This window comes from Oncorhynchus mykiss, chromosome 6, assembly GCF_057628025.1.
Source record: "Oncorhynchus mykiss isolate SJ-2025 chromosome 6, ASM5762802v1, whole genome shotgun sequence".
Taxonomy (NCBI): Eukaryota; Metazoa; Chordata; class Actinopteri; order Salmoniformes; family Salmonidae; genus Oncorhynchus; species Oncorhynchus mykiss.
This window is the reverse complement of record NC_143027.1, coordinates 6651251-6721977: the sequence shown is the minus strand read 5'-3', so window position 1 is coordinate 6721977 and position 70727 is coordinate 6651251. Positions and strand designations below refer to the sequence as shown.

The 70727-nt window shown below is 41.5% G+C and overlaps 7 protein-coding genes and 1 long non-coding RNA gene across 8 annotated transcripts in view; 4 read left to right on the top strand and 4 right to left on the bottom strand.

The window, feature by feature from the left end:
• Nucleotides 1-3959: 3959 nt before the first annotated feature.
• Nucleotides 3960-7618, bottom strand: LOC118964829 (uncharacterized). Its single transcript, XM_090236902.1, has 4 exons — nucleotides 6685-7618; nucleotides 5101-5757; nucleotides 4235-4516; nucleotides 3960-4198 (listed from the first exon to the last, which is right to left on the bottom strand). The coding sequence occupies exons 1-4, from the start codon at nucleotides 7616-7618 to the stop codon at nucleotides 3966-3968; spliced, it is 2106 nt and encodes a 701-aa protein (XP_090093028.1). The 3' UTR covers nucleotides 3960-3965.
• Nucleotides 7619-7869: 251 nt separating this feature from the next.
• LOC149982724 (uncharacterized) lies at nucleotides 7870-9355 on the bottom strand. Its single transcript, XM_090236898.1, has 3 exons — nucleotides 9273-9355; nucleotides 8602-8977; nucleotides 7870-8477 (listed from the first exon to the last, which is right to left on the bottom strand). The coding sequence occupies exons 1-3, from the start codon at nucleotides 9353-9355 to the stop codon at nucleotides 8112-8114; spliced, it is 825 nt and encodes a 274-aa protein (XP_090093024.1). The 3' UTR covers nucleotides 7870-8111.
• Nucleotides 9356-23599: 14244 nt separating this feature from the next.
• LOC149982723 (uncharacterized) lies at nucleotides 23600-24565 on the bottom strand. The gene has a single exon (XM_090236899.1). It carries the CDS (start codon nucleotides 24551-24553, stop codon nucleotides 23795-23797), a length of 759 nt encoding a protein of 252 aa, XP_090093025.1. The 5' UTR covers nucleotides 24554-24565; the 3' UTR covers nucleotides 23600-23794.
• A 5864-nt stretch (nucleotides 24566-30429) lies between these two features.
• LOC118964817 (uncharacterized) lies at nucleotides 30430-35676 on the bottom strand. Its single transcript, XR_016496491.1, has 3 exons — nucleotides 34284-35676; nucleotides 32769-33877; nucleotides 30430-31011 (listed from the first exon to the last, which is right to left on the bottom strand). It is a non-coding gene; the product is annotated as an uncharacterized LOC118964817 (long non-coding RNA).
• A 7473-nt stretch (nucleotides 35677-43149) lies between these two features.
• LOC149982722 (uncharacterized) lies at nucleotides 43150-45907 on the top strand. The gene is made up of 2 exons (XM_090236907.1): nucleotides 43150-43232; nucleotides 43528-45907. The coding sequence occupies exons 1-2, from the start codon at nucleotides 43150-43152 to the stop codon at nucleotides 44375-44377; spliced, it is 933 nt and encodes a 310-aa protein (XP_090093033.1). The 3' UTR covers nucleotides 44378-45907.
• Nucleotides 45908-47385: 1478 nt separating this feature from the next.
• Nucleotides 47386-49209, top strand: LOC118964838 (uncharacterized). Its single transcript, XM_090239240.1, has 2 exons — nucleotides 47386-48074; nucleotides 48659-49209. The coding sequence occupies exons 1-2, from the start codon at nucleotides 47411-47413 to the stop codon at nucleotides 49207-49209; spliced, it is 1215 nt and encodes a 404-aa protein (XP_090095366.1). The 5' UTR covers nucleotides 47386-47410.
• A 17978-nt stretch (nucleotides 49210-67187) lies between these two features.
• LOC149982721 (uncharacterized) lies at nucleotides 67188-69348 on the top strand. Its single transcript, XM_090236901.1, has one exon. It carries the CDS (start codon nucleotides 67200-67202, stop codon nucleotides 67869-67871), a length of 672 nt encoding a protein of 223 aa, XP_090093027.1. The 5' UTR covers nucleotides 67188-67199; the 3' UTR covers nucleotides 67872-69348.
• Nucleotides 68486-70727, top strand: part of LOC118964833 (uncharacterized) — a 4193-nt gene continuing 1951 nt past the window's right edge. Inside the window, exons 1-2 of the mRNA XM_090239239.1 lie at nucleotides 68486-69473; nucleotides 70464-70727. The exon at nucleotides 70464-70727 is cut by the window's right edge and continues 816 nt beyond it. Of these exons, the coding sequence (XP_090095365.1) occupies nucleotides 68486-69473; nucleotides 70464-70727 (1252 nt within the window). The remainder of the gene's footprint in view (nucleotides 69474-70463) is intronic.

Here is a 70727-nt window from a genome sequence, read left to right as displayed (position 1 = left end):
TGGGGTGGAATCTATTGACATGTTAAAGTATTATTCATGCAAATTTAATGAATGTTTGTCAAAAAGTATCCAAAGCCAACAAATACAAACACAAATTGCTGTTGATTGGAGGGATGACGTCCCTCAACCAATAACAGTTGGTTGTTTTCATGAAAGCCTAATGGGGTGGAAGATATTGATTTTTTAAAAGTATTTTTATGTAAAGTAACTTGTTTTACTTTTAGTAGATTTTATAGAACTTTAAAATAATGTAACTAATTGCATTTGAGAAAAGAGGTCTCTTAACAGTGTCAAATTTGTTTGAGATCTCTATGTCATGTCGTTGAGAAGGTATTGATATTTTTCATTTACAGGCAATTGTATGCGATGCAGTTTTAAGACGGTTCCTTAACCCTCTGAGCAGAGAATGGCACATTTTTAGCTACATTTCACCTCCAAAAAGTGAATATGACACCGAATGGTAAAAACAAGGGGTTTAACTTATTCACTATCATCAGCCAATTTAAAATATTACATTAATATATATATATTTTTCATTTAACCTTTATTTAACTAGGCAATTCAGTTAAGAACAAATTCGTATTTACAACGACGGCCTACGAACAGTAGGTTAACTGCCGTGTTCAGGGGAGGAATGACAGATTTTTACCTTGTCAGCTCGGGGATTCAATCCAGCAACCTTTCGGTTACTGACCCAACACTCTAACCACTAGGATACCTGCCGCCCCCGGTAGCCTAGTCAACCTTGCATGTTCCGTTGAAGAGGTTTGAAGAGCAAAGTCTGAATCTTTAATATAAAGCTAACTTCACCACTGTAAAACACTGTATGATTAAATCATTCAATATTGATTCACCAATAAAAACGGTGAGCTCATCTTTTAATAATAATGTATTCATCATAGAATCATCTTTGATTATAGTGTTGTCAGTGGCGAGCCGTCATTTAGGGCAGGTGGGGCGGAGCCACACCCGTTTTGAGCCCCACGTGTTTAACAACAATATATATATTTATATGTTGCCTGCTTTGCTTGTTATTTTGGCATTAATATGTGTCACATATCAGTTTGCAAACAATGTCTACTTTTTAAAAAAATCATTGAGTTAATAAAGCTGCATACCTTCTCTTTTTTGCTTTCTTGAGGAAGGCAGCTCATAAATGCAGGTGTTTCAGCCCAGCTTAGTGCTTTCTGTGGTGGTGGGGCAGCCAGCGAGAAATACGGAGCGTAGGGGTTGGTAATGTTCTCTGGTTGCGCCGTGATTGGTTCAACATCATATTTTCAAAATCATAGCTACCAAGCTAGCAGTCATCATCATGCATCCAGTCAACAATCTACTGGCAAATCCATTTCAATCCTTGTCATATGAAGAGAAATTATAGATAAAAAGTATCTGTTGTCATCAACCTTTCCAAATAAACACAAAAAGTTGAAAATCGCAAATTCAACAATGAGTGGTTTGGAAGGAATCAGTGGCTAACTGCAAGCTAAGCTAAAGCTTAACAAAGCAATCACTAGCCTGCTATTCAGCATGATTCCTGAGTGGTTGGAAGCTTCTCTATAAATGATGTAATATGCCTGGGAGTGTCATGTTCTGACCTTAGTTCCTTTATTATGTCTTTGTGTTAGTTTGGTCAGGGCGTGAGTTGGGGTGGGAAGTCTATGTTATTTTTTCTATGTAGCATTTATGTGTTTGGCCTGGTATGGTTCTCAATCAGAGACAGATGTCGTTCGTTGTCTCTGATTGAGAATCATACTGTTTTCCCCATTTTAGAGGTGGGTGATTGTTTTCTGTCTCTGTGTCTTCACCAGAGAGATCTGTTTTGTTTTCGTTCGTTGTCCTTGTTATTTTGTTTTTTGTGTTCAATGTTAATAAATGATCAACATGAACACGTATCACGCTGCATATTGGTCCGATCCTTCATACTCCTCGTCAGAGGAAGACGAATATCGTTACAGGGAGATATGTATACTGTATCTAAGAAAGTAATACTAAGTGTATGTTGTGTAGTAAGCTGTTAGTAGCCCATGTGCCTCACCCTAATAATTTTGTCCCTTTCCCCTCTCATAACTTAGCCTACTGCTCTGACTTGATGATGCACATGTAGACTATAGCCTGTTTAAGAGAAATGTAATCATTGAATATTGTACGAGCTTTCATTGTCTGCTTATATGCAGTTATGACTTGGTGTACAGGGAGAATACTGTAAGAATGGCCCATGTTCAAAATTCTGTCGCTGTACATTTCAAAAGTGCTGAACAAATGGTTATATTGACGACGTTCATCCTAGTTCTCTCATTGTCTTAATCTAAATTACAGATATCCTGTAGTCCACTCGTTGTCCCCTTATGCCATAGTTTGTACATCTCAATTATCAGCAGAATCCACGTTTGTTTAAGCAAGTCAGCCATATCAGCTATGGTTTTAAAAAATGATTATCTCCATGGTGCTGAAAAGAAAGCTCTGCTGTTGGGACAGCTTTATGTCGACCCTAACAGTTTGTGGGCACCGTTTGTTAAAGTTATAGTGCAATTAATGTATTGTTTAGTGTTGTGTTGTGTAGTGGCTTTGCTGGCATTAATCTAAAACATTTTGGGGGAGTTTTCCCCACCAAGATATACATGCTGCAATCACCACTGGGTGGGTGAATTATAACACACCAACCCTGTTACCTATAGATAGACAGTCTAGAAATGTTTAAACTATTTACATGTGTTTGGTAAGCTTGCATTCCATTCCCCCTGTCACATGGGGATCTATGGTTGATTCTAGATGAAATAGTCAACTCTGTTACAGTCAACCCTGTCACTTTATTTGGCCCTTAATAGGCACTTACTATAGTATGTATTTGTTACTTTGAGATGGGAAACATGTTTTATATTAAGTTGAACATGTGCTTTTTATGACAGAATGTTAGAATTAGGTGAAATATAAAGTTACACTCCCCAAAAGGTGCTCAATTGGTGGAATGACCCGAGTACTGAACTGGAGGTGGGAGAGCTAACGATGCGTCTACTGTTGCTCTCTCCTCAGATTCTTAGAGAAGCTATTTCAATCTGATATTTCTCCTATGGTCTAAAATAGATGTGTATAGAGGACTCCTCTCTAATATAACATGTCACACATTGTATCAAACTGATGGAATGTTAGGTGTCTCATTGAAAGTCTAACATCTACCATGACTACTGGATGTTTCAATTCTAATAAATAACAAAACAATCCACACCGTAACAACAATATTGCTTTTTTACTAAATGCTTTTATTAAAGAATAAAACTTTGCTAACAAAAATGACATCATCAAACATCACTGGCCTGACTTGAGCAGCTCTGCCCGGGGATGGAGCCAGCAACTTAGCTGCTACCGGTCCGGTCCAGGCTACCTGCAGACCTCCTCCCAGACCTCCTTTTCAGCACCTCCCCTTAACAGGAGAGGTGGTGGAAATGATCAGAGTTGCATTCAACTTGAATAAAGATGAGAAACTCTGGTCTGTGGAGCCACTGGTCTGAGGGGAGGACTTCTGTTGAAACCATTTCCATTTTTGGGATATTTTCTAGGACTGTAGAGGTGGTAAGCAGAGATGAATTTAACTAGGATACAGATGAGAGTCTCTGTTCTTGGGAGGAGGGTCACTGACCTTCGATGGTTTGTTGCCTGATAAAGAGGATACTTGCTGGCTTGAGGAGACTATAATGTTTTGAGGAAGAAATGTGGCTCGATGACTTAAAGAGGAGGAGGAATTATTGGGCGACACTTTTAATTACCAACGTAACCTCAGTGGAACTGTGGCTTCATCGAGTTCCAGCTCTAGGCAGAATGCTGTAAGACATCACAGAGACAGGTAAGTATCTATATATTTACATGTGTGTTGCATGTACACTAAACCCTCACATTTGGATAATGTAACTTTTTAAAGTGATGACATGTATATTAACAGTGTAAAACATGAATAGATGTTTAAACATTCTTTACCTCATCCTAATTTTCTTCCAGATGCTTGGCTTTTTCTTTGTCTTGGATATTCGCTCTGATGTTTCAACCTCTTCTGGAGCTTCTAGCTGCTGGCTGTCTGGCCCCCCCTGATGGTTCTCTGGCCCCTCCTGCTGGTTCTCTGAACTCCCCTCCTGGTTCTCTGCCCATGCCTGTTGCCTCCTTGGCCTTTCCTGGTGGCCATCAGCAGATCCAGTGGGCTCTTGGCTTACTTGTTGGCCATTGGCCCACCCGGGCAACTCCTGACCGTGGTTGTAATCGTGGCTGTGTTGGGTGGTTAGACACCGGGTGTTGATTTGAGCATCAGCCTCCAGATTCATCTGCTCCAGGTAGTTTTCCTTCATCCTCTCCCTCTCCTCCTTCAGTTGTTGATGAGTCTGTTTTTTAAGCAGGGACCGCTCTCTCCACTGCTTATTGAAATCCTCCATCTTCTTCCTTCTCTCCTCAGCCTTCAGCAGCTCCTTCCTCTTCTCCCTCTCTCTCTCTGCCCGGGTCATGGTGGATGTTAGCCTTGTGTGTCCAGGGATGGCTGGGAGGGGAGAAGAAGTAGAGTTTACATTCAACTTAGTGGATCTGGTATCAACTTAAATGTAATGGACACAGGGAATGAAGAATAGAAAACACAATTGGATCTCAATTATTCTTTACTCTTTTCAGTTGAGCAAGGCATGGAATTTGTCAATAAAGTGCAATAATTCCCATCCCGAATTGACCTGGCCCTAAGTTGAACATGAGTCCAGAATGGCACCTATTCTTTGTATAGTGCCAGGGCATATGTGATCGCTTAGGGCCCCATGGCCACTAGTAGCCCCCGGATCCCCCCAAAACACGTTTTTGTGTGTGTGTTTTTAGGAACTCTTTCTGGGTCTCTACTTAGTCTTGAGAGTTAGACTAGTAGATGACACAAGGTACCATTTAAAAACGTGGTTGTTATCAGCAGTATTTTTCTTGTTATGTCAGTCAGTCACTCAATGAGCCATGTCAGCTAACATATTCTTTGGACAGTAGTTTTATATTGAAACAATGATGCAACATGATGACTGGTGTGGAACAAATGTGTGTAGAGGAGACTAAAGAGGATAATGTCATAAGTAGAGGGAAAACAGGTCTTACCTATGTGGACGATCTTATGGCCCTCCTCAGCCTCTCTCTGATACGTTCTCTCTATCTTTCTGAGGTTCCTCTTCTCCCCCTTCAACACTTCTAACCTCCTCTCTTTACGCCTATTGAAGACTTCCCGTGCTTTTGCTTTAACATTAACTACTACATGTTTCTTCATGCTTACTTCCTTTCCTCTCTCTTCTCTTTCCCTGTACTCTTCCTCTGCTTCCTTAATCACTTCCTGCTTTTCTTCCATCTCTCTCTCCTGTTCTATCTCCAGTTCATTCTGTCCCTCAATTTCCCCCAAAATATTTTTCTGCCCTTCCTTTCTTCTTCCTGCTTCCTCCCTTTCTCTCATAATCATCTTTTCTCTCTCCATCTCTTTCTGTTGCTGATCTTTTAATTCCATCTCTCTCTGATTGTCATTGTCTTTCTCCCTTTCTTTCTCCTTCTCCTTTTGTTTCTGTCTCTCCTCTTGTTGTTGTCGTCTGTGTATCTCTTCTATCTCTCTCTGTCTCTTGTTCTCCCTCTCTCTTCCCTCCTTCTCCATGTCAATTTGCTTCTGTTTCCATATATTTTCTTCTTCTTGATCTCTCTCAAACATTATCTTTCTCTCCTCTTGTTGTCGTCTTTCTTTCTCTCCCATCTCTCTCTGTCTCTCTTTCTCTTCGATCGCTCTCTGTCTCTCTTCTTCTCTTTCTTCCTCTTCCATCTCTATTTGCTTCTGTTTACATCTTTCTTCATCATTCTCTCTTTCAATCTCTTTCTGTCTCTCTTCTTCTCTTTCTTTCTCTTCCATCTCTATTTGCTTCTGTTTACATCTTTCTTCTTCATTCTCTCTTTCAATCTCTTTCTGTCTCTCTTCTTCTCTTCCGATATGTTTTTGTCTCTTTTCCATTATCTTTCTTTTGATCTCTCTCTGTCTCTCTTTCTCCTTCTCTTGTACTTCCTCTTCCATGTCTTTTTGCTTCTGTTTACATATTTCTTCATCATTCTCTCTTTTGATCTCTTTCTGTCTCACTTCTCTTTCCATGTTTTTCTGTCTCTTCTCCATTCTCTTTCTTTTGATCTCTCTCTGTCTCTCTTCTTCTCTTTCTTCCTCTTCCATCTCTATTTGCTTCTGTTTAAATAGTTGTTCTTCATTCTCTCTTTCAATCTCTTTCTGTCTCACTTCTCTTTCCATGTTTTTCTGTCTCTTCTCCATTCTCTTTCTTTTGATCTCTCTCTGTCTCTCTTTCTCCCTCTCTCGTTCTTCCTCTTCCATCTCTATTTGCTTCTGTTTACATCTTTCTTCTTCGTGCTCTCTTTCAATCTCTCTCTGTCTCTCTTCTTCTCTTTCTTTCTCTTCCATCTCTATTTTCTTCTGTTTACATCTTTCTTCTTCGTGCTCTCTTTCAATCTCTTTCTGTCTCTCTTCTTCTCTTTCGATATGTTTTTGTCTCTTTTCCATTATCTTTCTTTTGATCTCTCTCTGTCTCTCTTTCTCCCTCTCTCTTTCTTCCTCTTCCATCTCTATTTGCTTCTGTTTACATCTTTCTTCTTCAATCTCTCTTTCAATCTCTCTCTGTCTCTCTTCTTCTCTTTCCATAATTTTCTGTCTCTTCTCCATTCTCTTCCTTTTGATCTCTCTCTGTCTCTCTTTCTCCCTTTCTCGTTCTTCATCTTCCATCTCTATTTGCTTCTGTTTGCGTCTCTCCTCTTCTTCTTCTCTCTCCATCTCCTTCTTCTTCTCATCTTCTTCTTGTCTCTGTTTTGGTATTTTCTCCATTCTCTTTCTTTCTACCTCTTTCTGTTTGTTGTGCTCACCCTCCGTCTTCTCCTCCATGTCCATTTGGTTGTGTTTCCATTTATATTTGTCTGTTTCCATATTTTCTAATTCTATCTGCTGTTCCTTGATTTTCTTGAAGACTTCCTCCAATTCAGACGTATTTTTGTCATTGATGAGGGCTGTCTCCATCTCCATCTCTCTCTCCACTCTATTTTTCAACTCCTCTTCACTTCGTCTCCAATCATTTTCTCTCTCTCTGTCTCTATCAAATGTTCTCTCTGGTTCAGTCTCGTCTTTCAATCTAATCTCTTCTTTCATTCTCACAACCTCTCTGTCTAACACTAGTACATTTTGGTTAACCTGTTTCACTCTCTCATTCTGTCTTCTAAACGCTTCTTTCGCTCTTTCAAATTTGATTTTGTATTGAATCTCTTTTGTTGTCATATCTTCTTTCAGTCTCTCAACCTCTCTCTCTAACTCTTTTACCTTTTCGTTGACCAGTTTGACTTTCTCATTCTCTGCAATACGCATGTCTCTTTCTCTTTCAAATATGATTTCCTTCTCAATCTCTTTCAATCTCTCAATCTCTCGTTCTAACGATTTTATCGTTTCTTCTGCCTGTTCCACTTTCTTCTTCATTTCTTGTCTTTCCAATTCTGCTTTTCTCTTCCTTTCCATCTCCCTTTCTCTCTCGTTTTCCCTCTCTCTTCCTGTTTCAATAGGTTTGTTGTTCCAGGCCAGTCTTGGTCGCTGATCCTCCATGACTTTCTGCCATAGCCTCAATCTCTCAATCTCTTGCTTCATTTTAAAAGGTTAAATTAGTGATAATCTATTACCAAGACATACTTTCACAGGATTTGCAGAGAATGATACACAGAAATACAACCTAGAGCTAGGTAATTGAATCAAACACTGGACAACATCAATAGCAGGGTCATGTTGATCAATTAATCTGGACAATTCATTGTCAATTAATGTATTGACATGGTTTGAAAAAATTATGAGACATTTTATGGAATCAATTATGTCCAAAATGTGTACAAATACAAACACACAACCTTCTTGCCCATTCAGTTAGGGGTTTGAGAAATTCCTGTTACAATTTGTGTGATGTTACAACAATGTTGCCTCTGATGTTTATGCTTGTAGAAATTACTCCTACAAATGATGCTTCACTAATGCAACTATTTACAACCTGCACAGATACAGTTATCAACAACAACAACAGTAATGACGTTAATAAGGAAGTGGATATTCAACCGGCAGAAGAAAGGCATAGGGGTTGAGATAAATGAAGGTTAGGTTCAGGACCTAGGGTTGGGTTAAGGTAAAGGTTAGGTATAGTTTCAGTGAGGTTAAGGTAAGGGTTAAGGAAAGGAAGAAAAGTTAACATTGGGTTAGCGTACCGCTGTCTGCCACTATTCATTTTCAGCTGGGTAAATATACACTGCCTTTTAATAATAACAATGACATGTCTTACGTGGGCCAGTTGTAGGTCCACCATCAGTAGATCCAGCAGTTGTTTGAGTCTGTGGATCTCCTGCAGTTTTCTCTGGTACTCCATTGCTTCTGTGGCTCTCTCTGCTTCTCTCTGTCTCTCTGCTTCTCTCTGTCTCTCTGCCTCTCTCTGTCTCTCTGCCTCCCTCTGTCTCTCTGCCTCCCTCTGTCTCTCTGCTTCTCTCTGTCTCTCTGCTTCTCTCTGTCTCTCTGCCTCTCTCTCTCTCTGCATCTCTCTCTCTCTCTGCCTCTCTCTGGCTCTCTTCCTCTCTCTGGCTCTCTGCCTCCCTCTGGCTCTCTGCCTCCCTCAGTCTCAGGATCTCAGCCTTCCACTCTTTCAGTATACCCCTTTCTACTCTTCTTCTCCTCCTTTCATCTTTTAAAAGGGCTCTGAGGTGGTCTGTCTCAGACTGTAATTGTTCAATGATCTTGTCCTTCTCCGTTCCAACATTCCTCTTCTTCTTTTCCTCCTCCCAGAGGCACACTTGAAGTCTGCCCATCTCCTTCTTCTGATTTCGGATCGTTCGATCCTTCCCCATCAACTCAAGCATGTGGGCTTCCTTCTCTGTACAGGTCTTCTTCTCTTCTCTCGGGAAGTAAACCTCCATCTCTGCCTGCTTGTAGCTGGGAGCAAAGGAATGTCAACACATTATTTAGGAAGTGAACTCAGACAATTTACTACAATATTAAAATAATAATTTAACTTCTGCTCAATTTAACTGTCTTTAATAACACAAATCACACAACTGTGACTTACAGTACGTGAATGTGATGAGTTGACTGTCCATGATGGCCAGAGGTGGGTAATGTGTAGCTCTGGTCCAGGGCGTTACGTACAGCTTGCAGACACTGAGCCTTCCTTCAGCAAGCCGCACATAATGCCCTGTACCAGAGCTAGGTTATGTGATGAATGACTTACAGACTGTTCCACATGATAGGAGGGGGTAAGAAGACAGTCCCAGTAGGAGACGGAGATCGTCCAGAAGAAGAAGAGGTGTCCATCTCGTCAGAGACTGCAGGAAAGGTCTACACGTTTTATTTCTGGAAAATAAAGAGATGCCTTCGTTCAGCAACAATGTGTGTTTCTATGTTTCTGTCACTAGATGGTGCCATTGTACACAACATTTACTCACCAGGTCAGTGAATTCAGAAACAGTCTTCAGAGTTGAGTCCTCAAACTCTAGCCTACAACCCATCATGCATCAGCACAACTAATATAATAAAACCTCATCACAACTTCATAATCACAGTACACCTGGATTGTGTTCACAAAGTGTTTCAGGGGAGGAGTGCTGATCTAGGATCAGGTCGCCTCCTGTCCATCAAAACGTATTCAGTTTAATTTAAAAGACCAAACTGATTATTGATCAGCACTCCTTCTATGAGACTTTGTGAATATGAGCCTTTCTGGCATATGCTGGCTAGACAGTACACAGACAATTCAGATAGTCCGAAAGACAGACAGAAGAGTAGATACAGATGGAGTGATTGATAGCAACAGAAATAACGAAGCGGATGGTTAATGTATTGTAAACTTTTGTAAATATTTGACTCACCTCAAATCACACGTGTCAAACCTCAGTTTTAGTGTTGAACCGAATAATATCCTCGGCATTAACTTTCTCTGGTCTGGAGCTGTATTGTTGCGTCATTTGGAACGCTTGAGCGTCATAATCCGTTCACCGCGCCTGCTTGATTGACAGCTAGGGGTTCTCCTGCGCATCAGTGTCCAAAAGTCGATAATGTTTAGCTACTCATAATTGATAAAGTCATTTATAACTATTTTCACTTGACTTTTATTTCGTGTATTTTTGCCTAAGGTTATTTGGTAGTCTATGTTGTGTAATTTGTCTTTGTATGGGCCTAAAGTTCAATGAAATACAAACAGCAACTATAGCCTACAAACATTTCCCACACAAATACAAATGTGGGTGTTTAGTGAGCCACAGTAGCCTTCCCAAACTCACACTTGGCCAAATTGAGGTTTAAAGAAGCATTCTCCAACCACTGAAACACACTTTTCAAGGTGGCGAGATGATCAGACCAAGTTGACGAATTAATCCCCACATTGTCAAGGTAATACAATGCAGTAATAACCAACGAGTAATCTAGCTAACAAATCCAAAACTATTACCTTATACACACAAGTGTAAAGGGATAGAGAATATGTACATAAAGATATATGAATGAGTGATGGTACATAGGCAAGATGCAGTAGATGGTATCGAGTACAGTATATACATATGAGATGAGTATGTAAACAAAGTGGCATAGTTTAAAGTGGCTAGTGATACATGTATTCCATAAAGATGGCAAGATGCAGTAGATGATATAGAGTACAGTACATATGTATACATATAAGATAAATAATGTATGGTATGTAAACATTATATTAAGTAGCAATGTTTAAAGTGGCTAGTGATATATTTTACATCAATTCCCATTATTAAAGTGGCTGGAGTTGAGTCAGTGTGTTGGCAGCAGCCACTCAATGTCACCACACATCTACACATTCACATTATATATAACTCACTGTACTATCAGTGTCAATTTGGGAAAAGCTATACATTACTGGAGGCCTGTGCTAAACGGTGCTACAACCATTATATTATAAACTACTAACATGTAAGCTATCAGACTGAGATAAACTAGCCTAGAGCTAGCTAGAGCTTAGCCACGCTAAATATGGATAGCATCAAGCTAGCAAACTGTTAAATGCTATTTTTGTAGAAATATTAACACATTTTATCGTGACATCACATATTTACAAATATTACCTGAACTAAACTGAGTCTTTGTTGATAGAAAATAAAACAAATAGGATCTAAAATATTGTTGAAAAAAAGTACAGAAAGTCCAGATGCCATCTTGTTCCCTTCTCTTACATGTAAACCATTAGCAACCTAGCCAACCTCCATTACTTACAATGGGAAAATACCAACCAGTTTATCACTCTGTTAAAACTCCCTTCAATTGCCTTCAAACGTGACCAAACTCATGGACTATGTAGATAACCATGTTACCTCAATATGCTGAGAGTCATATTGGACTTTTGCACATTACGTAACTTGATTAATAGGGTAAAATGATAAGACAGAGAAACATTATTAGTTTTCAGTAGTAGGCATTCTCCAAGATTGAAGAAGAAACCTCTAAGACCTCACGATCTCACTAACGTTCCCCATTGACATCACAGCTCCCCCTAGCAGCAGTAATCATATACATTAAATGAAAATACCTGGGAGGCCTAGAAAATGATACAAGGGATGGATCCATCAGATAACAAATGAAGTAAAACATAAAGAATATGACCATACAAATTTGTGTGTTGCACATATACACATGGCATATGCTTGGGTGCCACCTTGACATCTCTGATCTGCTTGCCTCAGTGGTGGAAAAAGTACTCAATAGTCATACTTGAGTAAAAGTAAAGATACCTTAATAGAAAATGACAAGTAAAAGTGAGAGTCACCCAGTGAAATACTACTTGAGTAAAAGTCTAAAACTATTTGGTTTTAAATGTATCAAAAGTAAAAGTACAAGTGTTAACCATTTCAAATTCCTTATATTAAGCAAACCAGATGGTACAATTTTCTTTTATTTTTAAAATGTATTTGCGGATAGCCAGGGGAACACTCCAACACTCAGATATAATTTACAAACGAAGCATTTGTGTTTAGTGAGTCCTCCAGATCAGAGGCAGTAGGGGTGACCAGGGATGTTCTCTGTTTAGTGAGTCCGCCAGATCAGAGGCAGTAGGGGTGACCAGGGATGTTCTCTGTTTAGTGAGTCCGCCAGATCAGAGGCAGTAGGGGTGACCAGGGATGTTCTCTGTTTAGTGAGTCCGCCAGATCAGAGGCAGTAGGGGTGACCAGGGATGTTCTCTGTTTAGTGAGTCCTCCAGATCAGAGGCAGTAGGGGTGACCAGGGATGTTCTCTTGATAATTGTGTAAATTGGACCAATTTCCTGTCAAAATGTAACAAGTCGTTTTTGATGTCAGGGAAAATGTATGGAGTAAAAAGTACATTATTTTCTTTAGGAATGTAGTGAAGTAAAAGTAAAAGTTGGCAACAATATAAATAGTAAAATACAGTACAGATAAAAAAACGACTTAAGAAGTACTTTAAAGTAGTTGTACTTAAGTACTTTACACCACTGGCTATCTTCAATAAATGAATGCTAGAACATTGGTAGCCAGGATTAGCTGTTTGTATCTAGTCTCTTAATAATTGCATAACGGTGCAAGCTAGACAAGTTGTCTTTTGTCCTGTCAATGTTGAGTGATCACACATGCCTCAGCACACATAGGAGGTTACTTTGCCTGCTTGTAAATGTGGGCTAAAAGTGGGGATGTTTCATATTATTTCAGATCATCTTAACTCCCCACCACCAATGAACCATTTATTTTATTACAGAAAACCACTGAACCACCACTGCAATATAGACCTACACTAAGAACAAGGTGCTTTCTACAACCTAAAAGGATTATTCCTCTGTCCCCATAGGAGAACCCTTTTTGGTTCCAGGTAGAACCCCTTCTGTGCCGAGGTAGAACACTTTTGGGCTCCATTCCACAGAGGGTTCTACCTGGAACCAAAAATGATGTTTCTTTGGTGACAGCTAAGAACCCTGTTGGAACCCCTTTTTAGAAGAGTGTCCTCAACAAGTTCAACCTGTTAAGTTTACACCATTTCATTCTGTCCTCAAACTGCTGATTGGTATTCAAGATAACATGCAACATAGCACCACCACCGTTGAAGGTTTTCATCAACCTCTTAAATAGCAGTGTTCCAAGATCCTCCACCAGGGGTGACTGTAGTATCCTCAAACGGACAGAAAGGAGACACAAGAGGGCCCCCACACTCATTTTAGATCCCAAGAGGTCTTCATTTTCATACGGGATGTTCTCAACCTCATCACTATCTCCTTTGTCATCTTCCATTCATGGCATTTCAACATTAAAACAGAGGGGCACATCACACTCATGTCTTTTTTTGGAACTCAAACCACACACACACACACACAGAGACACACACACACACACACTATTATAGCATCTTGTTTACATTTCTCACATTGTAGGCGTCCAGCTGAGGCCCTGGATGGACCATATTGCAATGAGATGGGCACAGGGGTATGTACAGTTGATGTCGGGAGTTTACACACACCTTAGCCAAATACATTTAAACAGAGTTTTTCACAATTCCTGACATTTAATCCAAGTAAAGATTCCCTGTCTTACGTCAGTTAAGATCACCACTTTCTTTTAAGAATGTGAAATGTCAGAATAATAGGACAGAGAATGATTTATTTCAGCTTTTATTTCTTTCATCACATTCCTAGTGGGTCATAAGTTTAAATACACTCAATTAGTATTTGGTAGCATTCCCTTTAAATGGTTTAACTTGGGTCAAACGTTTCAGGTAGCCTTCCACAAGCTTCCCACAATAAATTGAGTGACTTTTAGAACAGTTCTCTTTTGTTTTATCAGACCAGAGGACATTTCTCCAAAAAGTACGATCTTTGTCCACATGTGCAGTTGCAAACCGTTGTCTGGCTTTTCTATGGTGGTTTTGGAGCAGTGGCTTCTTCCTTGCTGAGGGCCTTTCAGGTTATGTTGATATAGGACTCGTTTTACTGTGGATAAAGATATTGTTGTACCTGTTTCCTCCAGCTACTTCACAAGGTCCTTTGCTGTTGTTCTGGGATTGATTTGCACTTTTTGCACCAAAGTACGTTCATCTCTAGGAGACAGAGCACGTCTCCTTCCTGAGCGGTATGACAGCTGAGGGGTCCCATGGTGTTTATACTTGTGTACTATTGTTTGTACAGATGAATGTGGTACCTTCAGGGGTTTGGAACTTGCTCCTAAGGATGAACCAGACTTGTGGAGGTCTACAATTTTTTTTATGAGGTCTTGGCTGATTTCATTTGATTTTCCCATGACGTCAAGCAAAGATGCACTGAGTTTTAAGGTAGGCCTTGAAATACATCCACAGGTACACATCCAATTGCCTCAAATTATGTCAATTAGCCTAACAGAAGCTTCTAAAGCCATGACATAATTTTCTGGAATTTTCCAAGCTGTTTAAATGCACATTCAACTTAGTTTATGTAAACTTCTGACCCACTGACATTGTGATACAGTTAATCATAAGTTAAATAATCTGTCGGTACATTTTTGGGGGAAAGATGTCCAACTTGCCAAAACTATAGTTTGTTAACAACAAATTTGTGGAGTGGTTGAAAAATGAGTTTTAATGACTCCAACCTAAGTGTATGTAAACTTCCGACATCAACTGAATGTACAGTCCTTTCTAGTGGGGTGACAAATGAGTTGAACAGGAGAAGAGGATGAGGTTGGTGGTGGAGGAAGAGCAATGGGGGTGGTGGGTAGAACAGCTGCAGTGACGTTGATTGGTTGCTCTGGCTCATCACTTGTTGACTAAAAGAAAGAAAGATTTAGACATTTGTTGGACATTGCCATAGTTCAACAGCTGAAAAGCCTTCATTAACATACTCCCAGAGATAGAAAGACATCCAGTATTCACTGAATGAAGGAGCCTATTTACAATTTCATTCATCAATTAAATAAATGATACTATAGTACATTCAATGACGTTATTATTGTAGACTATAGGCTACTCCTGTATCTACCTTCTACAATACCGTAATCATTGAATGAAGCAGCATACCTATCCACATTTATTATGGTAGGTGTGGTGGTGGTAGGGATGGTAGGTGTGATAGGTGTCGGGATGGTAGGTGTAATGGTAAGTGGAGTGGTTGTAGGTGTGATGGTAGGTGTGGTGACGGTAGGTGTTGTGAAGGTAGGTATTGTAGGTGTGATTATGGTAGATGTGGTGATGGTAGGTGTGGTGATGGTAAGTGTAGTGATGGTAGGTGTGGTGACGGTAGGTGTGGTAGGTGTGGTGACGGTAGGTGTTGTGATGGTAGGTGTGGTTATGGTAGATGTGATGATGGTAGGTGTGGTGATGGCAGATCTGATGGTAGGTGTGGTGAAGTAATTATGGTATGGTTTTTGTGGTGATGGTAGGTGTGATAGGTGTGGTGATGGTAGGTGTATGGATGGTAGGTATGGTGGGTGTGGTGATGGTAGGTGTAATGGTAGGTATGGTGATGGTAGGTGTGATAGTTGTGGTAGGTAGGTGTGGTAGGTAGGTAGGTAGGTAGGTAGGTAGGTAGGTAGGTAGGTAGGTAGGTAGGTTTGGTGGGTGTGGTGATGGTACATGAGGTAGCTGTGGTTGTGGTAGGTGTGGTGATGGTAGGTGTGGTGATGGTAGGTGTGTTTATGGTAGGTGTGTTTATGTTCGGTGTGATGTAGGTGTGACAGTTGTGGTAGGTAGGTGTGATAGTTGTGGTAGGTAGATAGGTAGGTGTGGTGATGGTAGGTGAGGTAGCTGTGGTGATGGTAGGTGTGGTGACGGTAGGTGTGACAGTTGTGGTAGGTAGGTGTGATAGTTGTGGTAGGTAGATAGGTAGGTGTGGTGATGGTAGGTGAGGTAGCTGTGGTGATGGTAGGTGTGGTGATGGTAGGTGTGATAGGTGTGGTGATGGTAGGTGTGGTGACGGTAGGTGTGATAGGTGTGGTGATGGTAGGTGTGTTTATGGTAGGTGTGTTTATGTTCGGTGTGATGTAGGTGTGACAGTTGTGGTAGGTAGGTGTGATAGTTGTGGTAGGTAGATAGGTAGGTGTGGTGATGGTAGGTGTGGTGATGGTAGTTGTGATAGGTGTGGTGATGGATGGTTTGGTGAAGGTAGGTATGGTAGGTGTGGTGATGGTAGTTGTGATAGGTGTGGTGATGGATGGTTTGGTGAAGGTAGGTATGGTAGGTGTGGTGATGGTAGGTGTGATAGGTGTGATAGTTGTGGTAGATGGGTGTGGTAGTTGTGGTAGGTAGATAGGTAGGTGTGGTGATGGTAGGTGAGGTATCTGTGGTGATGGTAGGTGAGGTAGCTGTGGTGATGGTAGCTGTGGTGATGGTATGTGTGATAGGTGTGGTGATGGATGGTTTGGTGAAGGTAGGTATGGTCGGTGTGTTAGGTTTTTAATGTAGGTGTGAGAGAAGTGGTGATGGTAGGTAAGTATGGTAGGTGTGGTGATGGTAGGTGAGGTATCTGTGGTGATGGTAGGTGTGATAGGTGTGGTGATGGATGGTTTGGTGAAGGTAGGTATGGTCGGTGTGATAGGTGTGGTGATGGATGGTTTGGTGAAGGTAGGTATGGTAGGTATGGTAGATGTTGTGATGGTCGGTGTGGTGATGGTAGGTGTGAGAGAAGTGGTGACGGTAGGTATGTTACTTGTGGTGATGGTAGGTGTGGTTGGTGTGGTGGTAGTTGTAGTAGGTATATTTGGTAAGTGTGGTGATGATAGATATGGTAGGTATGGTGATGATAGGTGTGGTAGTTTGGGTAGGTAGTTGTGGTAGGTAGGTTTGGTAGGTGTGGTGATGGTAGGTGGGGTAGGTTTGATGATAGTAGAAGTGATAGGTGTGGTATTTGTGGATTGTAGGTGTGTTGATGGTAGGTGTGATAGTTGTGGTAGGTCGATGTGGTAGTTGTGGTAGGTAGGTGTGGTAGTTGTGTTAGGTAGGTGTGGCAGTTTTGGTAGGTAGGTGTGGTCGTTGTGGTACATATGTGTGGTGGTTGTGTTAGTTAGGTTAGGTGATGGTAGGTTTTGTAGTTGTGGTGATGATAGGTGTGGTGGTTGTGTCGTTTTGGTAGGTTGGTGTGGTGGTTGTGGTACATAGGCATGGTAGTTGTGGTAGTTGGGATAAGTAGGTGTGGTAGTTGTGATAGCTAGTTGTGGTAGGTAGTTGTGGTGATTAGGCTTGGGCAGTATCCAGATTTTCATATTGTCATACCATCCTTCTCTCATACCGGGATTTACAGTATTACCGGCATAGCACATGAGGGGGTGCTAAAAACACAAGAAAAACCTATTGCCCTCTATTACCAGAATGCTAACAAATTAGCACAAACTGATAGCAAATTCACATAGACGCTGTTAGCTAAATGCTAACAACTGAAAACAAACAAACTAATTGCAAAGCAGTGGAGGCTGCTGAGGGGAAGACAGCTCATAATAATGTCTGGAATGAAGTCAACTGAGTGGTATCAAACACATGGAAACCACATCTTTAATGTGGTTGATACCACTCCATGGACTCCATTCCAACCATTATTTTGAGCCGTCGTCTCCTCAGCAGCTTCCACTGTTGCAAAGAAAGGCAAATCCAGCTCATAAAGTGATGTAAGGGATAATCAACGAGGGACTATGAGTTCTATGGTAAATAATGAACACTGTGGAACTGACCTTCCATGGACTTGCATTATTTTCCAGAGAACCATAAAGCCCTGAGTTGATTATCCCTTTTATACCATGGCTATAATTTAACACATTTGCCGGTAGAAATGTGTTCAACATCCATTGAAGTAGCTAGCAAGTTTACTAGATAGCTACAGTAGTTGCCTTGGTAACAAACAAACACACTTGCTAGTTTAGATAACCAAACCATCAGTCCTAGCTTGCTATTATGAAAACCTAATTCAACAACACCAATAATGTTTTCAATTTGACTTCATTTGTAATGTCCAAAAGTCCAAACGTAATTACCGTGGATTGGAGGGAAGAGGTCTGTGAACCAGTATCAGTTTGTTGTTTTCATAAATGTGGAAGCTACTGAAGTTTTAGGGAAACATTTTTCAGGTAAAGTCCATTCAAATTCATTAAAAAAAGATAAAGTAAAAAAAAATACAGAAAGTAGTTGACGTTTATTAGTGGGATGAGGTTCCTGAACCAATGATAGTTGTTTGTATTCATTAAAGTAATATGGGATGGAAGCTATTGACGTTTTAAGAAAGTATCTTTAATGTAAAGTCAATTTAAGTTGGTAGAATATCACCAAAGTCAAGAAATACAAAAGTAATTGCTATTGATTGGAGGGATGAGGTCCCTGAACCAATCACAGTTGGTTGTATTCATGAAAGTTATATGGAGGGGAAGATATTGATGTTTTTTTGAAGTACTTTTATGTAAAGTGATTTATTTTACATTTTGTAGATTTTAGAGAAGTAAAACAAAATGTAACTAATTGCATTCAAGAGGTCTCTTTTCAGTGTCAAATTTGTTTGAGATCTCTATGTCATGTCGTTGAGAAGGTTTTGATATTTTTCATTTAGAGGCAATTGTATGTGATGCAGTTTTAAGACGGTCCCTTAACCCTCTGAGCAGAGGATGGCACATTTTTAGCTACATTTCACCTCCAAAAAGTGATTATGACACCGAATGGTAAAAACAAGGGGTTTAACTTATTCACTATCATCAGACGAGTTAGAATATTACATATATATTTTTTATTTATTTAACTACTTCAGTCAGTTAAGAACAAATTCTTATTTACAACAACTACCTAGGAACAGTAGGTTAACTGCCTTATCCAGTTGTCTTGAAAGCAGCATAAATCCAGAGAATGACAGACTTTGATGCCAAACCGCCGCTACACCTTCCTGTTCAAGTGAGCAGAGCACAACAAGGTGAGTCCAAAAATGTATTGACTGCTGCTCTATAAATGATGTAATATGCCAGGACGATGTGTATACTGTAGATAAGAAGTGTATGTTGTGTAGTAAGCTGTTAGGAGCCCATGTGCCTCACCCTAATAATGTTGTCCCTTTCCCCTCTCATAACTTAGCCTACTGCTCTGACTTGGTGGTGCACATGTAGACTATAGCCTGTTTTAGAGAAATGTAATCATCAAATATTGTAAGAGCTTTCATTGTCTGCTTATATGCAGTTATGACTTGGTGTACAGGGAGAATACTGTAAGAATGGCCCATGTTCATTTCAAAAGTGCTGAACAAATGGTTATATTGACAACGTCCATCCTAGGTCTCTCATTGTCTTAATCTAAATTACAGATATCCTGTAGTCCACTCGTTGTCCCCTTGTGCCATAGTACATCTCAATTGTCAGTAGAAACCACATTTGTTTAAGCAATTAATGTATTGTTTAATGTATTGTTTTGTGTTGTGTTTGTTGTGTGTAGTGGCTTTGCTGGAATTCATCTAAAACATTTTGGGGGAGTTTTCCCCACCAAGATGTACATGCTGCAATCACCACTGGGTGGGTGAATTATAACACATCAACCCTGTTACCTATAGATAGACAGTCTAGAAATGTTTAAACTATTTACATGTGTTTGGTAAGCTTGCATTCCATTCCCCCTGTCACATGGGGATCTATGGTTGATTCTAGATGAAATAGTCAACTCTGTTACAGTCAACCCTGTCACTTTATTTGGCCCTTAATAGGCACTTACTATAGTATGTATTTGTTACTTTGAGATGGAAAACATGTTTTTTATTAAGTTGAACATGTGCTCTTTATGACAGAATGTTAGAATTAGGTGAAATATAAAGTTACACCCCCCAAAAGGTACTCAATTGGTGGAATGACCCGAGTACTGAACTGGAGGTGGGAGAGCTAACAATGCGTCTACTGTTGCTCTCTCCTCAGACTCTTAGAGAAGCTATTTCAAGCTGATATTTCTCCTATGGTCTAAAATAGATGTGTATAGAGGACTCCTCTCTAATATAACATGTCACACATTGTATCAAACTGATGGAATGTTAGGTGTCTCATTGAAAGTCTAACATCTACCATGACTACTGGATGTTTCAATTCTAATAAATAACAAAACAATCCACACCGTAACAACAATATTGCTTTTTTAATAAATGCTTTTATTAAAGAGTAAAACTTTGCTAACAAAAATGACATCATCAAACATCACTGGCCTGACTTGAGCAGCTCTGCCCGGGGATGGAGCCAGCAACTTAGCTGCTACCGGTCCGGTCCAGGCTACCTGCAGACCTCCTCCCAGACCTCCTTTTCAGCACCTCCCCTTAACAGGAGAGGTGGTGGAAATGATCAGAGTTGCATTCAACTTGAATAAAGATGAGAAACTCTGGTCTGTGGAGCCACTGGTCTGAGGGGAGGACTTCTGTTGAAACCATTTCCATTTTTGGGATATTTTCTAGGACTGTAGAGGTGGTAAGCAGAGATGAATTTAACTAGGATACAGATGAGAGTCTCTGTTCTTGGGAGGAGGGTCACTGACCTTCGATGGTTTGTTGCCTGATAAAGAGGATACTTGCTGGCTTGAGGAGACTATAATGTTTTGAGGAGGAAATGTGGCTCGATGACTTAAAGAGGAGGAATTATTGGGCGACACTTTTAATTACCAACGTAACCTCAGTGGAACTGTGGCTTCATCGAGTTCCAGCTCTAGGCAGACAGCACGTCAGGAAGGCTGTAAGACATCACAGAGACAGGTAAGTATCTATATATTTACATGTGTGTTGCATGTACACTAAACCCTCACATTTGGATAACGTCACTTTTTAAAGTGATGACATGTATATTAACAGTGTAAAACATGAATAGATGTTTAAACATTCTTTACCTCATCCTAATTTTCTTCCAGATGCTTGGCTTTTTCTTTGTCTTGGATATACGCTCTGATGTTTCAACCTCTTCTGGAGCTTCTAGCTGCTGGCAGTCTGGCCCCCCAATCTCCTCTTTTTTCTTTACCTCTAAAATCTTCTCTCTCTCTCTGATTAAAGCTAAATGGCCTTCAATGGCTCTCTTTCTCTGCTCCTCTCTCTCTTCCTCTCTCTGCCTCTCCTCCTCTCTTAGTCTCAACATTTCTTTCTGTCTAGCAATTTCAATCTCTCGTTTTTTATCCTGCTCCTCTTGTTGTCTTGCCCTCTCCTGTTTTCTTTCCATCTCCAGCCGTCTTTCCTCCTTCTCCCTCCTGATTTGTTGTCCTCTTTCTATGTGTTCTCGTTCCCCCTTCAACACTTCTAACCTCCTCTCTTTACGCCTATTGAAGACTTCCTGTGCTTTTGCTTTAACATTAACTACTACATGTTTCTTCATGCTTACTTCCTTTCCTCTCTCTTCTCTTTCCCTGTACTCTTCCTCTGCTTCCTTAATCACTTCCTGCTTTTCTTCCATCTCTCTCTCCTGTTCTATCTCCAGTTCATTCTGTCCCTCAATTTCCCCCAAAAAAAATGTCTGCCCCTCCTTTCTTCTTCCTGCTTCCTCCCTTTCTCTCATAATCATCTTTTCTTTCTCCATCTCTTTCTGTTGCTGATCTTTTAATTCCATCTCTCTCTGATTGTCATTGTCTTTCTCCCTTTCTTTCTCCTTCTCCTTTTGTTTCTGTCTCTCCTCTTGTTGTTGTCGTCTGTGTATCTCTTCTATCTCTCTCTGTCTCTTGTTCTCCCTCTCTCTTCCCTCCTCCATGTCAATTTGCTTCTGTTTCCATATATTTTCTTCTTCTTGATCTCTCTCAAACATTATCTTTCTCTCCTCTTGTTGTTGTCGTCTTTCTTTCTCTCCCATCTCTCTCTGTCTCTCTTTCTCTTCGATCGCTCTCTGTCTCTCTTCTTCTCTTTCTTCCTCTTCCATCTCTATTTGCTTCTGTTTACATCTTTCTTCTTCATTCTCTCTTTCAATCTCTTTCTGTCTCTCTTCTTCTCTTCCGATATGTTTTTGTCTCTTTTCCATTATCTTTCTTTTGATCTCTCTCTGTCTCTCTTTCTCCTTCTCTCTTTCTTCCTCTTCCATCTCTATTTGCTTCTGTTTACATCTTTCTTCTTCAATCTCTCTTTCAATCTCTCTCTGTCTCTCTTCTTCTCTTTCCATAATTTTCTGTCTCTTCTCCATTCTCCTTCTTTTGATCTCTCTCTGTCTCTCTTTCTCCCTTTCTCGTTCTTCCTCTTCCATCTCTATTTGCTTCTGTTTACATCTTTCTTCTTCAATCTCTCTTTCAATCTCTCTCTGTCTCTCTTCTTCTCTTTCCATAATTTTCTGTCTCTTCTCCATTCTCTTCCTTTTTATCTGTCTCTGTCTCTCTTTCTCCCTCTCTCTTTCTTCATCTTCCATCTCTATGTGCTTCTGTTTGCGTCTCTCCTCTTCTTCTTCTCTCTCTAGCTCCTTCTTCTTCTCATCTTCTTCTTGTCTCTGTTTTGGTATTTTCTCCATTCTCTTTCTTTCTACCTCTTTCTGTTTGTTGTGCTCACCCTCCATCTTCTCCTCCATGTCCATTTGGTTCTGTTTCCATTTATATTTGTCTGTTTCCATATTTTCTAATTCTATCTGCTGTTCCTTGATTTTCTTGAAGACTTCCTCCAATTCAGACGTCTTTTTGTCATTGATGAGGGCTGTCTCCATCTCCATCTCTCTCTCCACTCTATTTTTCATCTCCTCTTCACTTCGTCTCCAATCATTTTCTCTCTCTCTGTCTCTATCAAATGGTCTCTCTGGTTCAGTCTCGTCTTTCAATCTAATCTCTTCTTTCATTCTCACAACCTCTCTGTCTAACACTAGTACATTTTGGTTAACCTGTTTCACTCTCTCATTCTGTCTTCTAAACGCTTCTTTCGCTCTTTCAAATTTGATTTTGTATTGAATCTCTTTTGTTGTTATATCTTCTTTCAGTCTCTCAACCTCTCTCTCTAACTCTTTTACCTTTTCGTTAACCAGTTTGACTTTCTCATTCTCTGCAATACGCATGTCTCTTTCTCTTTCAAATATGATTTCCTTCTCAATCTCTTTCAATCTCTCAATCTCTCGTTCTAACGCTTTTATCGTTTCTTCTGCCTGTTCCACTTTCTTCTTCATTTCTTGTCTTTCCAATTCTGCTTTTCTCTTCCTTTCCATCTCCCTTTCTCTCTCTCTTTCCCTCTCTCTTCCTGTTTCAATAGGTTTGTTGTTCCAGGCCAGTCTTGGTCGCTGCTCCTCCATGACTTTCTGCCATAGCCTCAATCTCTCAATCTCTTGCTTCATTTTAAAAGGTAAAATTAGTGATAATCTATTACCAAGACATACTTTCAAAGGATTTGCAGAGAACGATACACAGAAATACAACCTAGAGCTAGGTAATTGAATCAAACACTGGACAACATCAATAGCAGGGTCATGTTGATCAATTCATCTGGACAATTCATTGTCAATTAATGTATTGACATGGTTTGAAAAAATTATGAGACATTTTATGGAATCAATTATGTCCAAATGTGTACAAATACAAACACACAACCTTCTTGCCCATTCAGTTAGGGGTTTGAGAAATTCCTGTTACAATTTGTGTGATGTTACAACAATGTTGCCTCTGATGTTTATGCTTGTAGAAATTACTCCTACAAATGATGTTTCACTAATGCAACTATTTACAACCTGCACAGATACAGTCAACAACAACAACAGTAATGACGTTAATAAGGAAGTGGATATTCAACCGGCAGAAGAAAGGCATAGGGGTTGAGATAAATGAAGGTTAGGTTCAGGACCTAGGGTTGGGTTAAGGTAAAGGTTAGGTATAGTTTCAGTGAGGTTAAGGTAAGGGTTAAAGGAAAGGAATAAAAGTTAACATTAGGTTAGCGTACCGCTGTCTGCCACTATTCATTTTCAGCTGGGTAAATATACACTGCCTTTTAATAATAACAATGACATGTCTTACGTGGGCCAGTTGTAGGTCCACCATCAGTAAATCCAGCAGTTGTTTTAGTCTGTGGATCTCCTGCAGTTTTCTCTGGTGCTCCATTGCTTCTGTGGCTCTCTCTGCTTCCCTCTGTCTCTCTGCTTCCCTCTGTCTCTCTGCTTCTCTCTGTCTCTCTGCCTCCCTCTGTCTCTCTGCTTCCTTCTGTCTCTCTGCCTCCCTCTGTCTCTCTGCTTCTCTCTGTCTCTCTGCTTCTCTCTGTCTCTCTGCTTCTCTCTGTCTCTCTGCTTCTCTCTGTCTTTCTGAATCTCTCTGGCTCTCTGACTCCCTCTGACTCTCTGCCTCCCTCTGGCTCTCTGCCTCCCTCAGTCTCAGGATCTCAGCCTTCCACTCTTTCATGATACCCCTTTCTACTCTTCTTCTCCTCCTTTCATCTTTTAAAAGGGCTCGGAGATGGTCTGTCTCAGACTGTAATTGTTCAATGATCTTGTCCTTCTCCGTTTCACCATTCCTCTTCTTCTTTTCCTCCTCCCAGAGGCACACTTGGAGTCTGCCCATCTCCTTCTTCTGATTTCGGATCGTTCGATCCTTCCCCCTCAACTCAAGCATGTGGGCTTCCTTCTCTGTACAGGTCTTCTTCTCTTCTCTCGGGAAGTAAACCTCCATCTCTGCCTGCTTGTAGCTGGGAGCAAAGGAATGTCAACACATTATTTAGGAAGTGAACTCAGACAATTTACTACAATATTAAAATAATAATTTAACTTCTGCTCAATTAATAATACTTTAATACTTTAATAATAATCAATTAATACTTTAATAACACAAATCACACAACTGTGACTTACAGTACGTGAATGTGATGAGTTGACTGTCCATGATGGCCAGAGGTGGGTAATGTGTCACTCTGGTCCAGGGCGTTACGTACAGCTTGCAGACACTGAGCCTTCCTTCAGCAAGCCGCACATAATGCCCTGTACCAGAGCTAGGTTATGTGATGAATGACTTACAGACTATTCCACATGATAGGAGGGGGTAAGAAGACAGTCCCAGTAGGAGACGGAGATCGTCCAGAAGAAGAAGAGGTGTCCATCTCCTCAGAGACTGCAGGAAAGGTCTACACGTTTTATTTCTGGAAAATAAAGAGATGCCTTCATTCAGCAACAATGTGTGTTTCTATGTTTCTGTCACTAGATGGTGCCATTGTACACAACATTTACTCACCAGGTCAGTGAATTCAGAAACAGTCTTCAGAGTTGAGTCCTCAAACTCTAGCCTACAACCCATCATGCATCAGCACAACTAATATAATAATACCTCATCACAACTTCATAATCACAGTACACCTGGATTGTGTTCACAAAGTGTTTCAGGGTAGGAGTGCTGATCTAGGATCAGGTCGCCTCCTGTCCATCAAAATGTATTCAGTTTAATTTAAAAGACCAAACTGATTATTGATCAGCACTCCTTCTATGAGACTTTGTGAATATGAGCCTATGTGAAAGAACCTTTCTGGCATATGCTGGCTAGACAGTACACAGACAATTCAGATAGTCCGACAGACAGACAGAAGAGTAGATACAGATGGAGTGATTGATAGCAACAGAAATAACGAAGCGGATGTTTAATGTATTGTAAACTTTTGTAAATATTTGACTCACCTCAAATCACACGTGTCAAACCTCAGTTTTAGTGTTGAACCGAATAATATCCTCGGCATTAACTTTCTCTGGTCTGGAGCTGTATTGTTGCGTCATTTGGAACGCTTGAGCGTCATAATCCGTTCACCGCGCCTGCTTGATTGACAGCTAGGGGTTCTCCTGCGCATCAGTGTCCAAAAGTCGATAATGTTTAGCTACTCATAATTGATAAAGTCATTTATAACTATTTTCACTTGACTTTTATTTCGTGTATTTTTGCCAAAGGTTATTTGGAATTCTATGTTGTGTGATTTGTCTTTGTATGGGCCTAAAGTTCAATGAAATACAAACAGCAACCATAGCCTACAAACATTTCCCACACAAATACAAATGTGGGTGTTTAGTGAGAATACAAAATAATAACATTACAGCCATAACTGTACAAACAAACATACAATCACAACTTTCTCCCCACTATTTATTGTTTCTGCAGTGAGGATTCACCCCCTTTAGATAATGATGTTGTAATTTATCTACAGAAAAACGTTGTTCTGATCTCAACAAGCAGTAGTAGCAGTTTGCAAATCATAGAGCCAGATGAATGGCTCTTTCACCGATGCAATTCGGTTCCCGAGGTTCAACAAAAAGATCCGTTCAAAAAGAGCCGTTCGTTCGTGAACGACACATCACCACACTGTTGTTCTCCACCATTTCGTATCGTGAGCTGGAGGAGCGTTCGTCCAACTTGTCATCCAAGTAAATGGCAGAGGCGCATCATCCATCCGCTGAAATCCCAAGGGACTGGGAGGATAGTTTACGATGCAACAAGCGTTTGGGGAGGACATTCATTGTAACGCAATGATTGTTTTTAAATTCTTGAGGGACTCTTGCTCCAGGGGAAATCTCAGCAGTGATGTCTCTGCTGTGTGTCAGAGGTGGGATCTTTTCCTTCTTCACTATGCTTATTATACTGTACATATCGGTCACATTAATGACATTGCACTCAGGAAAGTTGTCTGTAGGCTATTGGGGAGATGCGCATAGCCCGTTGAGTTGTCACGTTCCAGTCCAAACATGACCTGGGATGTGAGAAGGGAGCTATTCTATAACACATGTAGATGACATGTTGTCTTTATATGTAGATTATATTTTGGTTTTATATTTCATATTTGATTGATGATTAGGCCTATAACTTTTGATTCCACTTTGGCAACCTTGCACCATATTGTCCTCTCTTGCTATATCTTAAACTTTATGCCCTTGTGCAGATCTTCTCTCTAAACATGACGCAATGACTGTTTTTAAATGGACTTTTCTGACCAACATCCCATTGACAGCCCGTCTGGCCAAAACATAAAACGGACTCTAACCTTAACCCTAACCCTAACCTTAACCCTAACATTAACCCTAACAATAACCAAACCCTTATGCCTTAAAGGTAATCTCATCATGGGTGTGATTCAGACTGTAGTTTCTCCCTGTGTGTCCAGTAAACCTCCTCTCATCATGGGTGGGATTCAGACTGTAGTTTCTCCCTGTATGTCCAGTAAACCTCCTCTCATCATGGGTGGGATTCAGACTGTAGTTTCTCCCTGTATGTCCAGTAAACCTCCTCTCATCATGGGTGGGATTCAGACTGTAGTTTATCCCTGTATGTCCAGTAAACCTCCTCTCATCATGGGTGGGATTCAGACTGTAGTTTCTCCCTGTGTGTCCAGTAAACCTCCTCTCATCATGGGTGTGATTCAGCCTGAAGCTGGAGAGGCCAGTAGCAACCAGCCCGACCACTTTATTACTAGTTGGGGATGGATAGTATCTCTAGAGGTACAGTAGGGCATTTCCATGTAAAAGGATTGTCTATTAGGTATTTGTTGTGAAATGGTTAGATATTACTTGTTAGATAATACTGCACTGTCGGAACTAGAAGCACAAGCATTTCGCTACAGTCACAATAACATCTACTAACCATGTGTTGTGACGAGTAAAATTAGATTTGATTTGAGCACCAATTATGACGTTCATAGGAGCATGTGTAATTGGGTGTGAAATGAAATCTAAGAGTGTATATTTTTGGTAAATGTAATTCTAGAAACATTTTTCAACCAGTGAAGGCTTTGATTTCTGGGTCAACAGATGGAAAAGGGATCTTAGAAAAGATTAGCAGAAAAAGTCTTAAGAGGTCCAATATCAGAACTACATAAAAACAGAATCATGTTGACATAAAGACCCCTGACTACTAATATCAACACTTACATTTGGGTTTGGAGAAATCGTTTTGGTAATATTGTCTTGTGCCTTGTAATTCTGTTACCAAAACCCCACATAACTTCAAGATATTTTCACATTTGTCTTTGTGAGGAGGGGGGATAATGAAAGTTCACAGAAGTAACCAGTAATGGTGGAGCTAACAATTAGTTCTAGTGATTTTTCTGATGTGTATTTTGTTTGTGAATTATTAAGTGATTACAACTCATAATTCCGTTGCCAAATTGGTCGCTGCATCAAAACCAAGGATCCATTACAACTCTATTGTTGCATTACATCTCCACATTTCATATTCCAGTATCAACAAAATAAAAGGTCTGAGGTTAAAATACTATCACCACACATCTACACATTCACATTATATATAACTCACTGTACTATCAGTGTCAATTTGGAAAAAGCTATACATTACTGGAGACCTGTGCTAAACGGTGATACAACCATTATATTATAAACCACTAACATGTAAGCTGATGTTGACTGAAATCAACTAACCTAGAGCTAGCTAGCGCTTAGCCACGCTAAATATGGTTAGCATCAAGCTAGAGAACTGTTAAATGCTATTTTTGTAGAAATATCAACACATTTTATCGAGACATCACATATTTACATATATTACCTGAACTAAACTGAGTCTTTGATAGAAAATAAAACAAATAGGATCTAAAACTTTGTTGAAAAAAATTACAGAAAGTTCAGACGCCATCTTGTTCCCTTCTCTTACATGTAAACCATTAGCAACCTAGCCAACCTCCATTACTTACAATGGGGAAAATACCAACCAGTTTATCACTCTGTTAAAACTCCCTTCAATTGCCTTCAAACGTGACCAAACTCATGGACTATGTAGTTAACCATGTTACCTCAATATGCTGAGAGTCATATTGCACTTTTGCACATTACGTAACTTGATTAATAGGGTAAAATGATGAGACAGAGAAATGTTATTAGTTTTCAGTAGTAGGCATTCTCCAAGATTGAAGAAGAAACCTCTAAGACCTCACGATCTCACTAACGTTCCCCATTGACATCACAGCTCCCCCTAGCAGCAGTAATCATATACATTACTTTAAATGCAAATACCTGGGAGGCCTAGAAAATGATACAAGGGATGGATCCATCAGATAACAAATGAAGTAAAACATAAAGAATATGACCATACATATTTGTGTGTTGCACATATACACATGGCTTATGCTTGGGTGCCACCTTGACATCTCTGATCTGCTTGCCTCAGTGGTGGAAAAAGTACTCAATTGTCATACTTGAGTAAAAGTAAAGATACCTTAATAGAAAATGACCCAAGTAAAAGTGAGAGTCCCCCAGTGAAATACTACTTGAGTAAAAGTCTAAAAGTATTTCATTTTAAATATACTGAAGTATCAAAAGTAAAAGTACATTTAAAAATCCTTATATTAATCAAACCAGACGGTACAATTTTCTTTTTTTTAAATGTATTTGCTGATAGCCAGAGGAACACTCCAACACTCAGATATAATTTACAAACGAAGCTTCTGTGTTTAGTGAGTCCTCCAGATCAGAGGCAGTAGGGATGACCAGGGATGTTCTCTGTTTAGTGAGTCCTCCAGATCAGAGGCAGTAGGGATGACCAGGGATGTTCTCTGTTTAGTGAGTCCTCCAGATCAGAGGCAGTAGGGGTGACCAGGGATGTTCTCTGTTTAGTGAGTCCTCCAGATCAGAGGCAGTGCTAAAAGTGTTTCATATTATTTCAGATCATCTTAACTCCCCACCACCAATGAATCATTTATTTTATTACAGAAAACCACTGAACCACCACTGCAATATAGACCTACACTAAGAACAAGGTGCTTTCTACAACCTAAAAGGATTATTCCTCTGTCCCCATAGGAGAACCCTTTTTGGTTCCAGGTAGAACCCCTTCTGTGTCTAGGTAGAACACTTTTGGGCTCCATTCCACAGAGGGTTCTACCTGGAACCAAAAAAGATTTTCCTTTGGTGACAGCCAAGAACCCTGTTGAAACCCCTTTTTAGAAGAGTGTCCTCAACAAGTTCAACCTGTTAAGTTTACACCATTTCATTCTGTCCTCAAACTGCTGATTGGTATTCAAGATAACATGCAACATAGCACCACCACCGTTGAAGGTTTTCATCAACCTCTTAAATAACAGTGTTCCAAGATCCTCCACCAGGGTGACTGTAGTATCCTCAAACGGACAGAAAGGAGACACAAGAGGCCCCCACACTAATTTTAGATCCCAAGGGGTCTTTATTTTCATACTGGATGCTCTCACCCTCATCACTATCTCATTTGTCATCTTCCATTCATGGCATTTCAACATTAAAACAGAGGGGCACATCACACTCATGTCTTTTTTTGGAACTCAAACCACACACACACAATTATAGCATCTTGTTTACATTTCTCACATTGTAGGCGTCCAGCTGAGGCCCTGGATGGACCATATTGCAATGAGATGGGCACAGGGGTATGTACAGTTGATGTCGGGAGTTTACATACACCTTAGCCAAATACATTTAAACAGAGTTTTTCACAATTCCTGACATTTAATCCAAGTAAAGATTCCCTGTCTTAGGTCAGTTAAGATCACGACTTTCTTTTAAGAATGTGAATTGGCAGAATAATAGGACAGAGAATTATTTATTTAAGCTTTTATTTCTTTCATCACATCCCAAGAGCAAATAGTATTCCATCACATATGATATGGTAAGGGCTATAGTGTGTAACACAGAACCTCACAGTACACATCCAATTGCCTCAAATGATGTCAATTAGCCTATCAGAAGCTTCTAAAGCCATGACATCATTTTCTGGAATTTTCCAAGCTGTTTAAATGCAATATTCAACTTAGTTTATGTAAACTTCTGACCCACTGAAATTGTGATACAGTGAATCATAAGTGAAATAATCTGTCGGTACTTTGTTTGGGGAAAAATAACACAATAACACAATGCACAAAGTAGATGTCCTAAACAACTTACCAAAACTATAGTTTGTTAACAAGAAATTTGTGGAGTGGTTCAAAAATGAGTTTTAATGACTCCAACCTAAGTGTATGTAAACTACTGACTTCAACTGTATGTACATTCCTTTCTAGTGTGGCGGCAAATGAGTTGAACAGGAGAAGAGGATGAGGTTGGTGGTGGAGGAAGAGCAGTGGGGGTGGTGGGTAGAACAGCTGCAGTGACGTTGATTGGTTGATCTGGCTCATCACTTGTTGACTAAAAGAAAGAAAGATTTAGACATTTGTTGGACATTGCCATAGTTCAACAGCTGAAAAGCCTTCATTAACATACTCCCAGAGATAGAAAGACATCCAGTATTCACTGAATGAAGGAGCCTATTTACAATTTCATTCATCAATTAAATAAATGATACTATAGTACATTCAATGACGTTATTATTGTAGACTATAGGCTACTCCTGTATCTACCTTCTACAATACCGTCATCATTGAATGAAGCAGGATATCCATCCACAATTACAATGGTAGGTGTGGTGATGGTAGGTGTAATGATGGTAGGTGTAATGATGGTAGGTGTGGTGATGGTAGGTGTAATGATGGTAGGTGTAATGATGGTAGGTGTGGTGATGGTAGGTGTGATAGGTGTGGTGATTGTAGGAATGGTAGGTGTAATGATGGTAGGTGTGATAGGTGTGGTGATTGTAGGAATGGTAGGTGTAATGATGGTAGGTGTAGTGACGGTAGGTATGGTGATGGTAGGTGTGGTTATGGTAGATGTGATGATGGTAGGTGTGGTGAGGTGAAGTAATTATGGTATGGTATTTGTGATGATGGTAGATACGGTGATGGTAGGTGTGGTTATGTTAGGTGTGGTTGTTGTGGTACATAGGGGTGGAAGTTGTGGTAGTTGGGATAAGTAGTTGTGGTAGGTGTGGTAGTTGTGGTGATTAGGCTTGGGCGGTATCCAGATGTTCATATTGTCATATCATCCTTCCCTCATACCGGGATTTACAGTATTACCGGCATAGCACATGAGGGGGTGCTAAAAACACAAGAAAAACCTATTGCCCTCTATTTCCAGAATGCTAACAAATTAGCACAAACTGATAGCAAATTCACATAGACGCTGTTAGCTAAATGCTAACAACTGAAAACAAACAAACTAATTGCAAAGCAGTGAAGGCTGCTGAGGGGAAGACAGCTCATAATAATGTCTGGAATGAAGTCAATTGAGTGGTATCAAACACATGGAAACCACATCTTTGATTCAGAAGTTCAAACGTAATTACTGTGGATTGGAGGGAAGAGGTCCATGAACCAATATCAGTTAGTTGTTTTCACAAAAGTGGAAGCTACTGAAGTTTTAGGGAAGCATTTTTCAGGTAAAGTCCATTCAAATTAATACAAAAAAATTAAAAGTAAAAACAATACCAAAAGTAATTGACGTTTATTAGTGGGATGAGGTTCCTGAACCAATGATAGTTGTTTGTATTCATTAAAGTAATATGGGGTGGAAGCTATTGACGTTTTAAGGAAGTATCTTTACTGTAAAGTCAATTTGAGTTGGTAGAATATCACCAAAGTTTTAAAAAAATACAAAAGTAATAGATATTGATTGGAGGGACGAGGTCCCTGAACCAATTACAGTTGTATTCATGAAAGTCATATGGAAGATACAGTGTGCCAAAAAAGTATTTAGTCAGCCACCAATTGTGCAAGTTCTCCCACTTAAAAAGATGAGAGAGGCCTGTAATTTTCACAATAGGTACACTTCAACTATGACAGACAAAATGAGGGAAAAAAAATCCTGAAAATCACATTGTAGGATTTTTAACGAATTTATTTGCAAATTATGGTGGAAAATATATATATATATATATTTATATATAACTATATATTTACATGTGTGTTGCATGTACACTAAACCCTCACATTTGGATAATGTCACTTTTTAAAGTGATGACATGTATATTAACAGTGTAAAACATGAATAGATGTTTAAACATTCTTTACCTCATCCTAATTTTCTTCCAGATGCTTGGCTTTTTCTTGTTCTTGGAGGTTGGCTCTGATGTTTCAGCGTCTTCTGGAGCTTCTAGCTGCTGGCTGTCTGGCCCCCCCTGATGGTTCTCTGGCCCCTCCTGTTGGTTCTTCTTGAGGAAGGCACGGAATTTGTCAATAAATTTAAATAATTCCCGAATTGACCTGACCCAAAGTTTAACATGAGTCCCAAATGGCACCTATTCTTTGTAAAGTGCAGGGCCTCTAGGCATATGCGATTGCTTAGGGCCCCATGGCAACTAGGGGCCCCCTGACCCCCCCAAAAACCTTTTTTGGTCAAATTACCCAGGGGCCTTGAACTACAGTGAGCCCCCATTAATTTTGTTAGTCAATTTCATTCAGATATTATCTTAACATGCCATAAGTCATGGCAAAATGTGTAGAATTTAAGGAAATTAGGTTTAAAACTTCTAATTCTTCTCTCTGCCCCATGGGAAAATGTGTAGAATTGCAGCAAACTTGTTTAAAAAATGCAATATGTTCTCTACGCCCCGTTGCAAAGTGTAGATTGGGAGGAAATGTAGTCAAAAACCTGAACAAAATGTTTCTTAGGGCCTCAAAAGGCTATGATGCACTACTTTAGACCAGGGTCATTGAGAACCAGTTGAGTTTTCCATTCTAAATTCCCTGTGTACATTACATTTAAGTTGATACCAGATCAGCTTGACCATTTTGGACAGTAGTTTTATATTGAAACAATGATGCAACATGATGACTGGTGTGGAACGTATGTGTGTAGAGGAGACTACAGAGGATGATGTCATAAGCAGAGGGAAAACAGGTTTTACCTATGTGGACGATCTTATGGCCCTCCTCAGCCTCTCTCTGATACGTTCTCTCTATCTTTCTGAGGTTCCTCTTCTCCCACTTCTTGTTCACCCAGCCCACAGCTCTCCTTCAGATACTTTTATCAGGTGGGAGAATGTCCTCCTTGTCATCGTCCTTCTCCTCCTCCTCTTCAGTGTTCTCTAACTCACCCCTCTTCTCAAGGATCTCCCTTCTTTCCTCTTCTGCCATCTCCTCTCTTTTCGTTGCCTCTATTATCTTCTCTCTCTCTCTGACTGAAGCAAAATGAAATTCCTGTTACAATTTGTGTGATGTTACAACAATGTTGCCTCTGATGTTTATGCTTGTAGAAATTACTCCTACAAATGATGCTTCACTAATGCAACTATTTACAACCTGCACAGATACAGTTATCAACAACAACAACAGTAATGACGTTAATAAGGAAGTGGATATTCAACCGGCAGAAGAAAGGCATAGGGGTTGAGATAAATGAAGATTAGGTTCAGGACCTAGAGTTGGGTTAAGGTAAAGGTTAGGTATAGTTTCAGTGAGGTTAAGGTAAGGGTTAAGGAAAGGAATAAAAGTTAACATTGGGTTAGCGTACCGCTGTCTGCCACTATTCATTTTCAGCTGGGTAAATATACACTGCCTTTTAATAATAACAATGACATGTCTTACGTGGGCCAGTTGTAGGTCCACCATCAGTAGATCCAGCAGTTGTTTGAGTCTGTTGATCCCCTGCATTTTTCTCTGGTTCTCCTCCCATTCTATGGCTCTCTCTGACTCCCTCTGGCACTCTGCCTCCCTCTGGCTCTCTCACTCAGCCTTCCACTCTTTCATTATACCCCTTTCGAGCATGAAGAAAGGTAAAACACATATCCTGTCTCACATCCCCAATACATTGCTAGGTGCTTTCAGTGTTGACAGTACCAAAATACAACAACTCATGTACAAAAACACTGCAACACAAACAAGTTACAACGTGAAATCGCCTCTATCCCATTCAGACCGGACAAAACTACATCTCCCATAATGCAAAGCCAGCACCAGTGGGCAGCTAACCGTCTGCATCACAGAAAGGCATGCTAGCTAGCAACAGCAGGACTTTTAGCACTCTGTAAACTATCTTAATAACAATAAAACTCTGAAAGTTACATGTTTCAATAGTCTCACACTCCCTTATAACAATATCTACAGCATTAACATCGGGATGTTTTATTTATTTCACGTTATGGACTTCTACAAAGGAGTAATCTGCAACACATACCTTTCTCTCAGTGTTTTCTCAGACTGAGGAGAACGGGAGCTACGGGTTGTACCAGGGTGTTAGTAGGTGACGCAAGCACTCAGATGAAATAAAATACATTTAATGAAACAAAACCTCAAGTTGTTAACATCATTCAGCTACTGTAGTTCCCTACCTAACATCAACAGGCAGCACCAGTAGCGCAACAATTAAAAATAGACACCAAAAGTAAATTTCCTGGCGATCATAACGATCTGACTCCCCCCCTTCTGTCTGAACTTGGAATATTCCTGTTCGCGGGCTTGGGCCACTGACCCCCAACCGGAATGTTCTGTTCTGCCTTGTGTACTATTCTAATCATTTGAAGTTTGATGGAATAACCTTTTCAACTCTACTACATTTATATGTAGATTATATTTTGGTTTTATATTTCATATTTTAATGATGATTAGGCCTATGACTTTTGATTCCACTCTGGCTACCTTGCACCATATTGTCCTCTCTTGCTATATCTTAAACTTTATGCCCTTGTGCAGATCTTCTCTCTAAACAATAGTCATGATAGTTTGAATGAGTTGAGTTAACTACACTGTTGTTAGTGTAACAGATGTTAATCGTTCTCTCCTTGCGTTGTGTTTTGTCCTAATAAATCACCCCAGCCAGTGGTCCCAGTTGAGCATTATTATCTGTTGTTCAATAGGAAACAGCAGGTTAGTTGTGAAGGGCCTAATGATGTTGATGGCTGTCAATGGTCAAATCTGTAGCATGAAAACAACTGTGTTAGCAGTGGGCTTATGTGACCATTACATCGGTGCATGCTAGCTAACCAACCCACTTATATACAGCAATCATATACCAAAGCACATCCCAGAAAGCCCCTCAATCCCTAACAAGTACCATATACACACATATGTATAAATCAGTAACGTACAGCAAACTGTACACATTGTAAAATAGGAAATAGTATCCAGAACGTGACCTACCCCTTGCATCACATTTTCATACTGGGGAGACCTGACGTTCGCGATCTGCAAGCGGGCCAATCACATCACGCCTTATTGTCATCAGAGTTGAACGAACCAATAAGAACGCTTGAACATTAAATACACATTTCTTTAGAGGCAAGTGGAAACATAACCAACCCTGTTACATTCTCCCCTGCTGAATTACAGTTGCATACTACAAAGAAACATAATGAGGTATGCAATACCTTGCAATACATATGTCACCAATCATTCCAGTGCAAAGACTATTCTCTAAAGAGAATTAGGGGAATTCAGAGACCCCGTAGGAAAACATGCCTGTTACATGTTCAGTACACTCAGTGACAATAAGAACCTCAGACAGAAAAACCTTGGCCTACATGACCTCTGACCCATGACCTCCATGGGGTCTCTTGAAAGTAAAAAAACAAAACAAGGTATTCTAATGAATTCTGTATGAAAAACCCTCTGTGTCTGCATAGTCTCCATGAGTCTTACTGGGTGTTTCCTAACCCGACCAGCCCCTGACCTGACAGACCTAACAGAGTTATCATTACGTTTAACCTGTTCACCTACAACCCCCACTGGTGGGTCACTGTCCACAGTCGGTGGATAGTCAAGGTCTGTGACTGTTGCTGGAGATTGTGCTACCAGAGGCATCTTCAGAATGCCTTTCTTCTTCAGAGGGTTCGGACATTTCTTCTCCAAAGGTTAGCTCTGACATGCTTGTGCCACCAGTGGCCCCCTGTGGTGAGTTCTGAGGGATGTTCTGAGGGATGTTCTGTGGATGTCACTATTCTTCTCCGTAACAATATAGAGGTTGTTCTCCCAACGATCCGCCAGATTCCTCTTTCCACGTTCACCTTTATTCGCCAGCCGCGCCCGATCACCAACCTCCATTGGAGCTCCTCTGATCTCCCTGTTGTAGAGGCCCACATGCCTCTTCAGCTGTTTGGTTGTCGACACCTGTACCGTCTCCATGGCCTCCCTCAGGTCTCTCGTCAGGGACTTGATGTACTCGTCATAGTCTACAACCTCTGAGTCTTGCAGCACAGTACCAAACATCATGTCCACAGGCAGACGTGGGGTTCTCCCAAACATCAACTGGAAAGGGGCGTGGCCCATGGTTTCATGGACTGTACAGTTGTAGGCGAAGGTCAACGACTTCAGCTTCTGGGGCCACCTGTGCTTCGCTCTCGTAGGTAAAGCCCTGATCATGTTCCCCAGCGTTCTACTGAACCTTTAGACTCCCCCATTTCCCATCGGATGGTAGGGAGGTGTGTGGACTTCTGGACTCCTGCAGCACTCAACAACTCAGCAATCAATTTACTTTCAAAGTTTTCCCCTTGGTCAGAGTGGATATGACGAGGTAAACCATACACACAGAAGATGTTGTTCCACAGCCGAAGGGCCACCGCTTTAGCTGATTGGTTCGGACACAAGAAGGCATGGGCCATCTTAGTAAAATGATCAGTGACGACCAGAACATCCAAGGACTTGTTGTTGGAGTCTTCAGCAGATCAGAAGTCCACACACACCAACTCGAGGGGCTCAGTCATGATGATGTTCTCCAGTGGAGCTCTGGCCTCTGGCTCGGGGGCCTTACTGAACACACACCACTTGCAGGTCTTGACATACTCTCTCACATCCGACTCCAGACCATGCCAGAAGAACCTCTGTCTCGTCAAGTACAACGTCCGCTGTTGCCCCTGATGACCGGCTTCATTGTGGACACCCTTCAAAACTGTCGCCCTCATTGAGGTGGGTACTACATACTGGTACGTCTTCTTCTTTGACAGCAAACGTTTGGTAACGTGATATAGTACACTCATTTTCAGAGTGAGCTTCTCCCAGGTCTTCAGAATCCGCAGAGCCTTGAGTGGTTCATGGCAACGCTCCCTCCTAGAAGGTCCATATCCTTCTCCTGATCCTTCTCAACTGAGGCCACAGACCCCTGAATCCCTTCTACCACATCCCTCTCAACACTCCCCACTTGCACCCCATCACTCGTACCAGGCATCTCCTCCACTACCTGGGAGACTAGCCCCACCTGAACCCCATCACTCGTACCAGGCATCTCCTATACTACCTGGGAGATTAGCTCCACACGAACCCCCTCCTGTACCCCAGCACTCATACTGGGCACCTCCTCACCAGTCTGAGTAAATGGCTGTTCAGATCCATCCTTACCTTCTACAACAATATTTTTCTGCTGCATAACATTCTCCTCTGGTACAAGTTGCAACTCCGTGCCCTCAACACGGACAACTTGTTCCTCAGCAACAGGTGCTTGTGGCTGCTCTACCGCTGTCGGCCCATCTCTCCCTACATCATTGAGCCCAGGCGTTACGAGGACCACCTGCGCCCCTCCCTCTGCCTTCTCCCTTTTCGGGCAAGCATGTCGCTTATGGCCAACATCACCACACTCAAAACACCGTTGACTACCCGTACTAGCATAAGCCATATACAGTCTATTGTCATACTTGACTTAAACGATAACTCCAAAGTCTGCTCCGGTGAGTCCAAAAACATAAACACCTGTCGCCGAAACGACCTAACCTGTTTCAACGCCGGGTGTTTGAAACGACCTAACCTGTTTCAACGCCGGGTGATGAAACGACCTAACCTGTTTCAACGCCGGGTGTTTGAAACGACCTAACCTGTTTCAATGCCGGGTGTTTGAAACCCAACTGGACAATCTTAATTGAACTTGAGAACTTCCCAAACAGCAATAACTCGCGCTCCAACAGCTCATTGGGTATAAACGGCGGTACATTCGAAATCGTTACCCTTGTTGACGGAGAGAAAAGCGGCGTAACTTGAATAAACATTCCTTTAAGAAGTACGCCATGCTCAACCATACGATCTACAAGACTCTCTTCTTTAAGAAGTACGCCATGCTCAACCATACGATCTACAAGACTCTCTTCTTTAAGAAGTACGCCATGCTCAACCATACGATCTACAAGACTCTCTTCTTTAAGAAGTACGCCATGCTCAACCATACGATCTACAAGACTCTCTTCTTTAAGAAGTACGCCATGCTCAACCATACGATCTACAAGACTCTCTTCTTTAAGAAGTACGCCATGCTCAACCATACGATCAACAAGACGCTCTTCTTTAAGAAGTACGCCATGCTCAACCATACGATCTACAAGACTCTCTTCTTTAAGAAGTACACCATGCTCAACCATACGATCTACAAGACACTCTTCTTTAAGAAGTACACCATGCTCAACCATACGATCTACAAGACACTCTTCTTTAAGAAGTACGCCATGCTCAACCATACGATCTACAAGACACTCTTCTTTAAGAAGTACGCCATGCTCAACCATACGATCTACAAGACACTCTTCTTTAAGAAGTACGCCATGCTCAACCATCAAATCAACAAGACATTCTTCTTTAAGAAGTACGCCATGCTCAACCATACGATCTACAAGACTCTCTTCTTTAAGAAGTACGCCATGCTCAACCATACGATCTACAAGACTCTCTTCTTTAAGAAGTACGCCATGCTCAACCATCCAATCAACAAGACGCTCTTCTTTAAGAAGTACGCCATGCTCAACCATACGATCTTCTTTAAGCAAAACCACCACCGCTTTATTCATCCGTGACGCATAAGCAACATTCTCATATCCCACCTTCTCTCCTACGGCGACCAGAAACTCCTCCACAGTGACAGTAGCTTCAGTAACACACCTAAAGCCATGCTGAAGTGACAGGGACGGCATCCCCATGTGGGTCGCCACCCCCGCCAAAGCCAATTTCAACACGAAAAACAATGTACTTAATTCTACCACAACAACTAAATAAAAATACTGATAACCTCAATGATGCATAGGAAGAGAAAAAAGACACCACCAAGAAAAATAAATGTAAAAGAAAAAGCAGGATATGTAAAAAATGTGAGAATATCTGAAAGTTATGTGGGTTTTTGGTAACGGAATTACAAGGCACAAGGTAATATTTCTGAAACTTAAAGAAGGTTAATGATTTCTCCAAAACCAAATGTGAGTGTTGATATTAGTAGTCAGGGGTCTTTATGTCAACATGATTCTGGTTTTATGTAGTTCTGATATTGGACCTTTTAAGACTTTTTCTGGTGATGTTTTCTAAGATCCCTTTTCCATCTGTTGACCCAGAAATCAAAGCCTTCACTGGTTGAAAAATGTATCTAGAATTACATTTACCAAAAATATACACTCTTAGATTTCATTTGACAGCCAATTACACATGCTCCTATGAACGATGCGTTAATTGCTGTGCTCAAATCAAATCAAATCAAATTTTACTCTTCACAACACATGGTTGGCAAATGTTATTGCGACTGTAGCGAAATGCTTGTGCTTCTAGTTCTGAAAGTACAGCAATTTCTAACAAGTAATATCTAACAATTTCACAACCAATACCTAATAGACAATCATTTTACATGGAAATGCCTTACTGTAACTCTAGAGATACTATCCAGCCCCAACTAGTAATAAAGTGGTCAGGGTGGTTGCTACTGGCCTCTCCAGCTTCAGCCTGAATCCCACCCATGATGAGAGGAGGTTTCCTGGACACACAGGGAGAAACTACAGTCTGAATCACACCCATGATGAGAGGAGGTTTACTGGACACACAGGGAGAAACTACAGGCTGAATCACACCCATGATGAGAGGAGGTTTACTGGACACACAGGGAGAAACTACAGTCTGAATCACACCCATGATCAGAGGAGGTTTACTGGACACACAGGGAGAAACTACAGTCTGAATCACACCCATGATAAGAGGAGGTTTACTGGACACACAGGGAGAAACTACAGTCTGAATCACACCCATGATGAGAGGAGGTTTACTGGACACACAGGGAGAAACTACAGGCTGAATCACACCCATGTTGAGAGGAGGTTTACTGGACACACAGGGAGAAACTACAGTCTGAATCACACCCATGATCAGAGGAGGTTTACTGGACACACAGGGAGAAACTACAGTCTGAATCACACCCATGATAAGAGGAGGTTTACTGGACACACAGGGAGAAACTACAGTCTGAATCACACCCATGATGAGAGGAGGTTTACTGGACACACAGGGAGAAACTACAGTCCGATGACTGATGAGACTACCTTTAAGGCTTAAGGGTTTGGTTAATGTTAGGGTTAATGTTAGGGTTCATGTTAGGGTTAAGGTTAGAGTCCGTTTTAAGTTTTGGCCAGATGGGCTGTCAATGGGATGTTGGTCAGAAAAGTCAATTTAGTCTTTCCCTTCTCAAACCTGTCCTCCCCCTAACCAGCTCATATCATGTATTCCACCACCAGCACACCTGATTCACTAATCAGAGGTTTGGATGATTAGTTGACCAGTGGAACAAAGTGGACTGGATCTAGGTGAACTATGTGGAGAGTCTTCCAGGGACAGTACAGTACAGACTGAGAAGCTAACAACAGTGTAGTTTACTCAACTCATTCAAACTATCATGAATATTGTTTAGAGAGAAGATCTGCACAAGGGCATAACGTTTAAGATATAGCAAGAGAGGACAATATGGTGCAAGGTAGCCAAAGTGGAATCAAAAGTCATAGGCCTAATCATCAATCAAATATGAAATATAAAACCAAAATATAATCTACATAGAAAGACAACATGTCATCTACATGTGTTATAGAATAGCTCCCTTCTCACATCCCAGGTCATGTTTGGACTGGAACGTGACAACTCAACGGGCTATGCGCATCTCCCCCAATAGCCTACAGACAACTTTCCTGAGTGCAATGTCATTAATGTGACCGATATGTACAGTATAATAAGCATAGTGAAGAAGGAAAAGATCCCACCTCTGACGCACAGCAGAGACATCACTGCTGAGATTTCCCCTGGAGCAAGAGTCTCTCAAGAATTTAAAAACAGTCATTGCGTTACAATGAATGTCCTCCCCAAACGCTTGTTGCATCGTGAACTATCCTCCCAGTCCCTTGGGAGTTCATCGGATGGATGATGCGCCGCTGCCATTTACTTGGATGAGAAGTTGGACGAACGCTCCTCCAGCTCACGATACGAAATGGTGGAGAACTACAGTGTGGTGATGTGTCGTTCACGAACGAACGGCTCTTTTTGAACGGATCTTTTTGTTGAACCTCGGGAACCGAATTGCATCGGTGAAAGAGCCATTCATCTGGCTCTATGATTTGCAAACTGCTACTACTGCTTGTTGAGATCAGAACAACGTTTTTCTGTAGATAAATTACAACATCATTATCTAAAGGGGGTGAATCCTCACTGCAGAAACAATAAATAGTGGGGAGAGAGTTGTGATTGTATGTTTGTTTGTACAGTTATGGCTGTAATGTTATTATTTTGTGTTCTCACTAAACACCCACATTTGTATTTGTGTGGGAAATGTTTGTAGGCTTTGGTTGCTGTTTGTATTTCATTGAACTTTAGGCCCATACAAAGACAAATCACACAACATAGAATTCCAAATAACCTTAGGCAAAAATACACGAAATAAAAGTCAAGTGAAAATAGTTATAAATGACTTTATCAATTATGAGTAGCTAAACATTATCGACTTTTGGACACTGATGCGCAGGAGAACCCCTAGCTGTCAATCAAGCAGGCGCGGTGAACGGATTATGACGCTCAAGCGTTCCAAATGACGCAACAATACAGCTCCAGACCAGAGAACGTTAATGCCGAGGATATTATTCGGTTCAACACTAAAACTGAGGTTTGACACGTGTGATTTGAGGTGAGTCAAATATTTACAAAAGTTTACAATACATTAACCATCCGCTTCGTTATTTCTGTTGCTATCAATCACTCCATCTGTATCTACTCTTCTGTCTGTCTTTCGGACTATCTGAATTGTCTGTGTACTGCTAGGCAGCATATGCCAGAAAGGTTCTTTCACATAGGCTCATATTCACAAAGTCTCATAGAAGGAGTGCTGATCAATAATCAGTTTGGTCTTTTAAATTAAACTGAATACGTTTTGATGGACAGGAGGCGACCTGATCCTAGATCAGCACTCCTACCCTGAAACACTTTGTGAACACAATCCAGGTGTACTGTGATTATGAAGTTGTGATGAGGTTTTATTATATTAGTTGTGCTGATGCATGATGGGTTGTAGGCTAGAGCTTGAGGACACAACTCTGAAGACTGTTTCTGAATTCACTGACCTGGTGAGTAAATGTTGTGTACAATGGCACCATCTAGTGACAGAAACATAGAAACACACATTGTTGCTGAACGAAGGCATCTCTTTATTTTCCAGAAATAAAACTTGTAGACCTTTCCTGCAGTCTCTGAGGAGATGGACACCTCTTCTTCTTCTGGACGATCTCCGTCTCCTACTGGGACTGTCTTCTTACCCCCTCCTATCATGTGGAACAGTCTGTAAGTCATTCATCACATAACCTAGCTCTGGTACAGGGCATTATGTGCGGCTTGCTGAAGGAAGGCTCAGTGTCTGCAAGCTGTACGTAATGCCCTGGACCAGAGTGACACATTACCCACCTCTGGCCATCATGGACAGTCAACTCATCACATTCACATACTGTAAGTCACAGTTGTGTGATTTGTGTTATTAAAGACAGTTAAATTGAGCAGAAGTTGAATTATTATTTTAATATTGTAGTAAATTGTCTGAGTTCACTTCCTAAATAATGTGTTGACATTCCTTTGCTCCCAGCTACAAGCAGGCAGAGATGGAGGTTTACTTCCCGAGAGAAGAGAAGAAGACCTGTACAGAGAAGGAAGCCCACATGCTTGAGTTGATGGGGAAGGATCGAACGATCCGAAATCAGAAGAAGGAGATGGACAGACTCCAAGTGTGCCTCTGGGAGGAGGAAAAGAAGAAGAGGAATGGTGGAACGGAGAAGGACAAGATCATTGAACAATTACAGTTTGAGACAGACCATCTCCGAGCCCTTTTAAAAGATGAAAGGAGGAGAAGAAGAGTAGAAAGGGGTATCATGGAAGAGTGGAAGACTGAGATCCTGAGACTGAGGGAGGCAGAGAGCCAGAGGGAGGCAGAGAGCCAGAGGGAGGCAGAGAGTCAGAGGGAGGCAGAGAGCCAGAGAGATGCAGAAAGACAGAGAGAAGCAGAGAGACAGAGAGAAGCAGAGAGACAGAGAGAAGCAGAGAGACAGAGAGAAGCAGAGAGACAGAGGGAGGCAGAGAGAGAGAGGGAAGCAGCGAGACAGAGGGAAGCAGAGAGAGCCACAGAAGCAATGGAGCACCAGAGAAAACTGCAGGAGATCCACAGACTCAAACAACTGCTGGATCTACTGATGGTGGACCTACAACTGGCCCACGTAAGACATGTCATTGTTATTATTAAAAGGCAGTGTATATTTACCCAGCTGAAAATGAATAGTGGCAGACAGCGGTACGCTAACCTAATGTTAACTTTTATTCCTTTCCTTAACCCTTACCTTAACCTCACTGAAACTATACCTAACCTTTACCTTAACCCAACCCTAGGTCCTGAACCTAACCTTCATTTATCTCAACCCCTATGCCTTTCTTCTGCCGGTTGAATATCCACTTCCTTATTAACGTCATTACTGTTGTTGTTGTTGATAACTGTATCTGTGAAGGTTGTAAATAGTTGCATTAGTGAAGCATCATTTGTAGAAGTAATTTCTACAAGCATAAACATCAGAGGCAACATTGTTGTAACATCACACAAATTGTAACAGGAATTTCTCAAACCCCTAACTGAATGGGCAAGAAGGTTGTGTGTTTGTATTTGTACACATTTTGGACATAATTGATTCCATAAAATGTCTCATAATTTTTTCAAACCATGATAATACATTAATTGACAATGAATTGTCCAGATGAATTGATCAAAATGACCCTGCTATTGATGTTGTCCAGTGTTTGATTCAATTACCTAGCTCTAGGTTATATTTCTGTGTATCGTTCTCTGCAAATCTTTTGAAATATGTCTTGGTAATAGATTATCACTAATTTAACCTTTTAAAATGAAGCAAGAGATTGAGAGATTGAGGCTATGGCAGAAAGTCATGGAGGATCAGCGACCAAGACTGGCCTGGAACAACAAACCTATTGAGACAGGAAGAGAGAGGGAAAGAGAGAGAGAAAAAGAGAGAGAAAGGGAGATGGAAAGGAAGAGAAAAGCAGAATTGGAAAGACAAGAAATGAAGAAGAAAGTGGAACAGGCAGAAGAAACGATAAAAGCGTTAGAACGAGAGATTGAGAGATTGAAAGAGATTGAGAAGGAAATCATATTTGAAAGAGAAAGAGACATGCGTATTGCAGAGAATGAGAAAGTCAAACTGGTCAACGAAAAGGTAAAAGAGTTAGAGAGAGAGGTTGAGAGACTGAAAGAAGATATGACAACAAAAGAGATTCAATACAAAATCAAATTTGAAAGAGCGAAAGAAGCGTTTAGAAGACAGAATGAGAGAGTGAAACAGGTTAACCAAAATGTACTAGTGTTAGACAGAGAGGTTGTGAGAATGAAAGAAGAGATTAGATTGAAAGACGAGACTGAACCAGAGAGAACATTTGATAGAGACAGAGAGAGAGAAAATGATTGGAGACGAAGTGAAGAGGAGTTGAAAAATAGAGTGGAGAGAGAGATGGAGATGGAGACAGCCCTCATCAATGACAAAAAGACGTCTGAATTGGAGGAAGTCTTCAAGAAAATCAAGGAACAGCAGATAGAATTAGAAAATATGGAAACAGACAAATATAAATGGAAACAGAACCAAATGGACATGGAGGAGAAGATGGAGGGTGAGCACAACAAACAGAAAGAGGTAGAAAGAAAGAGAATGGAGAAAATACCAAAACAGAGACAAGAAGAAGATGAGAAGAAGAAGGAGATGGAGAGAGAAGAAGAAGAGGAGAGACGCAAACAGAAGCACATAGAGATGGAAGAGGAAGAAAGAGAGAGGGAGAAAGAGAGACAGAGACAGATCAAAAGGAAGAGAATGGAGAAGAGACAGAAAATTATGGAAAGAGAAGAAGAGAGACAGAGAGAGATTGAAAGAGAGATTGAAGAAGAAAGATGTAAACAGAAGCAAATAGAGATGGAAGAGGAAGAACGAGAAAGGGAGAAAGAGAGACAGAGAGAGATCAAAAGGAAGAGAATGGAGAAGAGACAGAAAATTATGGAAAGAGAAGAAGAGAGACAGAGAGAGATTGAAAGAGAGATTGAAGAAGAAAGATGTAAACAGAAACAAATAGAGATGGAAGAGGAAGAAAGAGAGAGGGAGAAAGAGAGACAGAGAGAGATCAAAAGAAAGATAATGGAAAAGAGACAAAAACATATCGAAAGAGAAGAAGAGAGACAGAAAGAGATTGAAAGAGAGAATGAAGAACAACTATTTAAACAGAAGCAAATAGAGATGGAAGTGGAAGAAAGAGAAGAAGAGAGACAGAGAGAGATCAAAAGAGAGAATGATGAAGAAATGTGTAAACAGAAGCAAAAAGAGATGGAAGAGGAAGTACAAGAGAAGGAGAAAGAGAGACAGAGAGAGATCAAAAGAAAGATCATGGAAAAGAGACAAAAACATATCGGAAGAGAAGAAGAGAGACAGAAAGAGATTGAAAGAGAGAATGAAGAAGAAAGATGTAAACAGAAGCAAATAGAGATGGAAGAGGAAGAAAGAGAAGAAGAGAGACAGAGAGAGATTGAAAGAGAGCACGAAGAAGAAAGATGTAAACAGAAGAAAATAGAGATGGAAGAGAAAGAACGAGAGAGGGAGAAGAGACAGAGAGAGATCAAAAGAAAGAGAATGGAGAAGAGACAGAAAAACATGGAAAGAGAAGTGAGACAGAAAGAGATTGAAAGAGAGAATGAAGAACAACTATTTAAACAGAAGCAAATAGAGATGGAAGTGGAAGAAAGAGAAGAAGAGAGACAGAGAGAGATCAAAAGAGAGAATGATGAAGAAATGTGTAAACAGAAGCAAAAAGAGATGGAAGAGGAAGTACAAGAGAAGGAGAAAGAGAGACAGAGAGAGATCAAAAGAAAGATCATGGAAAAGAGACAAAAACATATCGGAAGAGAAGAAGAGAGACAGAAAGAGATTGAAAGAGAGAATGAAGAAGAAAGATGTAAACAGAAGCAAATAGAGATGGAAGAGGAAGAAAGAGAAGAAGAGAGACAGAGAGCGATCGAAGAGAAAGAGAGACAGAGAGAGATTGGAGAGAAAGAAAGACGACAACAACAAGAGGAGAGAAAGATAATGTTTGAGAGAGATCATGAAGAAGAAAATATATGGAAACAGAAGCAAATTGACATGGAGAAAGAGGGAAGAGAGAGGGAGAACAAGAGACAGAGAGAGATAGAAGAGATACACAGACGACAACAACAAGAGGAGAGACAGAAACAAATGGAGAAGGAGAAAGAAAGGGAGAAAGACAATGACAATCAGAGAGAGATGGAATTAAAAGATCAGCAACAGAAAGAGATGGAGAAAGAAAAGATGATTATGAGAGAAAGGGAGGAAGCAGGAAGAAGAAAGGAAGGGCAGAAAAATATTTTTGGGGAAATTTAGGGACAGAATGAACTGGAGATAGAACAGGAGAGAGAGATGGAAGAAAAGCAGGAAGTGATTAAGGAAGCAGAGGAAGAGTACAGGGAAAGAGAAGAGAGAGGAAAGGAAGTAAGCATGAAGAAACATGTAGTAGTTAATGTTAAAGCAAAAGCACGGGAAGTCTTCAATAGGCGTAAAGAGAGGAGGTTAGAAGTGTTGAAGGGGGAACGAGAACACATAGAAAGAGGACAACAAATCAGGAGGGAGAAGGAGGAAAGACGGCTGGAGATGGAAAGAAAACAGGAGAGGGCAAGACAACAAGAGGAGCAGGATAAAAAACAAGAGATTGAAATTGCTAGACAGAAAGAAATGTTGAGACTAAGAGAGGAGGAGAGGCAGAGAGAGGAAGAGAGAGAGGAGGAGAGAAAGAAAGCCATTAAATGCCTTTTATCTTTAATCAGAGAGAGAGAAGAAATAATACAGGCAAAAAAAAGAGAGGAGATGGTGGAAGAGGAAAGAAGGGAGATCCTTGAGTACAAGAGGGGTGACTTAGAGGAGGAGGAGAAGGAAGATGACAAGGAGGACATTCTCTCACCCGATAAAAGTATCCGAAGGAGAGCTGTGGGCTGGGTGAACAAGAAGTGGGAGAAGAGGAACCTCAGAAAGATAGAGAGAACGTATCAGAGAGAAGCTGAGGAGGGCCATAAGATCGTCCACATAGGTAAGACCTGTTTTCCCTCTACTTATGACATCATCCTCTTTAGTCTCCTCTACACACATTTGTTCCACACCAGTCATCATGTTGCATCATTGTTTCAATATAAAACTACTGTCCAAAGAATATGTTAGCTGACATGGCTCATTGAGTGACTGACTGACATAACAAGAAAAATACTGCTGATAACAACCACGTTTTTAAATGGTACCTTGTGTCATCTACTAGTCTAACTCTCAAGACTAAGTAGAGACCCAGAAAGAGTTCCTAAAAACACACACACAAAAACGTGTTTTGGGGGGATCCGGGGGCTACTAGTGGCCATGGGGCGCTAAGCGATCACATATGCCCTGGCACTATACAAAGAATAGGTGCCATTCTGGACTCATGTTCAACTTAGGACCAGGTCAATTCGGGATGGGAATTATTGCACTTTATTGACAAATTCCATGCCTTGCTCAACTGAAAAGAGTAAAGAATCATTAAGATCCAATTGTGTTTTCTATTCTTCATTCCCTGTGTCCATTACATTTAAGTTGATATCAGATCCACTAAGTTGAATGTAAACTCTACTTCTTCTCCCCTCCCAGCCATCCCTGGACACACAAGGCTAACATCCACCATGACCCGGGCAGAGAGAGAGAGGGAGAAGAGGAAGGAGCTGCTGAAGGCTGAGGAGAGAAGGAAGAAGATGGAGGATTTCAATAAGCAGTGGAGAGAGCGGTCCCTGCTTAAAAAACAGACTCATCAACAACTGAAGGAGGAGAGGGAGAAGATGAAGGAAAACTACCTGGAGCAGATGAATCTGGAGGCTGATGCTCAAATCAACAACCGGTGTCTAACCACCCAACACAGCCACGATTACAACCACGGTCAGGAGTTGCCCTGGGTGGCCACAGGCCAACAAGTAAGCCAAGAGCCCACTGGATCTGCTGATGGCCACCAGGAAAGGCCAAGGAGGCAACAGGCATGGGCAGAGAACCAGGAGGGGAGTTCAGAGAACCAGCAGGAGGGGCCAGAGAACCATCAGGGGGGGCCAGACAGCCAGCAGCTAGAAGCTCCAGAAGAGGTTGAAACATCAGAGCGAATATCCAAGACAAAGAAAAAGCCAAGCATCTGGAAGAAAATTAGGATGAGGTAAAGAATGTTTAAACATCTATTCATGTTTTACACTGTTAATATACATGTCATCACTTTAAAAAGTGACATTATCCAACTGTGAGGGTTTAGTGTACATGCATCACACATGTAAATATATAGATACTTACCTGTCTCTGTGATGTCTTACAGCCTTCCTGACGTGCTGTCTGCCTAGAGCTGGAACTCGATGAAGCCACAGTTCCACTGAGGTTACGTTGGTAATTAAAAGTGTCGCCCAATAATTCCTCCTCCTCTTTAAGTCATCGAGCCACATTTCTTCCTCAAAACATTATAGTCTCCTCAAGCCAGCAAGTATCCTCTTTATCAGGCAACAAACCATCGAAGGTCAGTGACCCTCCTCCCAAGAACAGAGACTCTCATCTGTATCCTAGTTAAATTCATCTCTGCTTACCACCTCTACAGTCCTAGAAAATATCCCAAAAATGGAAATGGTTTCAACAGAAGTCCTCCCCTCAGACCAGTGGCTCCACAGACCAGAGTTTCTCATCTTTATTCAAGTTGAATGCAACTCTGATCATTTCCACCACCTCTCCTGTTAAGGGGAGGTGCTGAAAAGGAGGTCTGGGAGGAGGTCTGCAGGTAGCCTGGACCGGACCGGTAGCAGCTAAGTTGCTGGCTCCATCCCCGGGCAGAGCTGCTCAAGTCAGGCCAGTGATGTTTGATGATGTCCTTTTTGTTTGCAAAGTTTTATTCTTTAATAAAAGCATTTAGTAAAAAAGCAATATTGTTGTTACGGTGTGGATTGTTTTGTTATTTATTAGAATTGAAACATCCAGTAGTCATGGTAGATGTTAGACTTTCAATGAGACACCTAACATTCCATCAGTTTGATACAATGTGTGACATGTTATATTAGAGAGGAGTCCTCTATACACATCTATTTTAGACCATAGGAGAAATATCAGATTGAAATAGCTTCTCTAAGAATCTGAGGAGAGAGCAACAGTAGACGCATCGTTAGCTCTCCCACCTCCAGTTCAGTACTCGGGTCATTCCACCAATTGAGCACCTTTTGGGGGGTGTAACTTTATATTTCACCTAATTCTAACATTCTGTCATAAAAAGCACATGTTCAACTTAATATAAAACATGTTTTTCCATCTCAAAGTAACAAATACATACTATAGCAAGTGCCTATTAAGTGCCAAATAAAGTGACAGGGTTGACTGTAACAGAGTTGACTATTTCATCTAGAATCAACCATAGATCCCCATGTGACAGGGGGAATGGAATGCAAGCTTACCAAACACATGTAAATAGTTTAAACATTTATAGACTGTCTATCTATAGGTAACAGGGTTGATGTGTTATAATTCACCCACCCAGTGGTGATTGCAGCATGTACATCTTGGTGGATGTGGTTTCTACTGACACTTGAGATGTACAAACTATGGCACAAGGGGACAACGAGTGGACTACAGGATATCTGTAATTTAGATTAAGACAATGAGAGACCTAGGATGGACGTCGTCAATATAACTATTTGTTCAGCACTTTTGAAATGTGCAGCGACAGAATTTTGAACATGGGCCATTCTTACAGTATTCTCCCTGTACACCAAGTCATAACTGCAGATAAGCAGACAATGAAAGCTCTTACAATATTTGATGATTACATTTCTCTAAAACAGGCTATAGTCTACATGTGCACCATCAAGTCAGAGCAGTAGGCTAAGTTATGAGAGGGGAAAGGGACAAAATTATTAGGGTGAGGCACATGGGCTACTAACAGCTTACTACACAACATACACTTAGTATTACTTTCTTATCTACAGTATACATGTCTCCCTGTAACGATATTCGTCTTCCTCTGACGAGGAGTATGAAGGATCGGACCAATATGCAGCGTGATACGTGTCCATGTTGATCATTTATTAACATTGAACACAAAAAACAAAATAACAAGGACAACGAACGAAAACAAAACAGATCTGTCTGGTGAAGACAGAGACAGAAAACAATCACCCACCTCTAAAATGGGAATAACAGGCTACCTAAGTATGATTCTCAATCAGAGACAACGAACGACATCTGTCTCTGATTGAGAACCATACCAGGCCAAACACATAAATACTACACAGAAAAAATAACATAGACTACCCACCCCAACTCACGCCCTGACCAAACTAACACAAAGACATAATAAAGGAACTAAGGTCAGAACATGACACTCCCTGGCATATTACATCATTTATAGAGAAGCTTCCAACCACTCAGGAGTCATGCTGAATAGCAGGCTAGTGATTGCTTTGTTAAGCTTTAGCTTAGCTTGCAGTTAGCCACTGATTCCTTCCAAACCACTCATTGTTGAATTTGCGATTTCCAACTTTTTGTGTTTATTTGGAAAGGTTGATGAGCACTGATACTTTTTATCTATAATTTCTCTTCATATGACAAGGATTGAAAAGGATTTGCCAGTAGATTGTTGACTGGATGCATGATGATGACTGCTAGTTGGTAGCTATGATTTTGAAAATATGATGTTGAACCAATCACGGCGCAACCAGAGAACATTACCAACCCCTACGCTCCGTATTTCTCGCTGGCTGCCCCACCACCACAGAAAGCACTAAGCTGGGCTGAAACACCTGCATTTATGAGCTGCCTTCCTCAAGAAAGCAAAAAAGAGAAGGTATGCAGCTTTATTAACTCAATGATTTTTTTAAAAAGTAGACATTGTTTGCAAACTGATATGTGACACATATTAATGCCAAAATAACATGCAAAGCAGGCAACATATAAATATTTATATTGTTGTTAAACACGTGGGGCTCAAAACGGGTGTGGCTCCGCCCCACCTGCCCTAAATGACGGCTCGCCACTGACAACACTATAATCAAAGATGATTCTATGATGAATACATTATTATTAAAAGATGAGCTCAACGTTTTTATTGGTGAATCAATATTGAATGATTTAATCATACAGTGTTTTACAGTGGTGAAGTTAGCTTTATATTAAAGATTCAGACTTTGCTCTTCAAACCTCTTCAACGGAACATGCAAGGTTGACTAGGCTACCGGGGGCGGCAGGTATCCTAGTGGTTAGAGTGTTGGGTCAGTAACCGAAAGGTTGCTGGATTGAATCCCCGAGCTGACAAGGTAAAAATCTGTCATTCCTCCCCTGAACACGGCAGTTAACCTACTGTTCGTAGGCCGTCGTTGTAAATACGAATTTGTTCTTAACTGAATTGCCTAGTTAAATAAAGGTTAAATGAAAAATATATATATATTAATGTAATATTTTAAATTGGCTGATGATAGTGAATAAGTTAAACCCCTTGTTTTTACCATTCGGTGTCATATTCACTTTTTGGAGGTGAAATGTAGCTAAAAATGTGCCATTCTCTGCTCAGAGGGTTAAGGAACCGTCTTAAAACTGCATCGCATACAATTGCCTGTAAATGAAAAATATCAATACCTTCTCAACGACATGACATAGAGATCTCAAACAAATTTGACACTGATAAGAGACCTCTTTTCTCGAATGCAATTAGTTACATTATTTTAAAGTTCTATAAAATCTACTAAAAGTAAAACAAGTTACTTTACATAAAAATACTTTTAAAAAATCAATATCTTCCACCCCATTAGGCTTTCATGAAAACAACCAACTGTTATTGGTTGAGGGACGTCATCCCTCCAATCAACAGCAATTTGTGTTTGTATTTGTTGGCTTTGGATACTTTTTGACAAACATTCATTACATTTGCATGAATAATACTTTAACATGTCAATAGATTCCAACCCATGTGACATTCATGACTGTGATTGGTTCAGGGACGTCATCCCTGTAATCAATAGCAATTACTTTTGTATTTCTTGACTTTGGTGATATTCTACCAACTTAAATTGACTTTACAGTAAAGATACTTTCTTAAAACGCCAATAGCTTCCACCCCATATTACTTTAATGAATACAAACAACTATCATTGGTTCAGGAACCTCATCCCACTAATAAATATAAATAACTTTTTGTATTTTTAATGAATTTGAATGGACTTTACCTGAAAAATGCTTCCCTAAAACTTCAGTAGCTTCCACGTTTATGAATACAACAAACTGATATTGGTTCACAGACATCTTCCCTCCAATCCACGGTAATTACGTTTGGACTTTTGGACATTACAAATGAAGTCAAATTGAAAACATTATTGGTGTTGTTGAATTAGGTTTTCATAATAGCAAGCTAGGACTGATGGTTTGGTTATCTAAACTAGCAAGTATGTTGGTTTGTTACCAAGGCAACTACTGTTGCTATCTAGTAAACTTGCTAGCTACTTCAATGGATGTTGAACACATTTCTACCGGCAAATGTGTTAAATTATAGCCATGGTATAAAAGGGATAATCAACTCAGGGCTTTATGGTTCTCTGGAAAATAATGCAAGTCCATGTAAGGTCAGTTCCACAGTGTTCATTATTTACCATAGAACTCATAGTCCCTCGTTGATTATCCCTTACATCACTTTATGAGCTGGATTTGCCTTTCTTTGCAACAGTGGAAGCTGCTGAGGAGACGACGGCTCATAATAATGGTTGGAATGGAGTCAATGGAGTGGTATCAACCACATTAAAGATGTTTCCATGTGTTTGATACCACTCAATTGACTTCATTCCAGACATTATTATGAGCTGTCTTCCCCTCAGCAGCCTCCACTGCTTTGCAATTAGTTTGTTCGTTTTCAGTTGTTAGCATTTAGCTAACAGTGTCTTTGGGAATTTACTATCAGTTTGTGCTAATTTGTTAGCATTCAGGAAATAGAGGGCAATAGGTTTTTCTTGTGTTTTTAGCACCCCCTCATGTGCTATGCCGGTAATACTGTAAATCTCGGTATGAGAGAAGGATGGTATGACAATATGAAAATATGGATACCTCCCAACCCTAATCACCACAACTACCACAGCTACCTACCACAACTACCACACCTACTGTCATGTTGTGTCTTGTCTCTGTCCTTTCCCTTCACCCTGTCTCCCTCTGCTGGTCGTTGTTAGGTTACCTTTTCTCCCCCGCTTTCTCCCAGCTGTTCCTTGTCTCCTCTAACTACCCATTCACCCCGTTTCCCACCTGTTCCCTTTTTCCCTCTGATTAGGTCCCTATATCTCTCTCTGTTTCTGTTCCTGTCCTTGTCGGATTCTTGTTTGTGTTTCATGCCTGAGCCAGACTATCGTCATGTTTGCTGTAACCTTGTCCTGTCCTGTCGGAATCTGCCGGTCTATCTGAGCCTACCTATGTTTGGTTATTAAAGAAGCTCTGTTTAAGTTAGTTCGCTTTTGGGTCCTCATTCACTCACCATAACAGAAGAATCCGACCAAGAATGGACCCAGCGACTTCGGATCCTCTCCACTCAGCCGTCGGGATCCAGGGAGCGATGCTAGGCAGACACGAGCAGGAAGTGTCTGCTGCTCGACCTGCCGTTGAGACCCTGGCCACCCAAGTCTCCAACCTCACAGAACAGGTTCACCATCTCCGCCTCGATCCACCGGCCACTTCCAGGGCTTTCGAATCTCCGGAGCCCAGAATCAATAACCCGCCGTGTTACTCTGGGGAGCCCACTGAATGCCGCTCGTTCCTCACCCAGTGTGATATTGTGTTTTCTCTCCAGCCCAACACTTACTCCAGGAGCACTGCTCGTGTCGCCTACGTCATATCTCTCCTTATTGGACGGGCTCGTGAGTGGGGCACGGCAATCTGGGAGGCAAGGGCTGAGTGTACTAACCAGTATCAGGACTTTAAGGAGGAGATGATACGGGTTTTTGATCGATCTGTTTTTGGGGAGGAGGCTTCCAGGGCCCTGTCTTCCCTATGTCAAGGCAATCGATCCATAACAGACTACTCTATTGAGTTTCGCACTCTTGCTGTCTCCAGTGGCTGGAACGAGCCGGCCTTGCTCGCTCGTCTTCTGGAGGGTCTCCGCGCAGAGGTAAAGGATGAGATTCTCTCCCGGGAGGTTCCTTCCAGCGTGGATTCCTTGATTGAACTCGCTATTCGCATTGAGCGACGGGTTGATCTTCGTCACCGAGCTCGTGGAAAGGAGCTCGCGCTCTCCGTCGCCCCCCTCTCCGCATCACTACCATCTTCCTCTGCCGGCTCGGGTGCTGAGCCCATGCAGCTGGGAGGTATCCGCATCTCGACTAAGGAGAGGGAACGGAGAATCACCAACCGCCTCTGTCTCTATTGCGGTTCCGCTGGTCATTTTGTCACTTCATGTCCAGTAAAAGGCCAGAGCTCGTCAGTAAGCGGAGGGCTACTGGTGAGCGCTACTACTCCTGTCTCTCCTTCAAGATCCTGCACTACCTTGTCGGTCCATCTACGCTGGACCGGTTCGTCAGCTTCCTGCAGTGCCTTAATAGACTCTGGGGCGGAGGGCTGTTTTATGGACGAGACCTGGGCTCGGGAACATGACATTCCTCTCAGACAGTTAAAGGAGCCCACGGCCTTGTTCGCCCTGGATGGTAGTCCTCTCCCCAGGATTCAGCGTGAGACGCTACCTTTAACCCTCACTGTTTCTGGTAATCATAGTGAAACCATTTCTTTTTTAATTTTTCGTTCACCTTTTACACCTGTTGTTTTGGGCCATCCCTGGCTAGTTTGTCATAATCCTTCCATTAATTGGTCTAGTAATTCTATCCTCTCCTGGAACGTCTCTTGTCATGTGAAATGTTTAATGTCTGCTATCCCTCCTGTTTCCTCTGTCTCTTCTTCACAGGAGGAGCCTGGTGATTTGACAGGGGTGCCGGAGGAATATCACGATCTGCGCACGGTGTTCAGTCGGTCCAGGGCCACCTCTCTTCCTCCACACCGGTCGTATGATTGTAGTATTGATCTCCTTCCGGGAACCACCCCCCCCCGGGGTAGACTATACTCTCTGTCGGCTCCCGAACGTAAGGCTCTCGAAGATTATTTGTCTGTAGCTCTTGACGCCGGTACCATAGTCCCCTCCTCCTCTCCCGCCGGAGCGGGGTTTTTTTTTGTCAAGAAGAAGGACGGGTCTCTGCGCCCCTGCATAGATTATCGAGGGCTGAATGACATAACAGTGAAGAATCGTTATCCGCTTCCTCTTATGTCTTCAGCCTTCGAGATCCTGCAGGGAGCCAGGTTTTTCACTAAGTTGGACCTTCGTAACGCTTACCATCTCGTGCGCATCAGGGAGGGGGACGAGTGGAAGACGGCGTTTAACACTCCGTTAGGGCACTTTGAATACCGGGTTCTTCCTTTCGGCCTCGCTAACGCTCCAGCTGTCTTTCAGGCATTAGTCAATGATGTCCTGAGAGACATGCTGAACATCTTTGTTTTCGTTTACCTTGACGATATCCTGATTTTTTCACCGTCACTCCAGATTCATGTTCAGCACGTTCGACGTGTCCTCCAGCGCCTTTTAGAGAATTGTCTTTTTGTGAAGGCTGAGAAGTGCACTTTTCATGCCTCCTCCGTCACATTTCTCGGTTCTGTTATTTCCGCTGAAGGCATTAAGATGGATCCCGCTAAGGTCCAAGCTGTCATTGATTGGCCCGTCCCTAAGTCACGCGTCGAGCTGCAGCGCTTTCTCGGCTTCGCGAACTTCTATCGTCGTTTCATCCGTAATTTCGGTCAGGTGGCAGCTCCTCTCACAGCCCTTACTTCTGTCAAGACGTGCTTTAAGTGGTCCGTTTCCGCCCAGGGAGCTTTTGATCTCCTCAAGAATCGTTTTACATCCGCTCCTATCCTTGTTACACCTGACGTCTCTAGACAGTTCGTTGTCGAGGTTGACGCGTCAGAGGTGGGCGTGGGAGCCATTCTTTCTCAGCGCTCCCTCTCTGACGACAAGGTCCACCCATGCGCGTATTTTTCTCATCGCCTGTCGCCGTCGGAACGTAACTATGATGTGGGTAACCGCGAACTGCTCGCCATCCGGTTAGCCCTAGGCGAATGGCGACAGTGGTTGGAGGGGGCGACCGTTCCTTTTGTCGTTTGGACTGACCATAGGAACCTTGAGTACATCCGTTCTGCCAAACGACTTAATGCGCGTCAGGCGCGTTGGGCGCTGTTTTTCGCTCGTTTCGAGTTCGTGATTTCTTATCGTCCGGGCTCTAAGAACACCAAGCCTGATGCTTTGTCTCGTCTCTTCAGTTCTTCAGTAGCCTCCACTGACCCCGAGGGGATTCTCCCTGAGGGGCGTGTTGTCGGGTTGACTGTCTGGGGAATTGAGAGGCAGGTAAAACAAGCGCTCACTCACACTCCGTCGCCGCGCGCTTGTCCTAGGAACCTTCTTTTCGTTCCCGTTCCTACTCGTCTGGCCGTTCTTCAGTGGGCTCACTCTGCCAAGTTAGCCGGCCACCCTGGCGTTCGGGGTACGCTTGCTTCCATTCGCCAGCGTTTTTGGTGGCCCACCCGGGAGCATGACACGCGTCGTTTCGTGGCTGCTTGTTCGGTCTGCGCGCAGACTAAGTCCGGTAACTCTCCTCCTGCCGGCCGTCTCAGGCCGCTTCCTATTCCCTCTCGACCGTGGTCTCACATCGCCTTAGATTTTGTCACCGGACTGCCTTCGTCAGCGGGGAAGACTGTTATTCTTACGGTTGTCGATAGGTTCTCTAAGGCGGCTCATTTCATTCCCCTTGCTAAGCTTCCTTCTGCTAAAGAGACGGCACAAATCATCATCGAGAATGTTTTCAGAATTCATGGCCTTCCGTCAGACGTCGTTTCGGACAGAGGTCCGCAATTCACGTCTCAATTTTGGAGGGAGTTTTGCCGTTTGATTGGGGCTTCCGTCAGTCTCTCTTCCGGCTTTCACCCCCAGTCTAACGGTCAAGCAGAACGGGCCAATCAGACTATTGGTCGCATCTTACGCAGTCTTTCTTTTCGCAACCCTGCGTCTTGGTCAGAACAGCTCCCCTGGGCAGAATACGCCCACAACTCGCTTCCTTCGTCTGCGACCGGGCTATCTCCTTTTCAGAGTAGCCTCGGGTACCAGCCTCCGCTGTTCTCATCTCAGTTCGCCGAGTCCAGCGTCTCCTCCGCTCAGGCTTTTGTCCAACGTTGCGAGCGCACCTGGAAGAGGGTCAGGTCTGCACTTTGCCGTTATAGGGCGCAGACTGTGAGGGCTGCTAATAAGCGTAGAACTAAGAGTCCTAGATATTGTCGCGGTCAGAGAGTTTGGCTCTCCACTCAGAACCTTCCCCTTAAGACGGCTTCTCGCAAGTTGACCCCGCGGTTCATTGGTCCGTTCCGTATTTCTCGGGTCATTAATCCTGTCGCAGTTCGACTTCTTCTTCCGCGATACCTTCGTCGCGTCCACCCGGTCTTCCATGTCTCCTGTATTAAGCCCGTTCTTCGCGCCCCCGCTCGTCTTCCCCCCCCCCCCCCCATCCTTGTCGAGGGCGCACCCATCTACAGGGTCCGCAGGATTTTGGACATGCGTCCTCGGGGCCGTGGTCACCAGTACCTTGTCGATTGGGAGGGGTACGGTCCTGAGGAGAGGAGTTGGGTTCCCTCTCGGGACGTGCTGGACCGTGCGCTGATCGAGGATTTCCTCCGTTGCCGCCAGGTTTCCTCCTCGAGTGCGCCAGGAGGCGCTCGGTGAGTGGGGGGGTACTGTCATGTTGTGTCTTGTCTCTGTCCTTTCCCTTCACCCTGTCTCCCTCTGCTGGTCGTTGTTAGGTTACCTTTTCTCCCCCGCTTTCTCCCAGCTGTTCCTTGTCTCCTCTAACTACCCATTCACCCCGTTTCCCACCTGTTCCCTTTTTCCCTCTGATTAGGTCCCTATATCTCTCTCTGTTTCTGTTCCTGTCCTTGTCGGATTCTTGTTTGTGTTTCATGCCTGAGCCAGACTATCGTCATGTTTGCTGTAACCTTGTCCTGTCCTGTCGGAATCTGCCGGTCTATCTGAGCCTACCTATGTTTGGTTATTAAAGAAGCTCTGTTTAAGTTAGTTCGCTTTTGGGTCCTCATTCACTCACCATAACACCTACTTATCCCAACTACCACATCTACCTACCACAACTACCACCCCTATGTACCACAACCACCACACCAACCTACCAAAACTAACACAACTGCCACACCTATCATCACCACAACTACAAAACCTACCATCACCAAACCTACCTAACACAACCACCACACATATGTACCACAACTACCAAAACTGCCACACCTACCAAACACAACTACCAAACCTACCTACCACAACTACCACATCGACCTACCACAACTATCACACCTAACATTAACACATCTACAATCCACCAATACTACAACTATCACATCTATTATCATCAAACTGACCATCACCACACCTACCCACCACACCTACCACAACTACCTACCCAAACTACCACACCTATAATCACCATACCTACCATATCTATCATCACCAAACCTACCAAACTTACCTACCATCACCACTTCTCTCACACCTACATCACAAAACCTAACACACCTACCATACCTACCTTCACCAAACCATCCATCACCCCACCTACCATCACCACACCTACCATAACCACAGCTACCTCATGTACCATCACCAAACCTACCTACCTACCAAAACTATCACACCTAACATAAATACACTTACCATCACCATACCTACCATTACACCTACCATCACCACACCCACCATACCTACCATCCATACACCTACCATCACCACACCTATCTCACCACAAAAACCATACCATAATTACTTCACCACACCTACCATCATCACATCTACCATAACCACACCTACCATACCTACCTTCACAACACCTACCGTCACCACACCTACAATCACCACACCTACCATCACTACACTTACCATCACCTCACCTACCATCATCACATCTACCATAATCACACCTCCCATACCTACCGTCACCACACCTACCATCACCACACCTACAACCACTCCACTTACCATTACACCTACCATCGCTACCATCCCCACACCTATCACACCTACCATCCCTACCACCACCACACCTCCTTCATTCATTGAATACTGGATGTCTTTCTATCTCTGGGAGTATGTTAATGAAGGCTTTTCAGCTGTTGAACTATGGCAATGTCCAACAAATGTCTAAATCTTTCTTTCTTTTAGTCAACAAGTGATGAGCCAGAACAACCAATCAACGTCACTACAGTTGTTCTACCCACCACCCCCACTGCTCTTCCTCCACCACCAACCTCATCCTCTTCTCCTGTTCAACTCATTTGCCGCCACACTAGAAAGGACTGGACATACAGTTGAAGTCGCAAGTTTACATACACTTAGGTTGGAGTCATTAAAACAAATTTTTCAACCACTCCACACATTTCTTGTTAACAAACTATAGGTTTGGCAAGTCGTTTAGGACATCTACTTTGTGCATGAAACAAGTTATTTTTCCCCAAAAATTATTTCACTTATGATTAACTGTTTCACAATTTCAGTGGGTCAGAAGTTTACATAAACTAAGTTGAATGTGTATTTAGACAGCTTGGAAAATTCCAGAAAAAGATGTCATGGCTTTAGAAGCTTCCGATAGGCTAATTGACATAATTTGAGGCAATTGGATGTGTACCTGTGGATGTATTTCAAGGCCTACCTTAAAACTCAGTGCCTCTTTGCTTGACGTCATGGGAAAATCAAATTAAATCAGCCAAGACCTCAGAAAAAAATTGTAGACCTCCACAAGTCTGGTTCATCCTTGGGAGCAAGTTCCAAACGCCTGAAGGTACCACAATCATCTGTACAAACAATAGTACACAAGTATAAACACCATGGCACCACGCAGCTGTCATACCGCTCAGGAAGGAGACGTGCTCTGTCTCCTAGAGATGAACGTACTTTGGTGCAAAAAGTGCAAATCAATCCCAGAACAACAGCAAAGGACCTTGTGAAGTAGCTGGAGGAACCAGGTACAACAATATCTTTATCCACAGTAAAACGAGTCGAGATAACCTGAAAGGCCCTCAGCAAGGAAGAAGCCACTGCTCCAAAACCACCATAGAAAAGCCAGACAACGGTTTGCAACTGCACATGTAGACAAAGATCGTACTTTTTGGAGAAATGTCCTCTGGTCTGATGAAACAAACATTGTTCTAAAATTCACCAAATTTATTGCGGGAAGCTTGTGGAAGGCTACCCGAAACGTTTGACCCAAGTTAAACAATTTAAAGGGAATGCTACCAAATACTAATTGAGTGTATTTAAACTTATGACCCACTAGGAATGTGATGAAAGAAATAAAAGCTGAAATAAATCATTCTCTGTCCTATTATTCTGACAATTCACATTCTTAAAAGAAAGATCTTAACTGACCTAAGACAGGGAAATCTTTACTTGGATGAAATGTCAGGAATTGTGAAAAACTCTGTTTAAATGTATTTGGCTAAGGTGTGTGTAAACTCCCGTCATCAACTGTACATACCCCTGTGCCCATCTCATTGCAAGATGGTCCATCCAGGGCCTCAGCTGGACGCCTACAATGTGAGAAATGTAAACAAGATGCTATAATAGTGTGTGTGTGTGTGTGTGTGGTTTGAGTTCCAAAAAAAGACATGAGTGTGATGTGCCCCTCTGTTTTAATGTTGAAATGCCATGAATGGAAGATGACAAAGGAGATAGTGATGAGGTTGAGAACATCCAGTATGAAAATAAAGACCCCTTGGGATCTAAAATGAGTGTGGGGGCCTCTTGTGTCTCCTTTCTGTCCGTTTGAGGATACTACAGTCACCCCTGGTGGAGGATCTTGGAACACTGCTATTTAAGAGGTTGATGAAAACCTTCAACGGTGGTGGTGCTATGTTGCATGTTATCTTGAATACCAATCAGCAGTTTGAGGACAGAATGAAATGGTGTAAACTTAACAGGTTGAACTTGTTGAGGACACTCTTCTAAAAAGGGGTTCCAACAGGGTTCTTGGCTGTCACCGAAGGAACATCCTTTTTGGTTCCAGGTAGAACACTCTGTGGAATGGTGCCCAAAAGTGTTCTACCTCGGCACAGAAGGGGTTCTACCTGGAACCAAAAAGGGTTCTCCTATGGGGACAGCGGAATAATCCTTTTAGGTTGTAGAAAGCACCTTGTTCTTAGTGTAGGTCTATATTGCAGTGGTGGTTCAGTGGTTTTCTGTAATAAAATAAATGGTTCATTGGTGGTGGGGAGTTAAGATGATCTGAAATAATATGAAACACTTTTAGCACTGCCTCTGATCTGGCGGACTCACTAAACACAGAAGCTTCGTTTGTAAATTATATCTGAGTGTTGGAGTGTGCCTCTGGCTATCAGCAAATACATTTTAAAAAAAGAAAATTGTACCGTCTGGTTTGATTAATATAAGGATTTTTAAATGTACTTTTACTTTTGATACTTCAGTATATTTAAAATGAAATACTTTTAGACTTTTACTCAAGTAGTATTTCACTGGGGGACTCTCACTTTTACTTGGGTCATTTTCTATTAAGGTATCTTTACTTTTACTCAAGTAGTATTTCACTGGGTGACTCTCACTTTTACTTGGGTCATTTTCTATTAAGGTATCTTTACTTTTACTCAAGTATGACAATTGAGTACTTTTTCCACCACTGAGGCAAGCAGATCAGAGATGTCAAGGTGGCACCCAAGCATATGCCATGTGTATATGTGCAACATACAAATATGTATGGTCATATTCTTTATGTTTTACTTCATTTGTTATCTGATGGATCCATCCCTTGTATCATTTTCTAGGCCTCCCAGGTATTTTCATTTAAAGTAATGTATATGATTACTGCTGCTAGGGGGAGCTGTGACGTCAATGGGGGGCGTTAGTGAGATCGTGAGGTCTTAGAGGTTTCTTCTTCAATCTTGGAGAATGCCTACTACTGAAAACTAATAACATTTCTCCGTCTCATCATTTTACCCTATTAATTCAGTTACGAAATGTGCAAAAGTCCAATATGACTATCAGTACATTGAGGTAACATGGTTAACTACATAGTCCATGAGTTTGGTCACATTTGAAGGCAATTGAAGGGAGTTTTAACAGAGTGATAAACCGGTTGGTATTTCCCCATTGTAAGTAATGGAGGTTGGCTAGGTTGCTAATGGTTTACATGTAAGAGAAGGGAACAAGATGGCGTCTGAACTTTCTGTACTTTGTTTCAACAAAGTTTTAGATCCTATTTGTTTTATTTTCTATCAAAGACTCAGTTTAGTTCAGGTAATATATGTAAATATGTGATGTCTCGATAAAATGTGTTGATATTTCTACAAAAATAGCATTTAACAGTTCTCTAGCTTGATGCTAACCATATTTAGCGTGGCTAAGCGCTAGCTAGCTCTAGGTTAGTTGATTTCAGTCAACATCAGCTTACATGTTAGTGGTTTATAATATAATGGTTGTATCACCGTTTAGCACAGGTCTCCAGTAATGTATAGCTTTTTCCAAATTGACACTGATAGTACAGTGAGTTATATATAATGTCAATGTGTAGATGTGTGGTGATAGTATTTTAACCTCAGACCTTTTATTTTTTTGATACTGGAATATGAAATGTGGAGATGTAATGCAACAATAGAGTTGTAATGGATACTTGGTTTTGATGCAGCGACCAATTTGGCAACGGAATTATGAGTTGTAATCACTTAATAATTCACAAACAAAATACACATCAGAAAAATCACTAGAACTAATTATTAGCTCCACCACTACTTGTTACTTCTGTGAACTTTCATTATCCCCCCTCCTCACAAAGACAAATGTGAAAATATCTTGAAGTTATGTGGGGTTTTGGTAACAGAATTACAAGGCACAAGACAATATTACCAAAACGATTTCTCCAAACCCAAATGTAAGTGTTGATATTAGTAGTCAGGGGTCTTTATGTCAACATGATTCTGTTTTTATGTAGTTCTGATATTGGACCTCTTAAGACTTTTTCTGCTAATCTTTTCTAAGATCCCTTTTCCATCTGTTGACCCAGAAATCAAAGCCTTCACTGGTTGAAAAATGTTTCTAGAATTACATTTACCAAAAATATACACTCTTAGATTTAATTTCACACCCAATTACACATGCTCTTATGAACATTATAATTGGTGCTTAAATCAAATCAAATTTTACTCGTCACAACACATGGTTAGTAGATGTTATTGTGACTGTAGCGAAATGCTTGTGCTTCTAGTTCCGACAGTGCAGTATTATCTAACAAGTAATATCTAACCATTTCACAACAAATACCTAATAGACAATCCTTTTACATGGAAATGCCCTACTGTACCTCTAGAGATACTATCCATCCCCAACTAGTAATAAAGTGGTCGGGCTGGTTGCTACTGGCCTCTCCAGCTTCAGGCTGAATCACACCCATGATGAGAGGAGGTTTACTGGACACACAGGGAGAAACTACAGTCTGAATCCCACCCATGATGAGAGGAGGTTTACTGGACATACAGGGAGAAACTACAGTCTGAATCCCACCCATGATGAGAGGAGGTTTACTGGACATACAGGGAGAAACTACAGTCTGAATCCCACCCATGATGAGAGGAGGTTTACTGGACATACAGGGAGAAACTACAGTCTGAATCCCACCCATGATGAGAGGAGGTTTACTGGACACACAGGGAGAAACTACAGTCTGAATCACACCCATGATGAGATTACCTTTAAGGCATAAGGGTTTGGTTATTGTTAGGGTTAATGTTAGGGTTAAGGTTAGGGTTAGGGTTAAGGTTAGAGTCCGTTTTATGTTTTGGCCAGACGGGCTGTCAATGGGATGTTGGTCAGAAAAGTCCATTTAAAAACAGTCATTGCGTCATGTTTATAGAGAAGATCTGCACAAGGGCATAAAGTTTAAGATATAGCAAGAGAGGACAATATGGTGCAAGGTTGCCAAAGTGGAATCAAAAGTTATAGGCCTAATCATCAATCAAATATGAAATATAAAACCAAAATATAATCTACATATAAAGACAACATGTCATCTACATGTGTTATAGAATAGCTCCCTTCTCACATCCCAGGTCATGTTTGGACTGGAACGTGACAACTCAACGGGCTATGCGCATCTCCCCAATAGCCTACAGACAACTTTCCTGAGTGCAATGTCATTAATGTGACCGATATGTACAGTAAAATAAGCATAGTGAAGAAGGAAAAGATCCCACCTCTGACGCACAGCAGAGACATCACTGCTGAGATTTCCCCTGGAGCAAGAGTCCCTCAAGAATTTAAAAACAGTCATTGCGTTACAATGAATGTCCTCCCCAAACGCTTGTTGCATCGTGAACTATCCTTCCAGTCCCTTGGGAGTTCATCGGATGGATGATGCGCCGCTGCCATTTACTTGGATGAGAAGTTGGACGAACGCTCCTCCAGCTCACGATACGAAATGGTGGAGAACTACAGTGTGGTGATGTGTCGTTCACGAACGAACGGCTCTTTTTGAACGGATCTTTTTGTTGAACCTCGGGAACCGAATTGCATCGGTGAAAGAGCCATTCATCTGGCTCTATGATTTGCAAACTGCTACTACTGCTTGTTGAGCTCAGAACAACGTTTTTCTGTAGATAAATTACAACATCATTATCTAAAGGGGGTGAATCCTCACTGCAGAAATAATAAATAGTGGGGAGAGAGTTGTGATTGTATGTTTGTTTGTACAGTTATGGCTGTAATGTTATTATTTTGTGTTCTCACTAAACACCCACATTTGTATTTGTGTGGGAAATGTTTGTAGGCTATGGTTGCTGTTTGTATTTCATTGAACTTTAGGCCCATACAAAGACAAATCACACAACATAGAATTCCAAATAACTTTTGGCAAAAATACACGAAATAAAAGTCAAGTGAAAATAGTTATAAATGTCTTCATAATTATGAGTAGCTAAACATTATCGACCTTTGGACACTGATGCGCAGGAGAACCCCTAGCTGTCAATCAAGCAGGCGCGGTGAACGGATTATGACGCTCAAGCGTTCCAAATGACGCAACAATACAGCTCCAGACCAGAGAAAGTTAATGCCGAGGATATTATTCGGTTCAACACTAAAACTGAGGTTTGACACGTGTGATTTGAGGTGAGTCAAATATTTACAAAAGTTTACAATACATTAACCATCCGCTTCGTTATTTCTGTTGCTATCAATCACTCCATCTGTATCTACTCTTCTTTCTGTCTGTCGGACTATCTGAATTGTCTGTGTACTGTCTAGCCAGCATATGCCAGAAAGGTTCTTTCACAAAGGCTCATATTCACAAAGTCTCATAGAAGGAGTGCTGATCAATAATCAGTTAGGTCTTTTAAATTAAACTGAATACGTTTTGATGGACAGGAGGTCGACCTGATCCTAGATCAGCACTCCTACCCTGAAACACTTTGTGAACACAATCCAGGTGTACTGTGATTATGAAGTTGTGATGAGGTATTATTATATTAGTTGTGCTGATGCATGATGGGTTGTAGGCTAGAGCTTGAGGACTCAACTCTGAAGACTGTTTCTGAATTCACTGACCTGGTGAGTAAATGTTGTGTACAATGGCATCATCTAGTGACAGAAACATAGAAACACAGATTGTTGCTAAATGAAGGCATCTCTTTATTTTCCAGAAATAAAACTTGTAGACCTTTCCTGCAGTCTCTGAGGAGATGGACACCTCTTCTTCTTCTGGACGATCTCCGTCTCCTACTGGGACTGTCTTCTTACCCCCTCCTATCATGTGGAACAGTCTGTAAGTCATTCATCACATAACCTAGCTCTGGTCCAGGGCATTATGTGCGGCTTGCTGAAGGAAGGCTCAGTGTCTGCAAGCTGTACGTAACGCCCTGGACCAGAGTGACACATTACCCACCTCTGGCCATCATGGACAGTCAACTCATCACATTCACGTACTGTAAGTCACAGTTGTGTGATTTGTGTTATTAAAGACAGTTAAATTGAGCAGAAGTTGAATTATTATTTTAATATTGTAGTAAATTGTCTGAGTTCACTTCCTAAATAATGTGTTGACATTCCTTTGCTCCCAGCTACAAGCAGGCAGAGATGGAGGTTCACTTCCCGAGAGAAGAGAAGAAGACCTATACAGAGAAGGAAGCCCACATGCTTGAGTTGAGGGGGAAGAATCGAACAATCCGAAATCAGAAGAAGGAGATGGACAGACTCCAAGTGTGCCTCTGGGAGGAGGAAAAGAAGAAGAGGAATGGTGCAACGGAGAAGGACAAGATCATTGAACAATTACAGTTTGAGACAGACCATCTCCGAGCCCTTTTAAAAGATGAAAGGAGGAGAAGTAGAGTAGAAAGGGGTATCATGGAAGAGTGGAAGGCTGAGATCCTGAGACTGAGGGAGGCAGAGAGCCAGAGGGAGGCAGAGAGCCAGAGGGAGGCAGAGAGTCAGAGGGAGGCAGAGAGCCAGAGAGATGCAGAAAGACAGAGAGAAGCAGAGAGACAGAGAGAAGCAGAGAGACAGAGAGAAGCAGAGAGACAGAGAGAAGCAGAGAGACAGAGGGAGGCAGAGAGAGAGAGGGAAGCAGCGAGACAGAGGGAAGCAGAGAGAGCCACAGAAGCAATGGAGCACCAGAGAAAACTGCAGGAGATCCACAGACTCAAACAACTGCTGGATCTACTGATGGTGGACCTACAACTGGCCCACGTAAGACATGTCATTGTTATTAGTTATAAGGCAGTGTATATTTACCCAGCTGAAAATGAATAGTGGCAGACAGCGGTACGCTAACCCAGTGTTAACTTTTATTCCTTTCCTTAACCCTTACCTTAACCTCACTGAAACTATACCTAACCTTTACCTTAACCCAACCCTAGGTCCTGAACCTAACCTTCATTTATCTCAACCCCTATGCCTTTCTTCTGCCGGTTGAATATCCACTTCCTTATTAACGTCATTACTGTTGTTGTTGTTGATAACTGTATCTGTGAAGGTTGTAAATAGCTGCATTAGTGAAGCATCATTTGTAGGAGTAATTTCTACAAGCATAAACATCAGAGGCAACATTGTTGTAACATCACACAAATTGTAACAGGAATTTCTCAAACCCCTAACTGAATGGGCAAGAAGGTTGTGTGTTTGTATTTGAACACATTTTGGACATTATTGATTCCATAAAATGTCTCATAATTTTTTCAAACCATGATAATACATTAATTGACAATGAATTGTCCAGATGAATTGATCAAAATGACCCTGCTATTGATGTTGTCCAGTGTTTGATTCAATTACCTAGCTCTAGGTTGTATTTCTGTGTATCATTCTCTGCAAATCCTTTGAAAGTATGTCTTGGTAATAGATTATCACTAATTTAACCTTTTAAAATGAAGCAAGAGATTGAGAGATTGAGGCTATGGCAGAAAGTCATGGAGGATCAGCGACCAAGACTGGCCTGGAAGAACAAACCTATTGAAACAGGAAGAGAGAGGGAAAGAGAGAGGGAAAAAGAGAGAGAAAGGGAGATGGAAAGGAAGAGAAAAGCAGAATTGGAAAGTCAAGAAATGAAGAAGAAAGTGGAACAGGCAGAAGAAACGATAAAAGCGTTAGAACGAGAGATTGAGAGATTGAAAGAGATTGAGAAGGAAATCATATTTGAAAGAGAAAGAGACATGCGTATTGCAGAGAATGAGAAAGTCAAACTGGTCAACGAAAAGGTAAAAGAGTTGGAGAGAGAGGTTGAGAGACTGAAAGAAGATATGACAACAAAAGAGATTCAATACAAAATCAAATTTGAAAGAGCGAAAGAAGCGTTTAGAAGACAGAATGAGAGAGTGAAACAGGTTAACCAAAATGTACTAGTGTTAGACAGAGAGGTTGTGAGAATGAAAGAAGAGATTAGATTGAAAGACGAGACTGAACCAGAGAGAACATTTGATAGAGACAGAGAGAGAGAAAATGATTGGAGACGAAGTGAAGAGGAGTTGAAAAATAGAGTGGAGAGAGAGATGGAGATGGAGACAGCCCTCATCAATGACAAAAATACGTCTGAATTGGAGGAAGTCTTCAAGAAAATCAAGGAACAGCAGATAGAATTAGAAAATATGGAAACAGACAAATATAAATGGAAACAGAACCAAATGGACATGGAGGAGAAGATGGAGGGTGAGCACAACAAACAGAAAGAGGTAGAAAGAAAGAGAATGGAGAAAATACCAAAACAGAGACAAGAAGAAGATGAGAAGAAGAAGGAGATGGAGAGAGAAGAAGAAGAGGAGAGACGCAAACAGAAGCACATAGAGATGGAAGAGGAAGAAAGAGAGAGGGAGAAAGAGAGACAGAGACAGATCAAAAGGAAGAGAATGGAGAAGAGACAGAAAATTATGGAAAGAGAAGAAGAGAGACAGAGAGAGATTGAAAGAGAGATTGAAGAAGAAAGATGTAAACAGAAGCAAATAGAGATGGAAGAGGAAGAACGAGAAAGGGAGAAAGAGAGACAGAGAGAGATCAAAAGGAAGAGAATGGAGAAGAGACAGAAAATTATGGAAAGAGAAGAAGAGAGACAGAGAGAGATTGAAGAAGAAAGATGTAAACAGAAGCAAATAGAGATGGAAGAGGAAGAAAGAGAGAGGGAGAAAGAGAGACAGAGAGAGATCAAAAGGAAGAGAATGGAGAAGAGACAGAAAATTATGGAAAGAGAAGAAGAGAGACAGAGAGAGATTGAAAGAGAGCACGAAGAAGAAAGATGTAAACAGAAGCAAATAGAGATGGAAGAGGAAGAACGAGAGAGGGAGAAAGAGAGACAGAGAGAAATCAAAAGAAAGATAATGGAAAGGAGACAAAAACATATCGAAAGAGAAGAAGAGAGACAGAAAGAGATTGAAAGAGAGCATGAAGAAGAAAGATGTAAACAGAAGAAAATAGAGATGGAAGAGAAAGAAAGAGAAGAAGAGAGACAGAGAGAGATTGAAAGAAAGAGAATGGAGAAGAGACAGAAAAACATGGAAAGAGAAGTGAGACAGAAAGAAATTGAAAGAGAGAATGAAGAACAACTATTTAAACAGAAGCAAATAGAGATGGAAGAGGAAGAAAGAGAAGAAGAGAGACAGAGAGAGATCAAAAGAGAGAATGATGAAGAAATATGTAAACAGAAGCAAAAAGAGATGGAAGAGGAAGTACAAGAGAAGGAGAAAGAGAGACAGAGAGAGATCAAAAGAAAGATAATGGAAAAGAGACAAAAACATATCGGAAGAGAAGAAGAGAGACAGAAAGAGATTGAAAGAGAGAATGAAGAAGAAAGATGTCAACAGAAGCAAATAGAGATGGAAGAGGAAGAAAGAGAAGAAGAGAGACAGAGAGCGATCGAAGAGAAAGAGAGACAGAGAGAGATGGGAGAGAAAGAAAGACGACAACAACAAGAGGAGAGAAAGATAATGTTTGAGAGAGATCAAGAAGAAGAAAATATATGGAAACAGAAGCAAATTGACATGGAGAAGGAGGGAAGAGAGAGGGAGAACAAGAGACAGAGAGAGATAGAAGAGATACACAGACGACAACAACAAGAGGAGAGACAGAAACAAATGGAGAAGGAGAAAGAAAGGGAGAAAGACAATGACAATCAGAGAGAGA

Excerpts from the sequence above, each read along its gene's own strand:
- LOC118964838 (XM_090239240.1), top strand. The coding sequence starts at position 47,411 with ATGGAAGAAAAGCAGGAAGTGATTAAGGAAGCAGAGGAAGAGTACAGG. Across the intron at positions 48,075-48,658 it reads CCATAAGATCGTCCACATAG|CCATCCCTGGACACACAAGG; the intron begins GTAAGACCTGTT and ends CTCCCCTCCCAG.
- LOC149982722 (XM_090236907.1), top strand. The coding sequence starts at position 43,150 with ATGGACACCTCTTCTTCTTCTGGACGATCTCCGTCTCCTACTGGGACT. Across the intron at positions 43,233-43,527 it reads CCTATCATGTGGAACAGTCT|CTACAAGCAGGCAGAGATGG; the intron begins GTAAGTCATTCA and ends CTTTGCTCCCAG.
- LOC149982721 (XM_090236901.1), top strand. The coding sequence starts at position 67,200 with ATGGAGGTTCACTTCCCGAGAGAAGAGAAGAAGACCTATACAGAGAAG.
- LOC118964829 (XM_090236902.1), bottom strand. The coding sequence starts at position 7,618 with ATGGAGGATCAGCGACCAAGACTGGCCTGGAACAACAAACCTATTGAA. Across the intron at positions 5,758-6,684 it reads GAAGAGAATGGAGAAGAGAC|AAGAGAAAGAGAGACAGAGA; the intron begins AGAAAATTATGG and ends AGAGAGCGATCG. Across the intron at positions 4,199-4,234 it reads CAGCCACGATTACAACCACG|TAAGCCAAGAGCCCACTGGA; the intron begins GTCAGGAGTTGC and ends ATGGCCAACAAG.
- LOC149982724 (XM_090236898.1), bottom strand. The coding sequence starts at position 9,355 with ATGGACACCTCTTCTTCTTCTGGACGATCTCCGTCTCCTACTGGGACT. Across the intron at positions 8,978-9,272 it reads CCTATCATGTGGAACAGTCT|CTACAAGCAGGCAGAGATGG; the intron begins GTAAGTCATTCA and ends CTTTGCTCCCAG. Across the intron at positions 8,478-8,601 it reads AGGAAGAGAGCCAGAGAGAG|GCAGAGAGACAGAGAGAAGC; the intron begins GCAGAGAGAGAG and ends AGACAGAGAGAG.
- LOC149982723 (XM_090236899.1), bottom strand. The coding sequence starts at position 24,553 with ATGGAGGTTTACTTCCCGAGAGAAGAGAAGAAGACCTGTACAGAGAAG.